Source organism: Monodelphis domestica, chromosome X, assembly GCF_027887165.1.
Source record: "Monodelphis domestica isolate mMonDom1 chromosome X, mMonDom1.pri, whole genome shotgun sequence".
In the NCBI taxonomy this organism is placed as follows: domain Eukaryota; kingdom Metazoa; phylum Chordata; class Mammalia; order Didelphimorphia; family Didelphidae; genus Monodelphis; species Monodelphis domestica.
The window spans coordinates 10,505,824-10,576,836 of NC_077235.1; the positions used below are offsets into that span (position 1 = coordinate 10,505,824).

The 71,013-nt window shown below is 46.4% G+C and overlaps 1 protein-coding gene across 3 annotated transcripts; it reads right to left on the minus strand.

Annotated features, from left to right (window-relative positions):
• Nucleotides 1-16,474: 16,474 nt before the first annotated feature.
• On the minus strand, nucleotides 16,475-57,230 carry LOC100009905 (chromatin target of PRMT1 protein-like). 3 transcript variants are annotated; one of them, XM_056809758.1, is made up of 4 exons: nucleotides 56,983-57,230; nucleotides 46,861-46,915; nucleotides 18,777-18,911; nucleotides 16,475-18,682 (listed from the first exon to the last, which is right to left on the minus strand). In XM_056809758.1, the coding sequence occupies exon 4, from the start codon at nucleotides 18,653-18,655 to the stop codon at nucleotides 17,654-17,656; it is 1,002 nt and encodes a 333-aa protein (XP_056665736.1). In that variant the 5' UTR covers nucleotides 18,656-18,682; nucleotides 18,777-18,911; nucleotides 46,861-46,915; nucleotides 56,983-57,230; the 3' UTR covers nucleotides 16,475-17,653. The 3 variants fall into 3 exon arrangements, with proteins under 3 accessions (XP_056665736.1, XP_056665737.1, XP_056665738.1); XM_056809759.1 differs by lacking the exon at nucleotides 56,983-57,230 and adding an exon at nucleotides 54,813-55,616; XM_056809760.1 differs by lacking the exon at nucleotides 46,861-46,915.
• Between the last annotated feature and the right edge of the window lie 13,783 nt (nucleotides 57,231-71,013).

Genomic DNA, 71,013 nt, shown 5'->3' on the forward strand with positions numbered 1-71,013 from the left:
TACTATAGTACCATGGAAATGGTTCTGGGTTCATAGTAGGAGGACCTGGGTTCAAATCTCTCCAACTAATGGTATCCTTGGGCAAGCTGTTTCCCCTCTGTAGGCCCAAAATAAGAATGTTGTGTTAGATAACCTTTGAGATCCTTTTTAGCTTCAATTCTCTGGGCCCATGCTGACCTTTGGGAAACTGCTTAGCTGAGCCCATGTGGGCTGAAGCACCTGTCTCTCTCTGTCTTTTACCCAGCTGTTGTCATTTGTAGATTGAGCTCAGTGCTAGAGAGCCTGACCTCTAATTACAAGGAGAACTCCTTTGTCTATTCTCATTGGCTCAGTAACAAAAGCTCTCCTGAGTGGCTTGGGAGATAGAGTGCCAGGCCTAGAGATGGGAGGTTCTGGGTTCAAATGTGGCCGTAGATACTCCCTAGCTGTGTGATCCTGGGCAAGGCATTTAACCCTAGTTGCCTGGCCATTCCCAGTCATCTGCCTTGAAAACAATAATTAAGATTGATGCTAAGACACAAGGTAAGAATTTAAAAACAAACCAAACCAACCTCTACCCTCAAGTCTTAGGAATGATGCTAATTCTAGTAAAAGGTATAGCTTGGTGCTCACTGAACAAATGTGAATTTGGCATGGGACAGGTAGTTTTTTAATACACAGAAAGGGTCCCTAAACATAGCCGAATCACAGCATGTATTAGCAGGATGCAGTAACTTAACTTATTCATAAGGTTTAATACTCAAGTATCATCAGAATAGCAAACAATTTTTCTTGACTCCTGATTAAGCATTCTACAGTTCACCTTGGTTCTGTACTGTCTAACCACTTATTCCTAGCACTCATCTGCTGGGCAGTCTCTTGGTGGTCATCCTGTCATTTGATGATAATAATGATAGCTGGCATTTATAGAGTGATTTAAGGTTTGTCAAACACTTTACATGTGGTATCTCATTTGGGTTTCTCTAAATATCTGTGGAAAATGTGCTCTTATTATCCCTATGTATGGACAAAGAAAGTGAGGCAGAGTTAAGTGGCTTGCCTAGGGTTACACAGCTAGTAAGTGTGGGGGCAGAATCTGAATTCCCATCTTCTTGACTCCAATGGCAGAACTCTATTTGTTAGGCCCTGGCTGCCTCTAATGGACGTGCCCATTCTTCTATCAGCCACTGTTGCTCAGGGGACACTGAAGCTGACACCTCACAGGACCTCAATGGATGTTGAGCCTTTCAGAATTCATAAGATCATCACCAGTCCTGGACACATTTACTATGGGACACTTATTCACCAGAGACCTGGAAAGAGTCAACCCAAAGGAGGCAGGTATAACCATGTGCTCATGACCACATGGAAACTAAGTAATTCTCTTTCCCATTACCTGACACTAGTCAGAGAGAAAGAGGAGAGCAGAAAGACCATTAGCTCAAGTTTGTACATCAACTCTCTAAGGGCCTCTTCATCGTTTCCCCAATGGAAATGACTAACCCAAGCCCCTGAGTCACATGTGATCAGAAGTGGGCCCCCAAAGCCCTGACATGGTCGACTAGAAGCAGGCAGAGAATATCTGTGCAGGCTTTCATTACCTATTTATTTAGATAACAGCAGCATGGATGAACTGAGTCTCAGAATCTCTGAGTGGAAGGGGTCTCAGCCTCTTAAAGTGGCTTATTCCCTTAGAGAATGATATGAAGAAGTTTCCATGAGTTCAAGCCCAAGTCTCTCTCTTCGCAACTTTCACTCATTCCTCCTCGTTCCTCTAGGGCTACTCAGAGCATCCTGGGGCTTCCAGAACAGGTCTTGCCAGCCCAACTTCATTTCCTCTTTGGATGAGGTTACCAGACTGGCAGATGAGGTGTGCTACATGTACAGTTTGCCTAGATTGTTGGCAAAGTCTCTGACTCAGCATTGCCTTTGTGTGGGAGAGATAGATGAACACGGGTGAGATAATTATCATTGGATTAGGGGATCGGTCAAATGGCTGCATCCAATGAGTAGCCATTGGGGAGTCAGAGCCAGTTTGGCCTCTACAGTCTGCTAGTTGCCGCAGAGATCTGTGATGGTGGGTAGGTTGCTTAACAAACCGATCAGATTTGGGAGAGAGCGTTAACGTGAGGGTTGAGATCCAAAAAGCTCATCGAGACAAAGTGAATTCGATAACACTGAGTAGGGATAGATGCCTCTTTTTTCATCTGGGTTTAAAAAGCAAGCCTCCCAGATTAAAACTGGATAGCTTGGCTAGACAGCAATCCATTTGAAAAGGGCCATCAGTCGTGTGGGATGGCAGCCGATGAGATCACAGGCCACATGAAGTAAGACGCAGTGCCTAGACATGAGGAGGGAAGAGTCCCACTGTACTCTGCCCCAGTCAGACCACATCTGGAGTTGGGGCCCAAGTTCTGGCTACCACACTGTAGAGACATTGACAAGCAGTATGGTGACAGGCCTTGAGATGAGCTCCCATGAGGTCATGAGGAAGGACCTGAAGGTACTGAGTTCACAGCAGAAAAATCAGCCAACAGGAGATTTACCTTCAATTATTTAAAGGTCTGTCAAGTGGTAGAAAAATCATATTTGTTCACTTCGACTCCAGAGAGGAAAACTAGAAACAATGGGTAGATTGTTTTACCTATTGGTGGTAGAATTACAAAGTGGTAAATTGAGGCTTGGTGTGAAGAAAAATTTTCTAACCATTGGAGCTGTCCTATAGTGGAATGGACTTCCTGGGGAGGTAGTAGAGGTCCCCGTCATTGAAGGATTCTGATCAAAGGCACACGGGTCACAGAGGGAATTCCTGATCATATGTGGAACTAAGGACATCTGTTTAGGCAGCATAGCTGACTGTCTGGCTGGGAGCTTTTCTTTGTCGATCTAGGTGGGTAGAGAGCCTGTAGTCTTAGGGGGTTTAAGTTAAAAAAATAATTCGTAATGAATTCTTTTTTTTCAAAGTACTAACTGCACATAACTGGCCCAGGACCAGGTGGCTTAGGTCAGCAGTGAGGCTCAAACCCACTTCCTTCTGACTCAAAGTGTAGCGGACCATCCGCCACACCACAGTGTGCCTCAGGAAGGTCTTCGGTTCTGTTCTAATCAGTCAGTGGCACGCATTTCTTAAGAACCTTCTCCATGGCAAACCCTGCACCTGGTGCTGCTGGTCCCAAGCCCCGAGGAGGCTCCTAGCCCTTGGAGGGAAATGCACTCACAAGGATCCTGACTTGGCCCTTGAGTTCCGTTCAAGGATGATGACATGTAGGCAGTTTATGTGGACTCTGCAGAGGGGGTGGGAGCCTAGAAGAGTCCAGATTAACCTAGTACGTCTGTCTCCATCCCTCTCTCCATTGTCTGCTTTGCAATCATGCAGAACACAGTCGCTGCCTGCCTGCCAGAAGATGACAAGGAAGGCAGATGCAGACCCTGATAATACCTTTGGCATCCAGGCAGAGCTGCCTTGTACCTCCCAATATTTTTTAAACCCTCACCTTCCATCTTAGAATTAATACTGTGCATTGGTTCCAAGGCAGAAGAGCGGTAAGGGCTAGGCCATGGGGATGCCCAGGGTCACCCAGCCAGATTGGAACCTCGGGACCTCCCGTCTGCAGGCCTGGCTCTCTATCCACTGAGCCACCTGACTGCCCCTTTCCAGTGTTTGTAAGCTTTCTAGAGCCTTCAGAAGGGTGAATGGTGATGTAAATGTTTCTGCTCAGCTCGTGGGAAGTGCTGCCCTTAGTCAGAGCAGGGCCCTGGTTTTGGAGTAAGTCAAAATTCAGCTGTGTTAATTGGGCTAAGGATAAGACCATAAGACCTGGTGAGATGGGAGAGTCTGGAGGTTTTTAGTGGGTAGCCTAGGCATCCCCTCCTTGTTTGCCTAATTACCCAGAGAGCTAATTATCCTTTCTGTTGAACCAAATTTCCTTCTTTGCCCCAAACATGCAGTGCTCTCTGGGTGGGGAGGGGGTAAGGCAGGCAAAAGAAACTGAAGCTCTCTTTCCCATGATGGCCTTTCAAATACTTGAAGACAGCTATTAGACTCTGCGCATCTTTGTAACGTAGCCTAAGCACCTAGATTGGCGGCGTGCCCCAGTGGGGTGCCAAGGAATACAAAACACCAGGCGTGTAAGTGGCCGGCCAAGGCTTGTGGAAAGCAATTTGCAGATACCATCTTATTAGACTTCGTCTCCCGGTGAGATAAGCCCAGAAGAAGGGCCAGCACCTTTTTTTTCAGATGATTCCGGAAACGAAAGTCCCACAGAGGGGTTAATTGGCTTCCTTCTTCTGCCTCCTCAGCAGAAGCTCTGAGAGCAGAGGCCACATCCTGACTCCCGGCCCACCTTCTCTTGCCCTGGTGTCTCCCAAGTTTTTGCTGAGGGCCCATGATCCTTTTGAGGAGGCCTTCTAGATCAACGGGGTTGAAGGGGAGAAGGATATACAATTGTGCCAAGGAGCTGCGATTCTGGTGACGTGGGAGCGCCATTCCTTTGTGGACATCCCGTCACCAATTTATGACTTGGTAGTTAAATCCCAGAAAGTTACCTGGAGCTTTGGGGAGTCTGAGCGACTTAGGGGCTCCCACGGCTGCTGGCCGAGCATGGAGTTTGACCTTAGTTTCTCTCGACTGGGAGCTTCACATGCCATCTGAGTTGCTGAAAGCATACGTGAAGGAGAAAAACTGATGAATTCCCTTCAAATCAAATGATAGGTTGACAAGGACAGCTCAAGGTCCTACTGCGTTCCAAGTACTGTTCTAGGCACTGGGGAAGTCCAAGTTTTCTCACAGTCTTTGGGACTCACCCTGCCCTGGCTCTGCTGCACCCCGATCCAGATTGTTTCCCTCAGATATATTTTCTGACTTCTTTTAAGAGAAAATGGGATCCGATTTGGACAGGAGCAGCTATTGCCATGGCAACAGGAGGGTACCAAGAGGCGGCTACTCTGCTATTTTTGCTTGTTGTTCTGCGTGGAGATTCTTAAGGTGTTAAAGCAGTTCTGGGAAGCCACCTGGGAGAGGGTCCTAATTCTGTCGGGAATGGAACCCAGAGTAGCCTTTCCCTCTAGACTGTGGGGTGTGTGTATGTGGGGAGAGGGGAGGAGCTTTCTTGAAATTCCTTTGTCATTCTGGCCTCTGTGGCTTCCTGGATGGCCACAGATTTGATTCCATCGAGCAAGCCTCTATTTTTTAAAGCACCTACTATGCTAGGTGCAGGGGACACGAAGATGAAGAGGCAGCCATTGTTGTCCTCAAGGAACTCCTGTGGATTTTACTGCAAGGACCCAGCAAGGCCACAGAATAGAAAATTCAAGACAAATACTTTGTCCCAAATAATTTGGAAGAAAGTCTTAAAAACTGGAGGCCTTGAAGGTTGAGCTATGGAAGCAAGGGGTTCCCAGAGGTGGAGATTGGGAGGAAGAACATTTCAGGGACCTGGGACTGCCTGTGCAAAGATGAAGAGGCAGGAGACAGCGATTGAGTCTGAGGAACAGCTGGTCTGGCTGGGAACACTGGAGGGCAACTAGGTGGTATTACACCACATTGAGTGCTGGGCCCAGAACTAGGAAGACTGAAATTTGAATCCAGTTTCAGACCCTTTCTAGCTGGGTAAGTCACTTCCCCCTACCTTAGTTTCTCAATCTGTAAAACGACGGTGATATTAATAGCCCCTAACCCCCAGAGTTGTTGTGAGGATCAAATGACACAATATTTGTAAGACCACTAAGACATAGTAGGCTCAATGTACAGGCTAGTAGTGGTGGTAGTAGTAGCAGCAGTAGGAGGAGGAGGAGTAGAGAAGTACTAATTTGAGTTAAGTCTAGAAATATAGAGTGGAGCCAAATTGCAGAGGACATTTAGCAGCGAAACAGAGTAGTTGGTATGTTATCCTGTTTTATAGTAGAGGCAGGAGGGAATCATTGGGGTTTCTTGAGCAAGGGAATGACATGGTCAGATCTGTGCTTTGGAAGCAGGAATTGAGCATTTCCCGGGAAGACATATTGGAGAAGGAAGAGACGGAAGCCTAGGAGGCCCACTAGGAGGGAAATGGTATCCTGGGTGAGATCAGCTGGCACTTGACTGGCTCTCTTGCCTCTGGCCTACTTGGAAGTGGTGCCTGTAAAGTTCAGTAGTTTCATGGCTGTTGGCCCTGGCCCAGGGCATCCTGGTCTGGTGTCAGAATGGTTACTGAGAAACTCTCGTTGCTAGACATGACTTCAGTTGCTGGTCAAGTACCCTGGCTGAAGCTTTTCAAGTCTGACATTCCAGCTCACACGTAGAAGAATTGGGTCTTAGATTTCCGGGTGTTGTGGACAGAGCCTTGTGTTGGAAGCCAGAGGATCCAGGTTCAAATCTAAGCCCTACAACTTACAACCTGTACAATATTAGGAAAGACACTGAGAAAGGGCCTCCATTTTCTCATTTTAAAATCCGAGGATTAGAATGGATGACTTCTAAAATGACTTCCATCTCTGGCTGCATAGTCTTGTCATCTTTACAGAGCTGCCAAGTTCGTATTCCTAAAATGCAGATCTGACTTCCACTCTCCTACTAAAAAAATCTAATGTGGCTCCCTATTGCCCCATCAATTTTAATTGAACATTGAAACTCCTCCTTGTGGTAGTTGAAATCTTTGACAATCTAGCTCCCACCTCCTGTCCTAGGCTTTTTGCATGTTATTTCTCTCCACATTCTTCACGGATCAGTTAAATGAAAGAAATGTTGCATGTAGGGAAATGATGAGCTGCTTTCCCAGGGAGCCCTTGGCTAGATGGACCCCCATTCACATAGACAGTCTTTCTATTATGGACCCCTGGGGAGCCTTACTTGTAGTGAACTAGCCCAAGCCTTGCTTGCTTCGTCCAACCACTTTCTCAGAGTGGCTGGTGTCAGAAGCAGATTCTTTACCTCAGAAATATAGTCATTGCAATGTTCTTATTCATTTGCAAATCGTGTTCTTGGAGTAACCGATTCTGTCTACAAGCTAGACAGAGAATCTTAGCTTGGTAGACTTGGGTCTAGAAGGGACCTTAGGGATCAACCAACCCAACCCTCATTCAACAGAAGAGCAATCTGAGGCCTAGAAGTTAGCGTACCTGTCTGAGGGCTGGACATACGCATGGTGGGAGCTTCCCTGGGTGCCTATCCAAGATTAGAACCTTGAATTTCTTGTCCCTTTTTGTTTCTGCCTGGAGCCAGCTTGGGGAGACTTGGTCTGGGATGGAGTCTCCATTTCTTCTCGTGTTTTTTTAATAGCCACAAGTGAGAAACATCATGAGCTAAGGACATCATCCAGGCAGAAAGCCTGTTGGACACCACTCCTAACTGTGGCTAAATGTTTCCCCAAAGTAGGAAGGGATGCACTAGCACACTCTCCTTTTCTTTACCCTCTTCTTAATGCCCCTGAAGTAGCATGGCACACTTTGGGCTTCCTCCCCTTCTGCAGTAGGGACCTTTGCCCCCTGGCCCTTGGGATCTTCTTCCAGTGGGCAACTCTTGCTCTTCTCGGTGACAAAAGATGGAAACCCAGTACGTACACTAGAGTGCGATGGTAGGAAGCTGGCTGCACATGGAATGAACCTGAAAAATGGGGATAACAAGAACCTTCCTCACAGGTTCACTGAGGGCATCGAATGAGATCATATTTGCAAGGTGTTTTACCAAGGGCTAGATGCATTTTCTGTCATACTCCCGACTTATTGGTCATGGAGAGGGTATCAAAATCTATCTCGCTCCCCACTGCTACTTCCAGAGCTTCCCTAGACAACCTTCCCTAGGGAAACTATGTGGATAGTGCTGGGCCTGGAGTCAGAAGGACCTGAGTTCAAATCTAACCTCAGTAGCCATGTAATCCTAGACAAGACCCTTAAGTCTATTGACCTCCGTTTCCTCATCTGCCAAAAGAACCCGAGAAGGAAATGGCCAACCACTCCAGCATCTCTGCCAAGAAAACCCCAAATGGGGTCACAAAGAGGCAAAAAGAACTTGAAAAAAGAAGAGTGAAACAGATTGCCACTAAAGTCCTTGTCCACTCTCAACTTCTATGATTTTCTGATTTTGTTAGTGTAGCCCAGTCTCCGTATGAAAACCTCCTCCACCAATTAAGATCCGTGACTTATCTCTGAATCGCAGGCTTAGAGACTTGAACTTAAGTGACCTGCCCAAGATCATGCAGATGTCTGTGTTAGAGACCAGGCTTGACTCTAGAGCCTCCTAATTCCAAGGCTGGCTCTTTTATGTTCTTTTTTTTAATGAATGCCATGGAGTTTTAAAAAAAATGTCTCCTGGGTGGAATTGAATTGATGGAGAATGGTAACTGGGGGGAGTTTTGTTAGGTGACCAGATGGGTTTCATTTCCTCCCCCGTGCCTCAGTTTCCTCATAGGGTTGCTCATATAGAATCAAATAATTTCTCAGAAATGCTTTGACGCCATAAATGGCTCCATAAATGTGTGCTGTTATCCTATGTATTCTTTATATTCATCTAATTAATCTAATTTCAGGCTAGCCACACTGATTTAATCAGTCTGACATGGAGAACTCCTCTATCATTTATAGACTTAGAGGTTGCCTGGGAGCACGAGAGGTTAAGTGCCTCACAGAGCTGCCGGGCCAGAGGCTGGCCTTGAACTACCGTGCTGCAAGGCCAGCTCTCCATTCACTCATGTGCCCTGTTTCTCTAGCCAGACACAGCAGCCTGCTAATAATGGGAATGCTCATCGGCTGGACAGGAAAGCGTCTCCATAGCAGAAAAGAAAACAGTTCAGAAAGCTCTAGATGTCATGCTCAGGATTCTGTCTGGAAAGCAAGAGATAAGTCGAGAAAAATAGTACAAAGCAATAGAAATCATAACAATAAATTGTCAGGTATATAGCACTTTGTGTATATATTCTCTCAGTTTATTGGTCCCAATGGCCTCTGAGGCGGGTTCAGTAATTATCTCCATCATACAGATGAGGAAACTGAGGCCAAGAAAAGTGTGGGAGGCAGAATCGGAATTTATATCTTCTGGCTTTCTGAGTCTGATGTTGTGCCACTGAGCTACCTCTAGAAATAGAAAAAGGGGACTGGAAAACAGAGCTTTAAAGAACCTAAGATGGTGTCTTTTTATCAAGGAGAGGCGTGAGAAGGTAATGGTTTACCGAGTCAACTTCATTAACTCTTCTCCTTTGGACCCTGCGAAGAGGAAGTGACTTGCCCAGAGTCACGTGGCGAGTGTCAGTGGAGAAGTTTGAATCTAGGTCTTCTCTACACTGGGCCTGAAACTCCATCCTTTTGACATGCTTCAGAGCATTCACACTGTCCTTTTCTGGGATCTGGCTTTGGCTGTGTGACCCTAGGTTAGTCCCTTGATCTATCTGAGCCTTGCTTACATCTTTATCTAAAAATTGAGGGAATCTGAGATAAAATAACTTTCTCGACAACCTCTTGGGATTGGTGAGAGATAAATGAGGTGATATATATATATGTGTGTGTATGGAGAGTTTTGCATCTTCTAAAGCAGTGGAGACAAGCAATTGCTAGGTTTCCTCTATAATTCCTGGATCCTATGAAGTACTTATTCTGTACCAGGCACTGGGGATGGAAACCCAGGACCGAAATGGCCTCTCTCCAGTCTGTCTTCCTGCAAACCCTGTGGCTTGGACCTTTAGCAAGGCGTCTTCAGACGGAACTCCCACACTACATTTGGGTCCTGATGGCCATTTCTCCCCCCTTTTGCCCCCCTCCTCAAATACCCTGAAAGCCTTGAGGAGCGGACGGCCCTGCCTCCAGGGTTCTTGGGACCTCTGCAGGGGCACCTAGGAATCCCAAAAGTCCAGGAGGAAGCTGTCATCGAGCCTCTCCCAATCCTGTTTTTCAGCTGCCTCCTCCTTACTTGGTCAGGCCTTACTTAGACCTGAAAACCCCGCAGTCTCAGGCTGGCTACGGAAACCCATTTTCTTCCTTTTAAGAAATCAGAGGAAAAGAAATAGCAAGCCAGAAACTCAAAGCAGCCCTCTCCATGGCTCCTTTCGTTTGGCTGCAGCTCAGCTGCTTTCCCTGGGCCCAGGTTCACGAGAAGGGTAATGGCAGAGAGATTTTTCTGTTCTGTGATTTCCAGTGATTAAACAACCATTGCGATTGTGTGCTTTGAAGTCTCAACAAACAGTGGGCGCTGGCTCCATGATTACCCCATGTCTTCTTCCGGTTCGCCTGAGCCATCTTGGTATCCAAACCCGCTGAGTGCAGACAAAATTACACACTGTCATTGGATTCAAATAAGATAACGGCACGGTTCGGGAGACGAAGGGAAAATTAAAGTCGAAGGAGAAGCTGGCATTTCTCCCTGCCCCCTGCCCAGGCACGTCTGCTGGGCCACCCCTGCCTTCTCTCCTCTGGCTTGTGCCACAGTTGGGATGGGTTCCCGCATGGTAATTGGATTTGGATTTGATTTTTCAGGGAAATCCCTTAACGATCTCTGTCTTTTCTATCTCACGATAAGGAAAATCGACAGCATTTTGCTGGGTATTCTTTCTTGTGTTCCCCTCCTGCCGTTGCTACTGCTGCTAATGGCAGATCAAATGAGGCAATAGATGGGAAGCACTTTGTGAACCCTGGAGTTCTCCACTGTTAGTTGTGTGAAGAATCGCTGCCGCCGCTTCCTCACCCTAAAAGGCTGATAAAGAGCTCGACATCCTTGATGTCCTTTGACTCAGAAAAGTGCAAAGGGCAGAGGGTTTAGAGTCTGAGGACCTGGGTTCAAATCCCAGCTCTCCCATTTACTAGTTGTGTGTCTTGGGGTGGATCACTTAACTAAGATGGGCACGTCAGAGAAGGGAGAGACTGGAAGCCGGGAGTCCAGAGAGGAGTCTAAGATCATGGTGGAGGTGAATTCCTGATGAGCAAATGCCTCTACCATTGCCGGTTGGCAGTTGTTCTACCATGGAGAGCTGCCTCTAGCAATGAGAGGTTAAGTGACTTCCCCAGGCTCACTCAGCCAGTCTGTAACACAGCTGGGACTCCCAGAAGCTGACTACTGTGGGTCATTCTGGCCTCAGGATGAACAACCAGGAGAAGAGGCTGAGGAGGAGGCATGTTTGAACAGAGAGGAGGATAAACGGGAGAGGAGTGCCGTAGAAGCCAGGAGCACTGGGAGCCAAGACAAGAAGGTGAAGGGATAATAGAAAAGTCACCCGAAAAACCAAGTCATCTTGTACCCATCCATAGTGCAGTGACGGAAACTATGGAGAGACTTTGTAAAGGAATGATGGAAAAGTTCAAGGATTCTCTGGGCTTAGAGATGGAAGGGCAGGAGCCAAGGGGCAGATGAGAGGCCCTGTGAGGTCCCGCTCATCTCTGGGATCCCAGGGGCTTCCTAGCAGGAGATGAGGAGGAAGAAGGCAGGAAAAGGAGAGTGGCAACCCAACATTAGGGGATTCCCAGTTCTGGGAAGGGTTACCATGAGAGGCTTCTCACTCTAGCCAGTCTGGATGTGGGTGGAGCCCTCATACCGTTAGGTCCAACCTTCTGCTTTCCCAAACACTTCCTTTCATGATTAACTAGGCTTCGTATTTCCCCAGCTTTTCTTTTGTATTTTCGCCATTGTCATGGTGTCATGCAAAGAACGTAGGACCAATTGTCCCATCCTGTCTCCCATACTTACTAGCTCTGTAGTCATCAACTCTGCCTCAGTTTGCTTATCTGTAATATTGGGACACTAATACCTGCTAACTCCTACCTTGTGACGTTGCCAAGTCATTCAAAAAATATTTGAGTTGGAAGAGCTGGTGTTGCTTCTGCCACCCTCCCCCCAACACATTAGGGATTGACCAGGGACCCAGATGTTTTCTCCCTGTTATGTGTGGCACCATTCCCACCATATTCTTTGGGGCCATTGTTCCATTTCACAGATGGGCCAGCTGAGGCTCTAACCCCCAAATTCAGTCAATGGCAAATGGTCATGGCTTTGCTTCTCCCTGAAGATCATTTTGTAGGGAAGCATTTTCCCATAGACCTCAGTTTGTCCTTCTTTACAATGGGAAGGGGAAACCCTGATAGCTGTCCTCTGAGATCCCTTTCAATTCTCCAGCTTTTAGGGTATCCAGGTTCCTGGGCATTCATTACCAAAGCATTACTTATGATGCTACAAAGATGGCCACCGTCCCTCAGCAATGCAAGCGGCAGGAGTAGGCTGTTTCCTTCCTGCTCCCTCCCAGCCCACTTTCTATTTGCATCTAGATAAACACTTCCATCTCTAGCTCCAGACCTCAGGGTGCCAGTGATCCCCACCCTAGCCAAGCCAAGCCGCTCTCATTGGCATCCCATGTATACTTCATGGTTCCCCAAATGCCTGCCTTCCCCCAGCCAGCTCCCCTGAACACTCAGATATTTTAATAAAGACCTCGGGCCTAAAAAATACATGGAGACGGGAGGCCAGGCTAATCAAACCTCTATTGACTCTAATTGGCATTTGCTGGGTGGTGACAGGGTCAGGCCCAGAAGTGTTTGCCTTGTTGTGCCTTTGCCCTGAACTAGCCCTCAAAGAGGCCCGGGTGGCCTGGGCCCAGAACAGTTTGAGGGGGTCTTTCCGGGCTTAAGCTTCACTTTCACTGGTGAACTAGGGCACAGAGAGTGAGGATCCCAAGAGTCAGCATGGATGTGCCACTCACTCCCTGCCGCCCAGCCCTCCCCAGAGGGCCAGCCAGCTCCCTGCCCAAGCAAAGCCAACTGGCTAACTGCATGGGGATGGGTTCTAGTGAATTCCTCAAACAGTAAGAGCCCAATGTATGATGTAAACAACTATAATATGAGTGGCAATGCCCTGAGGGAGGAACAGAGAGAGAGAGACAGAGAGAGAGAGAGAGAGAGAGAGAGAGAGAGAGAGAGAGAGGGGGGGGCGGAGGGAGAGGGAGGGAGAGGGACAGAGGGACAGAGGGACAGAGACAGAGAAAGAAAGACAGAGAGAGAAAGAGAGGGAGAGAGAGATCAGGAGGGAGAGGGAGGGAGAGAGAGAAGCAGAGAGATTGGGGGGAGAGAGACAGAGAGAGAGAGAGAGAGAGGGAGAGGGAGAGACAGAGACAAAGAGACAGAGAGAAAAAGAAAGAGAGGGAGCTACAGAGAAAGAGAGGGGGAGAGAGATCGGGAGGGAGAGAGAGAGAAGAAGAGGGGGGAGAGACAGAGAGGGGAAGAGAGAGAGGGGGGAGGGAGGGAGAGGGACAGAGGGACAGAGACAGAGAAAGAAAGACAGAGAGAGAAAGAGAGGGAGAGAGAGAAGCAGAGCGAGTGGGGGGAGACAGAGAGAGAGAGAGAGAGGGAGAGGGAGAGACAGAGACAAAGAGACAGAGAGAAAAAGAAAGAGAGGGAGCGACAGAGAAAGAAAGGGAGAGAGAGATCGGGAGGGAGAGAGAGAGAAGAAGAGTGGGGAGAGAGACAGAGAGGGGAAGAGAGAGAGAGAGAGAGAGAGAGAGAGAGAGAGAGAGAGAGAGAGAGAGAGAGAGAGAGAGAGAGGGGGAGAGGGACAGAGACAGAGAAAGAAAGACAGAGAGAGAAAGAGAGGGAGAGAGAGATCAGGAGGGAGAGGGAGGGAGAGAGAGAAGCAGAGCGAGTGGGGGGGAGAGAGACAGAGAGAGAGAGAGAGAGGGAGAGGGAGAGACAGAGACAAAGAGACAAAGAGAAAAATAAAGAGAGGGAGCAACAGAGAAAGAGAGGGAGAGAGAGAGAGAGAGAGAGAGAGAGAGAGAGAGAGAGAGAGAGAGAGAGAGAGAGAGAGAGAAAGGGAGAGAGAGAGAAAACTGGCTTACAGGCCAAGAAGGCTGAGGATCAAGTCTGCCTCTGACAAAAAAGCAGTTGGGACATCTAGGTGGCTTGGTGGATTGAGAGCTAGACTTAGAGACAGGAGGTCTTGGGTTCAAATCTGCCCTCAGGCACTTCCTACCTGAGACCTTGGGCAATTCACTTGATCCCCATTGCCCAGCCCTTACCACTCTCCAGTCTCAAAGTGTGAGTGGAGTTTGCAGATTGAACCTCTTAAAGCACTGGATGAAAACACAAAAGATCCCCCCCCCCCCAGCATGTAAGATGCTGTGGTAGGCTGGCTCCAGTGACAGCACAGCTAAACTTCCATATGTGTGTGAGGGAGGAAGGGGGCATGGGGATGGCTTTAGAGGTGATCCTGGAGGAGCCACGTGAAGGGAGAGCAGGCCGGAAGCAAAGGGAAGCGTGATGGCTGCCCAGTGAGATGTTTTCGGTTAGCAAGGTAGACTTGGAGGCTCATTCAGACGGCCCAGGCAGGCAGCCTTCTGTGAAGCTGCTAGTACAGGCTGGGAAGGCCAAGTGGGCCAGTGGAGGAAGTGAGATCACAGCAACCATTTGTTGTGTGAGGAACTGCAGGCAAACCACCAGGGAGAGGCAATATGTTCTCTACCTTTATGGAATATGCTAATTCTCCTGTCCAGAAGCTTTATACTGCCCTGAATTTCTAGCCATCCTTTAAAGCTAAACTCAAGTCTCCTCCCAGCCTCCCCCACTCCCTTCCTCACCTCTACCTCAAGGGCAATCGGCTTCCAGCTCACAGAATCAGTCCTCAACCCAGAAAGGCCCCCTGTGGCCTTAGTCTAAGCCCTCCCTGACCAAGAATCTCCTCAAAGTGGCTCCAATTCAGCTTCCACCAGAAACCCTTAAGGGGGTGGAGTGGGGCAAGGCCTCCATGAACTTGGCAGCCCCATCCCACTTTAGGAGCTGTGAGGAAGCTTGTCCGGACATGTTTGTGTACCCCATCCATTGCTCTGGATTCTGACCACTGAGGCCAAGTATAATCCCTGCTCCCCCATGTCAGCCCTTCAGACTTAGACACAAGCTCTCCTGTCCCCCTGCCCTTCTCAAGGTGGCTGCATAGTGACTCCATGTGATCTGGTGGGCAGCAAGTGCTTAAGGGCCCAGTGAGAATTCTCTGAAGAGCTTGGTCCACCCAGCCATTATTTCCCTTCTTCCCTTTCAGCTGTATTAGGCTCATTTCTCCTAAAGTCTTTTGTGGCTGTTCTCTTATATCCCAGCATGAGGGTTCTTGTCTTGATCTGACAGCAGGGGGTCCCTCCACACCTTTTGCATCCTTATCCCCCCAGAACAGTGTTGGGGAACCTATGGCACACTTGCTAGAGGGTGCCAGAGGGGCTGCTCCCTTCCCTTTCTCCACATGAGCCTGAAGATATTTCTCCCGTCACCCGTCTCATTGGCCAGCAGCCCAATGGGAGCACTCCCTCCCCCCGTGACTGGGATAAGGCAGGGTAGGGGGCTCACATGTGTTGTGAGGGTTCCAGTTTGGGCACCCTGTCTCTGAAAGGTTCACCCTTGCTGACCTAGAACAACATCTTCTCGAGTCAATTTTCCCCAATACTTGCTTAAATGAATTGGATTTCCAAATTCCTAGTGATGGCTTCATGCTACAGTTGGTTTTCATGTATGAATGTCCCATTTTCCCTCTCCTTTCTCTAAGGCCCCAAGTGAAGTGGACACTAGATCATAAATGTGTCACCCAGTGGATGCTGGAGCTCTGGGGGTGGGGGAGCTCACTTTCCATTAGACACAGAAGCTTGTCTGTTGAACTGTTAACAGCTTTTGAGGGAGTCTGTTATATTTGCCCTGCTTTCAGCAAACATATATTAAGTACTTACTGTGTACAGAGCATAGTCCATTTCCTGGCCCCGTGTTCAGCAAAGACACCGGGAAATACTTACTGCTGGTAAAGTGAGTGCCCTGAGCCCATCAGACAGTTGGAGTCAGAGGCCTGGTACTCTTGAGGAGAAAATCTTGGAGAAAAACACTGGGAAGTCATAGCAACAAAGAATTTCAGGCCTGAAGGGTGCCACAGAAATCCTCCAGTTCAATTCTTTTGAATATTTTGGTCAGAAAACAGAAACCCAGCCAGGTTAAATAACTTGCCCAAAGTCACACAGTCAGTTAGTGAGAGCAGCACCCAAAGGCTCAGGGTTCTGAGAGAGGGGAAATGGAATAGATGGGGCTGAAGAACTAACCCTGGGAAGTGACTGCAGCTCCTGGCGAGGAGAAGGCTGCACAGACCAAGGGATCAGGGCAGGGCGTGTGTCACAGCCAGCCAGAAAGGAGAGCATAACCAGACGGAGGTGAGGAATCAATGGCCTTGACCACATCGGAGGGGATATGGGAATGAGAAAAGGCCCCCGAATTTGACAATTAGGAAGTCACTCTTTGAGTAGAGTGGGAGAGGGTCAAGGAGGAAGCCCGTGGGAGCAAAGTGAGTGAGGGGTGTCAGACAGGGGTCAAAGGAACCCCTTCCCTCCTCAGCTGCCCCATCTGTGAAATGAGGCAATTCCCTAGACCTTTTCCTCCCCCAAGGTCCTTTCCAGTTGGTCGAATAAGGAGAAAAAAGTGGGGCATAAGGAGCAAGAGAGGAGAGCCAGAAGTTTCATTTTAAGGAAGTAAATATGATATGTGAGATTTGGGTTTCTAAATTCCTTTTGAAAAAAACAACACAAAATACCTCTTGAGATTTTAACTTTTTAATCAATCAAAAACAGGCGCAATACATACTATGGGCTTTTAGCTTTCGAATAGATCAGAAACATTCAGAATTCATATTATGAGATTATATAGTTTTCGAATGAATTAAAAAACATACAGAGTACATATGAAGAGATTACAGCTTTCTAGTTCAAACAACACACAGCGCATGTTATACATACAATTCGCATGTTATACATACAATTCGAGCTTTCAGCTAATTAAAAAAAACAAACCCATGTCCTTTCCAACCAATTGGAGACGAGTGTCTCTTTTCAAAATCCAACCGCCGCCATTAGTATAGTTAAACCGTAGGACATTTGGGAAAGAACTAAGCAGAAATCTACAGAATTAACTGGAAAGGGGAGGAGTGTGGCAGGTAGGTCACCGTTCAGAATATACAAAGATGAGTGTCTTACAGAACATTATGCCCCCTGCTCCTGCTGCTTACCCTTTAATTTGCTAAAGTTGAGGGCTGCCCCTTTGCTTGTAACTAAGCAGCCTGCTGTTCCTTCTATTATTTTTTTGTTTGTGTCAAAAAGCTCCAAGTGAAGATTAGTCAATCCACAGTTAAGTTACCTTCCCACCACGGCCTATACTTTAACCTATGAGAGGCGGCAGCTGCCATGGCGCACACTTGGGTGTTACCTTGAAGCTGGTAGTTTAAGCTGGTGCTCACAACTTTTTAAATCCTCCTCCCCCTCCCGCCTCATACACCCACTTAATGTGATAAATCAGGATAGCCCAATGGGCCTCCTGTGGAGGATTCTGCACGGTTCTTTTACTAAGCCACCGTGGATTAAAAATGACAAATATCTATCAGTTCTGTTGTAGCTCTTGGCAACAGGGAAGGGTCTCCACGTGATGCTCCTAAGATTGTGCCTGGAACCTTCTGGTGGAGCCCGCTAGGTTGTAAGCATAAATAAGCAGGACCTATGTGTCCTGAATTGATTGGCATAAGGAGGTGGGGCAAATGCACCAGGGACAGGAGGAAAAAAGCAATTTAAATTATAAATGTGAATACATACATACACAGAAAGAGAAAAATGGAGGACATAAAACCAAATTCAAGGGGAAAAATACAATTTCATGCAACAATGTTAAAGTCAAGATAAGCCTATAAACAACTGGAAATTAATTTGTCAACAAAGCTGGCATTGATCTAATATTTGGCCTTTTCTGGGGTTTGGGCCATGTAAGCATCAAGCTCAGCATCCAAATGGCCCCGGCTTTTTGACATGTATGCATCTAATTGGTTATCCAGCTGTTCTTTGGTCAGAGGAGCTTGGGAAGCAGCCTGCCAGCGACTGCGACCACGACCACGACCACCAAAGCCCCCTTGCCCTCTGCGGCCTTCACTGGTCATCCCTCCACTGCCGCTGGATCCTCCCCACCTAAAACCTCTACGGACATCACCTCTTCTCCCTCTCCTCTGGGGAGACCTTGATCTGCTTTGGCGAGATTCTCTACCCTGATGAGAGTATGACCCTCTCTTTCCATGTGACTGAAATCTAGAGGCCCGCCCTTCCCGTGTTTCTTCTCGGCCCCTGTAGGTTTGAGGCTCATCCCCGTAATAACGGCTTCCAGAGTATGTGCCTCCCCATCCCCCAGTTGCTTTCCTGCCCAGGGTCCCATAGGGCCAGCCCAAACGTGCACGAATATTGCTCTTACCCAGGCGCTGCTTCAAGCTGTCCTTGAGAGTCAGGGCTGCCTGGACAGAGGGGCGACGCTCCATCTGTTGGGCTAGTTTTTGGTTCCGTGACATGGGCCGGCTCTGGAAAGATCTGGAGCTGGTGTCACGCCTCTGTGAGGGATCACGCCGGGCTCTGTCTCGCTCCAGCTGCGACTCTGGCTCGGACTCTGGCTCGGACTCCAACTCTGAATCTGGCTCCCGCTCTGGATCCCCATCCAGCTCTAGCACCGCCACTCGCTCCACCTCCACCTCCCGCTCCGGCTCTGGCTCTGGCTCTGGCTCCTGCACCACCTCCTGCACCACCTCCCGCTCAGGCACCCGCTCTGATTTCTGGTCCTGCTCCTGCGGATCTGTGGTGGCCTGGATGGTCACCCGCACCGGCTGCTTGGTCAGCATCTCAGTGAAGCGCTGATTCAGGGACATTTTGGTGGTGTTCTTAAACACGACTTTTGGAGAGGGTGGGGAAGCCATCTCTGCTTCACTAGGGCCTGCTAAGACCTAGGAAAATCAGTGCCCAAACATGGTCAGAATTAAGGAGATCTGCGAACCACCGCCGAAGGGCTCAGCAAGATCCCCAGGGGGGTCTCCTTACCTATGCCAGAATCTGTTCGGTGTTGGTGACTGAGGAGAATCTGTGGGCTGAAGTCCCCAGGATCCTTTAAGGCCTATCGAGATCCGTTAGGGTACTGGAACCGAAGGGTGAAAGGCCCGAAGGCCACCACAGCGTCTGTGAAGAGAGAAGAACGACTTATCACGAGGTGTGGTAAACCGTCTTCTCCCAGCATCCCTTGCCTGCCCTTTATTTATAGGCTACTGAGCATGCGCGTGCGCTGTCACGAGATCGAATGTTGGGCGGAGTTGGTTGCCTAACAAAATGGCGTCCAGTTCCTAGAGTCCCCGGCTAATCCTCAGCGGCTAGAACCCCCACCCCACCCCCACCCCACGGCATACATTTGATTTTTGTTTGGGGGAATTCATCTTTATTTTAGAAGAATTGTGCTCTTAAGTCACCTCTCAAATGCATCTAATTGAAGAAACAACAAGAAAATGGGTCTGGGATTGAATAGGAATAAAAGTTAAAGAATCTCGATTTTAAAATAAAACACTGCATTAGCCCGCATCAAAAATGGAGGACTATATGGGGGACATTTTTTTAAACATTTGGGGCCAAATGAATGAGAACCAGAGGAAGTTGATTTCTGGATAGATAGTAAGGCCATTTTGTAGTCAAGTCCAAATAGTCCTCTGTCACCTACTGAGCGGGTGGCCCTGGGCAAACCCCTTGATCTGTCTGTGACCCCAGAAAAGTTCATCGGTAAGCTGCAGGGTGTTACTATGGGAAGTTCCCTACGCCAATAAGATCGCAGACTGGGACACATCTCTTGGCCCAGGGGTGTCTGCATGGGGACTTGGACTTCCATTTGAATATTCCCAAGGATTTCCAAGGAGGATTTTTGACAGAAAGCAAACAGCGTGTGTGAGTATGCCTTTTGTTTCATGTTATTTTGTCTGCAAATCGGAATTAAATTGGAAGTTCATTAAAGAAAAAGGCGATGCCTGGCTCTTAAAATGCCGTCCAATTGGAAGGAATGATTTGCCAGTTTTTTTTTCTAGACAAATGGTGCAACCGCGTTAGAAAATCTGGCCCCAAAGGGTTATTTGCCAAAGGGAATTAATCGAGGGAGATCCCCTGTCCACCCCAGCACTGCCTTGTGCACAATTCAGGCTCAAGGAGCCCGACTCTCTGGATGTAAGAACTCCTTGCAGGGATGCCACATGTGACCGCCCTGCCTGAAAGGCAGGTCTGTCCTGTCCTCCCATAGATTCACAGTGACCCGTCTAATGTGCTGGGACCTTCCTCCTGGTCTCTTGACATCACAGACACCCACCCGTCCTCCCCTTTGTGCACCAACCAACCCATTTCCTTTTTGTAAAGTCACCATTTAACCCGTCCCCTTAGCGATTCTTTGTTTATGAAGTGTTGCAGCGGACTTACCCATGATGAACCTCTTGGGTGAGTCCCAATTTTTCTTCTTCAGAGACTAGTGTTTCATGATCCATAATCATACAACAACACGCACACACTAGATACTTGTCAGAGAATTGAAATACCAAATTGAATACCTGTGAACCTCCTTCTATAAAACCCATTAATCATGCGTATTTGGGCAAATTTGGGGTTATATTATGTTAGTGAGACAACCACAATGACCCCAAATAACAGGCAATTACCTTCTTTTATCTCACTAAAGGAGCAGGTTCTGGTAGTTCAGATATTTTCCCTCCACAACAAATAGATCTAAATGATTGCAACAAAAGAGGCAGAATCTGCCTTTGTCTCCCACTTTACTCAGAGGCTGCGAAATAAAGAGGAGCTTTTCTTCACGTTGCCTGCACAGAGGAACTCAGCCCAAACATCTACAATAGGAGGAGTTGAGGCACAGCTTTCCCAGCACAACACAACAAAAGGACCACCCAACCAGGCCCGGAATCTTCTTTTCTGTAAAAGCCAATGAGTGGGAAGCCTGAATAAGCCCCTCTAGATTTTCCTCCTCTGACCCAGCCTCATTCCTGAGATGAGGGAGATATGGGTGACTGGACGCCCCAGTGGTAAGGCCTGAGAATGCCAATCTAGTATGTTGGAGATAGTATCCAGCCTATTGGGAGACAGATATGTGTGCACGTGTAGTCATACACTTATATAGGTGTGTGTAAGTTTGTATACATAGAGATGTATGTGTGCATCTATTTGTCTCTCTCTCTCTGTCTCTCTCTCTCTCTCCCTTTCTCTCCTTCTCTCTCTCTGTCCCTCTCCATCTCTCTGTCTGTCTTTCTCCCTCTCTCCATCTCTCTCTGTCTCTTTCTCTCCCTCCCTCTTCCTGTCTCCCTCTCTCCATCTTTCTCTCTCCTTTTCACTCTCTCTTTCTCTCTGTTTCTCTCTCCATCTCACTCTGTCTGTTTCTCTCTCTCTCCCTCTCTCTCCATCTCTCTGTCTCTTTCCATCTTTCTCCCCCCTCTGTCTCTCTCTGCCTCTGTTCCTCTCTTTCTCTTTCCTTCTCTTTCTTTCTCTCTCTCCCTCTCTCTCCATCTCTCTGTCTCTTTCCATCTTTCTCCCCCCCCCGTCTCTCTCTGCCTCTGTTCCTCTCTGTCTCTTTCCTTCTCTTTCTTTCTCCCTCTCCATCTCTCTGTCTTTCTCTCTCCTCCCTGTCTCGCTCCATTTCTTTGTTTCTTTCCCTCCCTCTTTCTTCCTCTCTGTCTCCCTCTCTACATCTTTCTCTTTCACTCTCTCTCTCCCTCTCTTCTTCTCCATCTCTCTCTGTCTCTGTCTCCCTCCCTCTTTCTCCCTCTCTCTGCCTGTTTCTCTATCTCTGTCTTTCTCCCTCTCTGTCTTTCTCTCTCCCTCTCTCTGTCTTTTTCTCTCTCCCTCTGTCTCCTTCTTTCTCTCTGTCTCTCTCCCACCCTGTCTCTTTCCATCTTTCTCCCACCCTCTCTCTGTCTCTCTCCCTCTCTTTTTCTCTCCCCCCTCTCCATTTCTCTGTCTCTTTCTCTCTCTGTCTCTCTCTCCCTCTGTCTCTCTCCATCTCTCTGTTTCTGTCTTTCTCTCTCCCTCTGTCTCTCCCCATCTCTCTGTCTCTCTCCCCTCTCTCTCTGTCTCTATCTCTCCATCTCTCTCCCTCCCTCTTTCCTCCTCTGTCTGTTTCTCTCCCTCTCTTTTTCTCTCCCTCTCTCTCCTTCTCCCTGTTTCTCTCCATCTCTCTGTCTGTTTCTCTCCCTCCCTTTCTTCCTCTGTCTCCCTCTCTCCATCTTTCTCTCTCTCCCTTTCACTCTGTTTCTTTGTCTCTCCCTGTCTCTTCTTCTCTCTCTCCATCTTTCTCTCTCTCTCTCCCTCCCTCCCTCTCTGTTTCTCTCTGTCTCTCTCCCTCTCTCTTCTTCTCTCTCCATCTCTCCCTCTCTCTCCTCTCTCTCTCCCTCCCTCTTTCTCTGTCTGTTTCTCTGTCTCTCTCCCTCTCTATCTTTCTCTCTCTCTTCCTCTGTCTCCTTTTTTCTCCCCTCTCTCTCCATCTCTCTGTCCCTCTACCTCCCTCTGTCTATCTCCATCTCTCTCTGTCTCTCCTTCTTTCTCTCTCCATCTCTCTGTCTCTCCCTCTCCCTCTCCATCTCTGTCTCTCTCTCCCTCTCTCTCCATCTCTGTCTCTTTCTCTCTCCCTGTCTCTCCATCTCTCTCTGTCTCTCTCTCCATCTCTCTCTCTGTCTCGCTCTCTCTCTCTTACCCAGTGGAGAGCTAGACAGATACATAGACTTACTCATACACATACCTAGTATATATATACATATCCCTATTATAGCTGTGTAGCCACATATTATATATTTGTATATGGAGGGAGGTACTACGTGCATCAAAACTCAGCAGGGAGCACCTTGATGTGACTTTATTTTAAAGGCCACTTGCCTGTTGCCTTAAAAGCTATTGAATTTAAACTTCTGGTTTCTACAGGAATGCCTGACAGTGAATAGAGTGCAGTCCTCATTCCCGTATTTTCTAGCTGTGTGACCCTCAGTTTCTGCATCTATAAAATGGGGTTAATAAATAACACCTAGCTCACGAGGTTAGTGCCTGGCACACAGTAGGTGCTTAGTAACTATTGATTTTGTGAAGGCCAAATTTCTGCAGAGCCCTTTACCAATGTGAAAGCACTCTGTAAATGGCCCCTTGTTACCTCATTACCTCCTCTCTTAATTTCTGCCTTCCATGGAATTGTTATGCAGCTGGATGGTTTTTCGCCCCCAAATGATCCCATCTTTGGCTTTTTTCTCTCTCTTCTTATTTACCCTGTTCTGAGTGGACTCTAAAGTGGGTCATCTGTGCCGATTGTGTTAGCAGCCATGAGAATGTTGTAAACAAAAAGCCCTTTTGCGCAGGCAGGCAGGCCTCGGTCCCTTCCAGTGTCAGTTTTTCTGCTCCCCCCAAAGCCTCAAGCAAGGGAGTCATGGACCACCTCTGGGCTCCAGCTACTTCCTCTGAGAAAGGGACATTGCATCCCCATCTGAGAGATCCTTTGGAGGGTCATTCGTGGGAGCAGGGTGCTTGGAGATCTGCGGTAGACAGTGCTCTGGGCAGAGCAGCTTTGCTGCGGTTCAGGGAAAGCGGGCCTTACTTTCCCAGAAGACAAAGAACCGCTTACTGTGCCATCCCACTCCAGGGAATGCCAGGACTTCTAGCAAGCCTTGCTCTCCAGCGATCTCTATGGAGACGGGGAAGCCAAATTCATATCACTATATTAAAAAATGAAATATGATGGGAGATGGGGAAGCAGGTGTAGGCTTTCGGATGTTGAAATCCTGAGAAAGTGATCTGTTGTCTGACATTGAGGGTAAAACAAAATAAAATCAAATAGCAGCAGCTACCGTAGCTCCTGAATATTTTATGGGATTCGAAATTTAGCCTATTTATATATAATTTCTGGGTACGCAGCACAGCTCGAACCTCTAGTCGTGTGATAGACCAGAGAAATGGGCCAGGGAAGAAGCAAATCTGTAATAACTGGGAGCAAGGATTTAAGGTGGGCAAGTGCTCCAGCAATGCTGCTATCTTAACTGGCTTTGGGTTCATGGGAGAGGCAGGATTTGAACTCAACCCCTGATTCCAAAGTCAGATTTTTGCCCCCGTACTCTGCTGCCTCACCCAAAACACCATCCAAACTTCAAAAAAGTTATGAGCTATATCCAAGAAGTCCCCCTTTTACCCCACTCAAGAAATCTAGTGGTCTAGGGAAAGGGTATGGGAATGCTAGCTTACACAGTTCTGGTAGATGGACCCAGCTCAAGGATAACCGCCCTCCCCCCCAACGTCCACAGGATGAGGTGTCCCCGTCTGTCTTGACTCACATGTGGCCATTTTTAGGAACCCGTCCTTCTGGGTCATGTCACCCGATCCTCCAAACACTCCTGTGAGCTAGTTACTACAGCTGCCCCTCCAGTTATTTCTAATATGACATATTTTGGGAGGCAGCTGGGTGGCTCAGTGGATTGAGAGCCAGGCCTGGAAATGGGAGGTGGGTCCTGAGTTCAAACTGACCTCAGACCTTCCCAGCTGGGTGATCCTGGGCAAGTCACCTAATGCCTATTGCTTAGCCCTTCCTGTCTCAGAGCCAATACATAGGATTGATTCTAAGATGGAAGGGAAGGGTTTGAATCTTTGTAAATGACCAAAGGAAGTAGAGATGTTTAATAGAAAGAGAGGCCATTAGGTCTTTCTGGAAGGAATCATTTAGGCTTCTCGGAAATGTAATGGGAAGCCTTGTGAAGGTAGTGAGCTTCCAATCCCTGAAAGTATTCATTCAGAGGCTACATTGATCACCTGTCAGGAATATTATTGAGGTCTATGACATGGGCTTAAGATCTCTAAGATCATTTACAACTCCAAGATCCCTTGAGTCTGTCATTCTGTGATTCAAGATCTGATGTTTGGAAAACTGGAAACCAGTTGTGTTCCCCACCGCTAGCTACCCCTACCAGCAGCAGCAGTGCCATGTGGCCCAGTGGCAAGAGTGCTACATGTGGACATAGAGGACCTGTGTTTGAATCCCAGTTCTATTACCTATGGCCTGTCGGACCATTTTCTGATCACAATCTGCTGTATTTTCTCCTCTCTTTTTGCCTTGTGACCCATAAGCCCTTGCTTCATCCTCACTGCAATTTCAGTCTTCCTACCCCTGAGTTCTTTCTCAAGCCACATCCTCCACTAGCTACACTCCCCTCCCCTTCCCATCATGCCCTCTTGGGGAACAAGCTCACCTCTGCATTATCCTCTTTCGTCTTGGCCCCCTTGCCCTCTCGCCATATCACCAATTATGCCTAACCATCCCAGCTTTGGATCATTCCCACCATCAGTTGTCTTTGCATCTACAGACATGCTACCTACCAGGTTTAAAAAAATGACACCACTGTTCTGAGTGGGTCCACAGTGCATTTATAGTTCACAAAATGAACTAGGCCCTCCCCACTGCCCGGCAGTCCTGCTATACTTCCTTTATCAACTCCCTAGCCTGTTCTCCACAGCGACTCTTCCAAGCTTCACCCTTCCTCAGGCTTCCTGTGGCTCCCTTTCTCTCCTCTCTCTCAGCTGAGACACTTGCCTTCAGTGTTACAGAAAAGGGCCTCTGTTTACCATTGCCTCTCCTTTAGTCCCCTTTTCCTCCCTCTCCTATCCCTCAGGTGCCATTTGCCCTCTCTCCTCCCTTTATCTCATGTCACACAATGAAGTAGCTTTACTCCTGACCAAGACCAGCTCCTGTATCTGCCCTTTACAACTGGGGTCTTTCCAGCCTTTTTATCCCTCACTCTCCCCAGTGTCATCTGGGATCCAGTGATCCTAGGGGCCTCCTTGCTGTTCCTTCTCTAGGCGTTCTCACTGGATGTCCTCCTTACCTCCCAGCTTCTCTGACTTCCCTTAAGTCTCAGCTAAAATCTTATTTTCTCTGAGAAGCCCTTCCTGATCCCCCTAAAGCTAACGCCTTCCTGCCATTAATGATCTCCAAATTCGACCTGCACAGAGCTTGTTGGTGTCCAATCGTTTACCTGTCATCTCCTCCATTAGACTGGGAGCTCCTTGAGAACTAGGATTGTGCTTTTCCTTCCGTTGGATCCTCAGTGTGCCTCGAACCCAGTAGGAGCTTAATAAATGGGCCTCAATTTCCTGAGCTATGAGGTGTGGAGAGTGCACAGGATGACCCCGAGAGCCGCTTGCTATTCTAAATCTATGATCTTGTTTTCTTTTTCTTAAATCCTTACCTTCTGACTTAGAATCAATACCAAGTAAGGGCTAGGCAATGGGGGTTAAATGACTGGCCTAGGATCACATGGCTAGGAAATGCCTGAGGTCGGACTTGAACCCAGAATCTCCCATCTCTAGGCCTTGTGCTCTACCCATTGTGATACCCAGCTGCTCCTAAATTTATGATCTTCCATGTGATTCATGCACAACACTGAGACTTTTCTAAATGAATGGTGAGGAGAGAACGCAGCTCAAGGTACAAGGAAGGCACTGCCTTTAAGATATGGAACCTATGATTAAAAAGAAGCCCAACTCAGAGAGACGAGTGACCTTTGTAAAAGCAGTAATGGGATATTTTAGTTCTTTCCATCAGGGCCAGAACAGATCTTTTTAATCCTAAAAATGGATTAGAGGAAAAATGATGAGGGGCTTTTAAGAGGGCCTCAGTGTGGTCTGGATATGGATGGGAAGAAAGGCATGATGGTCCTTCAGAACGAAAGGAGGACAAGTGCATCCTCTACGTGGAAAAATTCTGTCTAGACAATACCATGTTCATGTGTGTACGTGGGCTAACTTCAGTGCTTCTCCTTGCCTCCACTGTGCAAATTCTGGCTTTGCTTTTTATGTGTTGCGCCCCCTCTGGGATTCCTTTCCCAAGGCCCATGCACGGTAGGGGGGTGAGGTCTCCAGAAGATAGCTGAGTATTCCCTCAGGGCCGAGAGGTCCCACTGAGGAGTTGGGCTCTGTAGGACGGTTGCTCAAGATCTCTTTTCGGGGTGTTCCCCATGGACTATCAGCCAGATTAAATGAGCTTTCAAAAAAGGGGTTTACTAAGTGGGCACAACAAGGGCAGTTATTACAGAAGTGTTTCCCTAAACTAAAGCGTCTTCTCCCCTGGTACAGACAAGACCACGAGGGACAGTGGGCTCCACCTTAAAGAGCATATGTTGCCAAATGGCAAGTGACTACTGAAGTACGAGGGTCAGTGCCCTTGTAGGGTCCGAAAATGGAAGTTAGCCTTTGGTCTCCTTTCCAACTCCTGGAAGCCACTGGTGTTCCAGAGACACTCCTAGAGATCCCCGTGCTCCAGTGGAATGGCCGAAGGCTCTGATGGCTGTTTGGAGCTTCTTCTCTTGGGTTTGGTTGGTGGCACTCTCCCAATGCTACAATGGCCTGCTGCTGGAAAGCTGGAGTCTAGACTGGCTTTGCTGTGTTCCACACAGGCCCAAAGACGCACGTGAGTCTTTCAGCTAATCCCCAGATGTTTTCTGTGGGGCATCATCTGTCTTTATCCAGGGTCCAAGTGGTTTGTTCCCTTCATAGCTTAAGGATTGTTTGGAACCAGTTTCCCCTTGGACGGATTCTGGGTCTTCTGAAACTATATTAGTTGATTATTACATTGAAGGTAAAATCCCTACTAATACGTGTGTCCGTACACACACACACACACACACACACACACACACACACACACACACATTATATGGTACTTACTTGTCAGCATATGTGTCATTTCTCCCCCACCCTAAGTAGAATGTAACTTCCTAAAGAGCAAGGATTTTCTTCTGTTTGCCTTGGTATTTCCAGTAACGCAGATGACATCGTCCACATTGGCAGGACTCCGTAAGCATTTGGTTGCAATTTCAATAGTTGAACAATAATAATAATGCTAATAATGCTTTTTCATTCTATTTGAGCTGGCTGATGGAACACTGGGCTGGAGGACACTGATTTCACTTCCCAGAGAGGGGAGCGATCATTTAGCTGTTAAGAGGCCTCGGCCCGCCATCCTCTCCTAGCCACATTTTCCTAGTTGTTTTCATGCCTTCTGTGTAGAAACTAGCAGGCACTGTAACTCCTTCAGTACCCCAGGGCACCATTGAGCTCAGCATCTTGCTGGGTGACATGGGCAGTAGCGCTAACTAAATGGTACCCTGATGATCCAAAAGAGTAAATGAGGCTCCCAAAAGTGCTAACTTATTAGAACTGAGTCTCTCCCTCCCTCCCTCCCTCCCTCCCTCCCTCCCTCTCTCTCTCTCTCTCTCTCTCTCTCTCTCCCTCTCTATCTATCTCTCCCTCTCTCTCTGTCTCTGTGTGTCTCTCTCTCTCCTTCTCTCTTGTCCTCTCTCTCCATCTCTCTTTCTGTCTCTCCTTCTGTCTCTCTCCCTCCCTCCCTCTCCTTCTCTCTCCCTCTCTCTCTCACTCTCTGTCTCTCTCTCCTTCTCTCCGTCTCTCTCTCCCTCTCTCCATCTCTCTGTCTCTCTCTTTCTCTCCCTTGCTCTCTCTCTCCCCCCTCTCCATCTCTCTCTCTCTTTCTCTCTGTCTCTCTCTCTTCTCTCTGTCTCTCTCTCTCTCTCCTCTCTCCATCTCTCTTTCTCTCCTCTCTCTCCCCCCCCTTTTCATCCCCTTCTTTCTATTTTAGCAATACAGGAAATTGGTTTACTGGCTTGGGGAGAGAGGGAATATGGGAGTAGATAGATGATTGGCCTGAGAGCAGGATCTCGATTCCAGTTCTGCCTTTGTTCCTGTGGATAAGTCATCTCTTAACTTCTCGGTCTCCCAGTCACTCTGAAGGACTGAAAGCTATAGAAGAATTGCCCGTAGGCATCAGTAGAGGAAGTTTCCACACTGGGAGTTGTCTGTGCTGATGAAAGCAGTCCAGATTGCAGCCCACTGCTCACCCCTCCCAAATGACTCGGGGAAACTTCCCGTCTTCCCCTGTAACTGATGATTTTAAGGAAGGACTATGGCAGCAGCATTTTATGCAGTATTTATTATTTTTTTTCTAAAACTGCTCAGCTCTTCACACATGCAGATCCCTAGGTGGAGTCAAGTGTTTTGATGTAGGGTTGGCTGAGGTGAAGCAGTAGCTCTCATCAGCTGCTTGTCATAAATTATGTCTCTCCAACTATTTCAAAAGAGGAGAAAGAAAGTGGAAAAGGCTTCATTCAGCCCCAGGGGCAGGTAAGTGTGTTTGAGCCAGATGCATTAAAGAAGTCTCACCAAAGGCTCAAATCCAGCCTCGGCTGCTCCCCTGGGGAATGGGACAAGAGCTTCCTTGCTCCGTTCTCCCTTCAGCTTGGGGGTCTGATGGGAGCTGACCTGTGCTGGGGCCAGAGTGGCTTTCCTTGGTTTGTCATCATTGCTGCTAGATTCTTAAACTGAGACCCAGAGAGTCAGATGGAACACCAGAGGTACACTGAGTCCAACATGCTCATTTTCAGAGGACAAAATTGAGCCCCAGAGACATAAAAACACTTAGAGGGCACAGCTGGGTTGCTCAGTGGATTGAGAGCTAGACCTATCGATGGGAGGTCCTGGGTTCAAATCTGGCCTCAGATCCTTCCTAGCTGTATGACCCTGAGCAAGTCACTTCACCCCCATTGCCTAGCCATTATTATTTGAATAGAGTGCTGGGACTGGAGTCTGGAAAATCTGAGTTCAAATCTGGCTTCAGACAACTTTGTGACCCTGAGCAAGTCACTCATAATCACTGTCTGCCTCGGTTTCCTCAACTGTAAAATGGGAATAATAGTATTGTGGGTCACCTGGGTGGCTCAGTAGATTGAGAGCAAGGCCTAGGGACAGGAGGTCCTAGGTTCAAATCTGCTCTCACACACTTCCCATCTATGTGACCCTGAGCAAGTCCCTTTACCCCCATTGCCTGAACTCTTCTGCCTTGGAACCAATACACAATATTGATTCTAAGATGGAAGTTAAGGGGTTAAACATTTTTTTTAATTTAGAACTGGATAAGGACATCACGGATACATTGATTCCAAAGACTTCATTTAACAGGGGAAGAAACTGAGCCAGGGTCATCGAATCCAACACTCATTTGACAGAAAAGGAAACTGAGTCCTAGGCAAGTGATGTTATTGGAGGTTGCATTTGGTCCTAGGTCTGCTGACTGCACAGCAAGCAACTATTTCTAGTGTTCATGCATGCCATATGATCCATCAATGTTGTCCTACTCCTGGTGGTAGGATGTGTGTGTGTGTGTGTGTGTGTGTGTGTGTGTGTGTGTGTGAGCGTGCACCAGCATTAGGGTTTTGCTGATGGATTAGGCCCAGAAAGAGGAAGAGAACAAATGTGTATATAGCACCTACTATGTGCCAGACATTATGCTCAGCAATTTACAAATCTGATGGTGTTTGATCTCAGAGGGAATGACAAGTATGGCTCCCCTTCCAGGGCAACCGAAACGGGATCCCCTTTTTATAGAGTTGTTTTATTACCATCCTTGGGACGGGTGAATGGTTTCCATCTGTCTTATCAGCCCCACGCTGAAAATTGCCTTCAGGTTACAGCTTGGCATGTGAGCCCTCCAGCCTCGTAGGATTTCAGTTAATTACTTGACCAGATGATTGAGTTTTTTCCTTCTTTAAAGCATGTCCACCTTCAAAGATGACACATTGGTTTGCAGAGTGTGTGCCCGACCAAGGCGGCATTCTGGATCCCACCAGGGCCCTCCTGCTGACTTACAAAGGGAGTGAGGCCCGAGCTGCTGAGCGCCTTTCCCTGGGGGGAAGGGCTTGGGAATGACAGCCAGTAATTTAGCCATTAAGGTTAATATTCATCTTCCCTCTTTCTCTTGAAACTTCTAGGGCAAGCCGAGCAAATCGCTTATCAGGTACTTTTAAAGGTCATGTGCGAAGGGAAGAAATCCTCTCCCTCTCCTAGACAGCTCTTTGCCATCCCCGGCTGCCCACGGCCATCTCTCTGCTCTTTTCCTCTGGGTCTTTTGTTGGGCCTTGAGTTGGTTGCCAACAGACCTGTCTGGAAGGCAGTTCTCTCCGCGTGTTACTTTTGGCCTGATTAAGCCAAGTCTGAGGCCATCTTGCTTAACCCCTTCATTTTAGAGCAGAGAAAACTGAGGCCTGGAGAAGTCAAGTACCTTGTTTGAGGTCACCCAGCTTATAATTTCTGGAAGCCAGATTTGAACCCAGGTCCATTGACTCCAGAGCTGGTGCCATTTCTTTTTTTTTTTAATATATTTTAATTTTTAAATATTTTTCCATGTCTCCATGCTCCATTTTTCTCTCCCTCCCCCTTTCCCTTCCCCCCTCCCAGAGCCAACAAGCCATTCCACTGGGCTGTACAAATGTTGCCACTTGATACCTATTTCCATGTTATTCATTTTTGGTACAGGGTGATTTGTTAAGGCCTAAAGCCCAAGTTGCATCCCCATATATGTCTGTGACAAGCTTGATGGGGCTTTGCTTTAAATCTCACACCCTTTCCCCCTCTGCTTCATCCTGGACCCACTGGGACTTCTAGGTTGATAAGACCTGTTGAACTGAATGCCAATAGATGAACCAACCAGATACTTTTCGGACTTCCTTTGAGAAAAAACCCTGCCCTTACCAACAAAGGCAGCAGCCTGCCTCCTCAGGCCCTGCTGATATACCCCTGAAGGTGGTATGTTGTTATAATGAAAAGATCATTGGTTCTGGGGTCAAAGGACCTGGGTTCGAATCCTACCTTTGGGGCTTACTTCCTTTGTGATCTAGGGCAAGTCATTTCATATCCCTGGGTTTCCATTTGCTTATCCATAAAATGGGGGATTTGGACCAGAAGGCCTCCGAGGTGCCTTTGGGCTCCAGATCTTGGATTTTCTGGCCTGGTTCCAAGAGCATTCCTGCCCCTTACTTAGATGTATGACCTTGAGTAAGTCACTTTTCCTCCTCTGGCCCTCAGTTTGCTCTTCTGTAAAATGAAGGCATTGGATTGGATGGTTTAGAAGGCCCCTTTGAGCTCTAAGTCTGTGAGCCTATGTTTCTTCGTAGTTCTGCCCCCAATGCCTGCTTCTCTCACTGATGATTTTCTGTGGCCAGACCCATTCCTTAGCTCCCTGCAGTGTGATTTCCCTGAATCAGGACTCCCTTCTCCTCCCTTCCCTTTCCTTTTTCTTTCCTCCTTTTAAGGAGAATGAAGGAATGAATGGAAGCTTTGTTTTGGGGACTGAGCATCTTTAAGTATCTGCTTTGTGCCAAGTCTGGTGCTGGGTACTGAGGACACAATGATAATAAGGAAGAAAGCTCCCAACCTGGTGGGCAGGGGAAAGGGCACGGCTTACATTCTACTGCAAGGATATGGCATACAGCATAGGATCATCTAATACTGTGCTACCTTGGGCAAATCCCTAAACCTCTCTGGGCCTCAGTTTGTTCATCTGTAAAATGAGAGGGTTGCATTTGCTGGCCTCTGTGGTCCCTTCTAGGTTGGGATCCATGACCCTTCTATGAGTGTATGCTTGAATGGTAAATTGGGGGAGTAGCAAGTTGACCAGTTTGCACGTAGAGGAGTGAGTCATAACTATGCCTGGCAAGTTAGGCCAAAGCCATCTGTTGAAATTCTTTAAAAAATGGCAAGTTGAGGGGGCATCTGAGTAGCTCAGTGGATGGAGAGCCAGGTCTAGAGACAGGAGGTCTTGGGTTCCAGTCTGGCCTCAGACACTTCCCAGCTGTGTGACCCTGGGCAAGTCACTTGACCCCCATTGCCTAGCCCTTACCACTCTTCTGCCTTGGAACCAATACACAGGATTGACTCCAAGACGGAAGGTAAGGGTTTTAATAAAAAAAAAATTTAATGGCAAGCTGAGGAGTTTAGGCTTGATTGTAAGGGCTGCAGGAATTCACTGAAGCCTGGTCCTTGAGCAAAGGAAAATGGGGCCGGATCAGTGCTTTAGAAAGATTACTTGAGTGTCCGTGTGGAAGATGGGCTTGGAGAGGAGCCAGAAGAACAATCAAGAGACTGTCACAATGGTCCAAGTGAGTTAGATGAGCCTGAATATCAACAGTTATAATAATGATGATGATGACAATGATGATGTAGTATTTTAAGACTTGCAAAGTACTTTGCATGTGTTAGTTCATTTGATCCCTACATCCTCCCTATGAGTTAGGTGCTATTATCATCCTTATTTTATAGATTAGTAAACTGAGGCAGACAAAAATGAAGTAACTTTCCCACAGTCACATAGTTCATAAGTACTAGAAGCAGGAGTTGAACTCAGATCTTCTTCGTTCTGTATCCTACACTTTATCCACTTTGCCACCAAGCTGTCTGTTCTCTTACAAAGACTTTTTCTTTTCGACATGATTCCAAGGCCATAGATTTACCTCATGGGTTGACTTCTCTCTTTGAAGCATTTTTGATTCATTGATATAATGGAATATTCATGTGCTCTAAGAAATGATGGATGTGAAGGATTCAGAGAAACTTGAAAAGACTTAGATGAATGGATGCAAAGTTAAGTAAGGAAAACCAGGCAAACAATATGCCCAATTATTAAAACACTGCAAATAGAAAAAAGCAGTAACCAAAAGAAACCTAATGCTTCCTAATTATAAGTACTAATGCTTCCTAATTATAAGTACTAATGCTTCCTAATTATAAGTACTAATGCTTCCTAATTATAAGTACTAAGCCTGGCCCTAAAGTCGTGATGAGAAAAATGAACCTTCCCCCATTCGGCAGAGAGGTAGGGGACTCTGGGTGTGAAATACTATAAGTACTGTCAGGCTCAGTTTGAGGAATGGTTCTCTGGGTGGGGAGGCGGGAGAAATATGTTTGGAGGTAAAGGAGATATAAAAGCTAGACTTCAATAAATGAACATAATATTTATATTATATATAAAATAAATGTAAAATTAAAAATGATACCCATGAAGATAAATAATAGACTAAGCAATCCCATATTATTATGTTTCTAATTCTGGAAAGCAGGGGATGAATAGATGCAGACTTTTTTTTTTCTTTTTTCAATTAAAGAATAATGTAGCATAGAATCTTTCTGTTTGGGACCATCGTTGAGTTGGGCACTCAAGCAGGAGTTTTAAGTCATGGGAATCTGAGTGGCTCCAAGAACGTAGCTGAATAGACATGCTGTTGTCACTAAAAGTCATGCATGCCCCATGCCCTGGGAGCTGAGCTGAAATAAAAAGAATCTGAAGAAAGATTTAGAGGAATTTGGAACTGTGAAGGAGGTCAGAGATTGGATTTTTAGAGGAGATATTTAGAAGTCAAAAGAGAAAGAGAAGAACTTGAGCCAAAAGAGATTGAGGGAAAGTAGAAGGAAGATGAAAAGTAGGAGAAGCAGAAAACAATTTTGCAGCCAACTTTGTCCTCTAAAATAATGTTATCACTTACTGCTTAGATTACCTTGGGCAAGTCGCTTCCCCCATTCAGGCTTTAGTTTCCTCATCTATAAAATGGCCTGTGCTCTAAGTAACCCATGAATGGGCCTCATGGGAAGTCTTTGAGCAGAAGCTAGATGATACTTTTGGGGAACGCAACAGAGGAGGTTCGTCTAGACGGCCTTCTATGGCCCTTTCTAGCTCACAAATCTGTGATCTATGATCCTGCCTTTAATCCCAAACTTGGAAAGCATAGCTAGTAGACTGAATTTTTCCTTGACATACTGGATATATTGGAACCTGAAATTGGCAGAGGAAAATCGTATTTCTCAGTCATGGATGTCCCCCCGTGTGTGTGTATTTTCCTTTGCTAGCTGGTGTTTCAAAATGCTTTCTCAGCACATGGTGGCATCTTTCAAAGAAGCAGAAGTACCACTGGTGGAAAGAGGATGGAGCTAGAAATCAATATTGTAAGTCCAGGTTCGACTGCTGAGCCCCGGCACATAGTCCTGAGAAAGAACGTCTAGGTCTCGCTGTTTGAGGAAACATCCATCCTAGAGGGCCAGGAGGCTCTCAAGGAGGAAATATGGAATATATCAGCAGAAACCATTCTAGTGAAGAGAAAAAGGAAAAGCTGATAAAGGAGACAGATGTGGACCCACAGGGAGCTCTCTGCCAAAGTGATAGTTTATAGAAACATGAATAAAAGGTGGAAGCATCAAAGGACAAATACAAAAGAAAGAGTAATGAAATAGTTTTGTAGTTCAGTGAGCTAAAATACAGAATGCACTAATGATGAGTCATGAGTCCGCCACTTACTAACTGTGTGGGACCATAGTCTATCTAATTAATCTCTCTAGGCCTCTTGTTTTCTCATCTGTAAAACGAGAGGGCTGGATTGGATGGCCTTCTAAGGTCCTTTCCACCTCTAAGTTTATTTTCCCATGATCCTACAGGCATATGGCCTGAGTACCTTTGCAGAATAGTATAAAGGATAATGGCAAGGGTAGCCTTCTTCCCTCTTCCACCATCCTTTTCTTTTTAACTACGTTGGGCACAAGAGAGGAGTGAAAGAAATGATAGGACCTCTGCTTACAGCGGAGGGGATGATGATAGTAATGGATGGTACTGAAAAGGTATCAGTTTCCTTCTGTTTTCTCTTCCAGAAAGGATTGCACAAAAATAGCTAGCACAGATCTGAGAGGAGGAAGTCAGTTCATATGTGGCAGCCCTCAATAAGTTTAAGCCACTAGGGTCTGAGAAATTCCATCCTCGGGTGATTGCTGCACTGCTGCGGGTCTTTGAAGGGCTGCAGAGAAAAGGGGAAGTGGTGGCAGAAGAGGGGAAGGACAAATATTGTTTCAGCACCCAATAAAGAAACAAGAGTTGTGCCTAGTGACTCTAGATCAGAGAACTTGACTATTGTTCCTGGAAAAATTCTAGCACCCATCATGAAAGGAATGCTTTATGAGCACTTTGAAAGCGTACAACCCTTGTGAGCTAGAGTGCATCTAGAAGCAAGCAAGCAGCCTGGAGAATGTGTCCTATGGCAGTCATTTGAAAGATGTGGGCATGGTTAGCCTTGAGAAAAGCGGGCCTTCAAGGACCTGAAGGATTGTCACATGGAAGGAGGGTTCTATTTGTCCTTCATCGCCCCAAAGAACAATGGAGGAAAGGTACAGAGAGACAGAGACAAATTTTGGCCTGACCTCTTATCAGTGAGAACTTCATAAAGTGGGATGGGTCATCTGGAGAGATTAATGGGTTCCCATCCATTAGACACATTCAAGGAGAGGCTGCATAACACTTGCCAGGCGTGCCGTAGAGGGAGTTGGGGTCAGATAGGGTTTGGACTATCTGACGTCCGAGGGCCCTGCCAATTTGGAGATTCTCTGATTCCTCATTTCCCTTGGTCCCATGTGGTAGTACCCTCCCTTATCTATGGAACACTAAACATTGGCATAGATGATTCCTCCCCTCCCAATTGACTATTCCTTTGTTTCTACTTGGCATCTCCTGAAGACCCCCATTGCTTGATTCTCCATCAACCGGAAGTGACCTATAGTATTCTGCTTGGTACCTCTCCCAAAGAGCATCCCTTCTTCTAAGGAAAAAGGAAACAAAAACTACTAAATGATAGCCACCATGCAAATGCCAGGAGACTTTGAAAGGGAGGCTACCACACCAACCTCCTTGGAGCCTTAGCCATAGTCATTCATGGTGGAAGGAACATGTGGACTCCCGTCAGACTTCCTGTCCTTCTGGCCTGCTCACACTTGGGATCAGCTCTTTTATTTGTTTCTACCATTAGAAAGCCTTGGGAATCAAGGATCCCTGGTCTTTGCCAGCGATGAGGCAACTTGGTCCACTCCAGGACTAGAGAGCCGAGTTCTTTTGCCAGGGTCTGTGGGTACAGGAAACCCTTGTGAGGTTGTAGGGTCTGCTCTAGGAGAAGCCACTTTGGGGGGTTGCTATGGTTAGGTTGCCAGTCTGGCCTTTCATCTTAAGGTCTCCTAGGGCCAATGCCATTGATGGCACCATCATGAAGCTCGCTCAGTCTGGAAAAGAAGGTACACGCCCAGGTGCAAATGGGAAAGGGGCCACTTACAAAAACACAAGGTGAGGAAGTGAAAATTGGCACGGAAAAAACTGTCCTGAGCTGTAAGGGGCAGAGGCTGGTGAGGGCAGCCTTTCAGCCACCTGAGGAGGACTTTGGCTGGCTTACTGGCCAGGTGCTGGGCCTCTTGGGCCAAGGGGAGATTGTAGGGCTGGAGAGAAGGATTTTCAAACTTCTTCCTACCCTTTCAGAAGGGAGAGTGAAAACATGGGCGGCTTCATTTCAGTGATCATTGTGTCAAAACAAGCCTTGCAAAGTGCCCTGGGTTTGTTTTGTTGTGTTTTTTCCTCCGAAGCTCCAACTGTAGCTTGTTTGGTTCCTTGGACCTAACAGAAACCCACAGAGCAGCGGGCTGGCAGGCTTCAGGGGCTGGCACAGGGCAGTGTTCAAAGCACCTTGGGGAGAAATGGAAGCAGCCCCGAAGAAACATGTCAAAAGGCTGCCAGAAAACTTTGGGGAAAGTATGTTCTCTTTTTTGGTGTTTTCTTCCCTCTCCCTGCCTCAAAAATGTATAAATAATATACGTCGGAACCCAACCCTGTGTACCATTGATTCTCTTCTTCCTACCCTGACTCCTCTGAAAGAAATCTCATTTATATGAGCACGTACTTCTCCACTCTGTTACCTCCTAGATCAATGGCATTCGCTCTTCTTTCTGAGCCTGCCTTGCCTTCTTTCTCCATCTCACCTTGATCTGTGCAGTTCAGTTTCTGTCTTTTCTTCCACATGAAATTTCTTTGACAAACTACCAAAAAACAAGTCCACAAACAACACACACACACACACACACACACACACACACACACACACACACACACACACACACACACACACACCCTTTCCTTTTGCCCATGTCAAGAGTGTGTGTTTAATTCCATTTGATTGTTTGCACCCCCAGACCATCTATTGTCCTTCCTTTGGTTTGCACAGGTTCTTGATCTCCCACTTTTCTCAAGGGAATTTCTAGACTTTAGGGGCGCTCTCTTTTCATGCCACTTACAACCTAGCTAGGCTGTCTCTTTAGCTTTGACTTGATCTCCCTCCTGAACTTTTCCTACACATTTTGCTTTTTCTTTTTGTATCCCCAGTGCTTAGTACAGTGTCTAGCATATAGTAAAGGCTAGACAAATTTTCTTTCTTTCTTTCTTTCTTTCTTTCTTTCTTTCTTTCTTTCTTTCTTTCTTTCTTTCTTTCTTTCTTTCTTTCTTTCTTTCTTTCTTTCTTTCTTTCTTTCTTTCTTTCTTTCTTTCTTTCTTTCTTTCTTTCTTTCTTTCTTTCTCTCTTTCTTTCTCTCTTTCTTTCTTTCTTTCCTTCTCTCTTTCTCTCTCTCTTTCTCTCTCTCTTTCTCTCTTTCTCTCCTTCTCTCCTTCTCTCCTTCTCTCTTTCTCTCCTTCTTTCTTTCTTTCTTTCTTTCTTTCTTTCTTTCTTTCTTTCTTTCTTTCTTTCTTTCTTTCTTTCTTTCTTTCTTTCTTTCTTTCTTTCTTTCTTTCTTTCTTTCTTTCTTTCTTTCTTTCTTTCTTTCTTTCTTCTTTTTCTTTCTTTTATTCATTCATTCTTTCATCATCTTCAATTTTTCCCTAATAAAGATTCTGAGAAACTTGAGAAAGGAAAGGATGTGAATCATGGAACCATGGAAAAATAGTCTAAATTCATTAATTCAATAAACATTTTCAATCCAAAGTTGGCAATCTGTCCTATTCTCCAAGTTTCCTTTCATAGACTTTCCTAGTGAAGGGGAAAAAACTATCATCATAAAGAGAAGATGGGCAGGACGGACCTCAGACAAGTATTGAAGAAAAGGAGCTGAGAGTCATAACTGACCACAAGTTTAATAGGAATTAGCAATGCCATTTGAAAGAAATTTCAGCGTGATTGTGTGATGCTCTAAAAGGACAGACTCCAAGAGCAGAAAAGGTTCCTCCTCTTTAGAGAAGTGAGTCTCATCTTAAGTTTTAGATACAAAAATCCAGATTTATGTAACACAGAGTTAGTGAATGGTCACGTTACAAAGGATGAAAAAAACCCTTCTGATAAATCCTCAGCATATTGGATACATGGTGACACATTGGGGGTTTTATTGGCCTCAGGAACCCTTGGACACCTTCTACCAAAGCTGTGGAGCAAGTGTGGGTTACCAGCTATGATCTGCATTTGAGGAGGAAGGCCTCTGACAACATCCCAGAGCCTCATTAAGATGCCTGAGGTATGGGAAGAGAAAAAGGTCCTGGCACCGATCTTATTTAGTGGGCTCCCTAAATGCATTTAAAATTGAATTTAGTTTATGAACATGTGAGTCACATACACATTTCCAGGAATCCTTAGAGTAGATTGACTTAAAAGACCTGGGTTAAAATCTGGCCTCTGAAACAGACTAGTTGTGTGACCTTGGACAAGTCATTTACCCGCTTTCTGCCTCAGTTTCCTCATCTGTCAAATGGGGATAGAAATAATAGTTGCCTCCCAAGGTGGTTGTGAGAATCAAATGAGCAATGTCTATCAAAGTGTTTTGAAAATCTTAAAGTATCACTATGGAAATGTGAGTTATTATTGCATAAAGCAAAGCACACTTGCTATTGGCTGCCATTTTACAGTACATGGTGTACGGTGGCTTCCTAGCCTCAAGAAAGTTATGGAAAAAGGAGGCTGGGGCAGTTACCCCCAAAGACCAGAGAGATTCTAGGATGAAAAGGGAAGACAATGGCCTTCCTCAGGCTGCGTGAGGGAGAGGGCCGAGAGGGTGTCATTCCATGGGTATGGAAAACTCCCAAATAAGAGAGCTCCCTCCGCAAATCCAGGCTAGCACCTTCTCCTAACATAAAGCCTTATAGTTGCTTGGAGACACGGAGAGCTTCAGTACCTTTCCCAGGGTCATACCGTTGTCAGTCACTAAACACTTATTAAGTGCCACTTGTGTGCCAGGTGCTTGGCTAAGGCAGCACTTGAACCCAGGTCTTTGTGACTTTGAGACTCTTTCTCCCTCTCCTCCACTCTTCCTTGCCATGAGCCTATGTGGGGAAGACAAAAGAAAGCCCTTCACAGTATTTATGTCCTAGGGCCCAGCAAGCTTTCTGGGACCGTAGCCAATAGGATGAGCCCAAACAATTGAAGCAAGGGGCTTTGGGAAAGTTGGCCTTGGGGGAACCAGAGACATGTGAGGACCGGGGAAGGCTCACATCTCCTCACCCCAAGAGTGCTCAGAGCAGGGCGATTGGCCTGTCTGAGACCTGTAGGCCTCGCCCAGTTCGTGTCTTTAGGCCACTTATATATAGGGATTCCATTTTATTCCTTTTTTAACTCTTACCTTAGTTCCAAGATAGAAGAGTGAGTGATAAGGGCTAGGCAATTAAAGTTAAGTGACTCACCCAGGGTCACACAGCTAGGAGGTGAACCCAGGTCCTCTCTACTGCTGGCCTGATACTCTATTCACTGAACTACTTAGCTACTCAACTCTCCCTCTCTGTCTCTCTTTGTCTATCTCTTGTCTCTCCTCTGTCTGTCTCTGTCTCTCTCTCTCACTCCTCTTTTTGTCTCTATCTGTCTCAGTCTCTCTCCCTCTCTTTGTCTCTGTCTGTCTATCTCTTTCTGTCTGTCTCTCATTCTGTCTCTCTGTCTCTGTCTCTCTCTCTTGGTCTCTCTCCCCCCCCCCATCTCTTTCTCTGTCTCTCTCTTCATCTCTCTCTCTCTGGGTCTCTCTGTCTCTCTCTGTCCCTCTGTCTGCCTCTTTCTCTCTGCTTCTCTGTCTCTTCTTTTCCCTCTCTCCCTCTCTCTGTCTCTCTCTTTTTCTTCCCTCTCTCTGTCTCTCTGTCTGTTTTTTGTCTCTCCTCTGTCTGTCTCTGTCTCTCTCCCTCTCTCTCCCCATCTCTCTGTCTCTCTGACTCCCTCTCTTTCTTCCCTCTCCCTCTCTGTCTTTCCTCCCTCCTCTCTGTCTCTCTCTTTCTCCATCTCTGTCTCTCCCTCTGTCTCTGTCTGTCTGTCTTTCTCTCTGTGTCTCTCTCTGTATCTGTATCTGTGTATCTGTCTCTGTCTCTCTCACTGTGTCTCTCTGTCTGTCTGTCTATTTCTCTGTCACTCTCTCTTTCTCCATCTCTGTCTCTCCCTCTGTCTCTGTCTCTCTCTGTCACTCTCTCTCTGTCTCAGTCTCTTTGTGTCTCCATGTCTCTTTGTCTTTCTGTCTCTCTCTGTGTCTTTCTCTTTCTCTGTTTCTGTGTGTGTGTCGCTCTGTCTATGTCTCTCTCTCTGTACGTTTCTCTCTGTCTCTGTTTGTCTCTCTCTCTGTCTATCTCTGTCTCTCTTTCTCTGTTTCTCTGTCTCTGTGTTTCTCTCTGTCTTTCTCTGTCTCTGTCTCTCTCTCTGTCTCTCTCTTTCTGTCTGTCTCTCTTTTTCCCTGTGTCTCTGTGTCTCTCTGTCTCTGTCTCTCTGTCTCTGTCTCTCTCTCTGTCTTTTTCTGTCTCTCTCTCTCTTTCCCTCTGTGTCTCTCATTCTTTCTCTGTCTCTTTCTCTCTGTCTCTCTCTTTCCTTCTCTGTGTGTGTCTCTTTCTCTCTGTCTCTCTGTCTTTCTGTCTCTCTCTGTCTCTGTGTCTCTCTGGGTCTCTCTCTCTGTGTCTCTGTTTCTCTCTCTGTCTCTCTATCTCTGTCTCTCTGTCTTTCTCTGTCTCTCTCTCTCTTTCCCTCTGTGACTCTCATTCTTTCTCTGTCTCTTTCTCTCTGTGACTCTCTCTATGTCTCTGTCTCTCTGTGTGTCTCTCTCTTTCTCCTGTCTCTCTCTTTCTCTCTGTCTCTCTCTGTCTCTCTCTTTCCCTCTCTGTGTGTGTCTCTCTCTGGCTCTCTGTCTCTCTCTATGTCTCTGTCCCTCTCTGTGTGTCTCTCTCTTTCTCTCTGTCTCTCTGTGTCTCTGTTTCTCTCTCTGTGTCTCTGTCTCTCTCTCTGTCTCTCTCTTTCTCTCTGTTTCTCTGTCTCTGTGTTTCTGTTTCTGTCTCTCTCTGTCTTTCTCTGTGACTCTCTGTCTCTGTCTCTGTCTGTGTGTCTCTCTCTGTCGCTCTCTTTCTCTCTGTCTCTCTCTTTCTCTCTGTATCTCTGTGTCTCTCTGTCTTTCTGTCTCTCTCTATGTCTCTCTCTTTCCCTCTCTGTGTGTGTGTCTCTTTCTCTCTGTCTCTCTGTCTTTCTGTCTCTCTTTGTCTCTGTCTCTGTGTCTCTCTCTATGTCTCTGTCTCTGTGTGTGTCTCTCTCTTTCTCTCTGTCTCTCTATCTTTCTGTCTCTCTCTGTGTCTCTGTTTCTCTCTCTGTCTCTGTCTCTGTCTGTCTCTCTGTCTCTGCTGTTTCTCTGTCTCTAGGTCTCTGTGTTTCTCTCTCTGTCTTTCTCTATCTCTGTCTCTCTGTCTCTGTCTTTCTCTGTGACTCTATGTCTCTGTCTCTCTCTGGTTGTCTGTCTCTGTGACTCTCTCTATGTCTCTGTCTCTCTCTCTGTGTCTCTCTCTCCCCCGTCTCTCTGTCTGTCTGTCTGACTGTCTCTCTCCCTCTTTCTCTGTCTCTCTCTCTGTCTCTCTCCCTCTCTCTCTCTCTTCTCTCTCTCTTTCCCCTCTGTCTCTGTCTGTTTCTCTCCCTCTCTCTTTCTCTCTCCCCCTCTCTGTCTGTCTGTCTCTCTTTCTCTCCCCTTTTCTCTCTGTCTCTGTCTGTCTCTGTCTGTCTTTCCCTCTCTCTCTGTCTCTCTGTGTCTCTCTCTCCTTCCCTCCTTCCCTCCCTCCCTCCCTATCTCTCTCTCTCTCTCTCTCTCTCTCTGTCTCTCTCTTTCCCTCTCTCTCTACCTCTCCTTCTCTCCCTCCCTCTGCCTCTTTCTCTCTGTCTGTCTCTGTCTGTCTCTGTCTGTCTGTCTGTCTCTCTCTCTCTCTCTCTTCCCTCCACCTCTCTGACTAAGTGGTGTAGCTTGACATGTACTTGTGCTTGTGGGCCCTCAGCCTGAGGGCCACTTGGTGGAAATGGCCTCAAGTAGGGAAAGGGCCTACGTCCACGCTACAGAGCTTGAGGTTCTGAACAATCTTGGCATGCTGGGTTAGAGAGTCAGTTTGGGTGGGGAAGGCCCTGCCAGTTGGTCACCCTACATCGGGGAGTGCCTGAGGAACATTTCAACATCTGGGCTGCTTCTGCAGGCCTCAGACCACCCTTCCCTTGTCTTCTTTGAAAAACATTTTCATTTGAATATATTCGCACTGATATCTTTCGTTTTTACATTGCCTCCATTTCCCCTATATTCCTCTGCACTTTCCCAGTTGTCCTTTGTAACAAAGAAATTTTCAAAAAAGGAAAACATAGAAAATAAATGGACAAAAGCAATTCAGAGGGGAGAACGTGTCTGGCTGCCATTGAAGCATTCCCTTTAAGGTGAAAAGCCTTGCCCTGGGTAGTGGCTCCATCCCTGCTAATACGTCCAATTGGTCTGCATGAACTCTGTAGTTGCATTTACCTACCCATAAGCACTCTCCATCTCCTGAGTAGAATGGCAGCTCTTTGAGGGCAGCCTGCGCCTTGCTTTTGGCTTCCTTTGTCCGGTGCATACTGGGACCTAAAGGAGACTCGTTAAACTGAACTGAAGGGAGGCGGTGAAGGGGAGGCAGGACCAGGTCCACAGACATGCTGACAGTTCGGCTGGAATGTGAACATGAGAAGGGAATCTGTGTGGGATGTGAGAGGATGCTGGCCAGAGCAGTGTGGCAGCCAAGGATGAAAGGCCTCAAGTAGGCCAGTGAGGTGGAGGAGACCCCTAAATCATACATCTGTGCATGGTGCCTTCTGGGTATGCCTCCTCAGGCCACCCTGCCTGCCTGCTGCACCTATTAGATGTGGGTTCCCTGAGGCAGGGCCTGCTGCATCTTTGGAATCCCGCTCCAAGCCTCCTGCCGAAGCTGTCCCTCTCCCTATCTCATCTGTCTGTGTCATCTTACTGTGTTTTGCATTTGTTTGAAAGCTCTTTAATGTGTTTGTCAAATGAACACATATGTTGATTGATAAATAATAAATAAGGAACATTTGGCAGCCACAGCATCCCAGGCTCAGAAAAAAAGTAGTGAGCACTACCAGGATGGCCTATGAGGACGTTTACCTTGGCTCGCCCTTGCCTAAGCACGGTTTTCTTGGGCTGCCTTGTCAGAGCCCCAGCCGCCCCTGCCATCACTGTGCCAGAGCACCAGCCATATCGTGGCAACCAAAGGATCTCAATCTTTCCTATTTTCTCAAGGATAAAATGCCAGCTGAGATGGCTCTCAGCCATCATCCCCGTAGCTGTTGCCTGAACACAGTACCTGACATTGGCGAGCCATTTTCCTCACCTTGGCCAAAGTTGTCAAGAATGCCCTCACTCCAATTTGGAATCATGGCCAAAGCTCTGTAAAACTGTGCATACCCTTTGATCCTGTAATCCTGCCATGGAGTCTGTGTCCCAGAGAGATTCAAAGAGAGAGAAAAGACCTCATTGTACAAAAATATTTCTAGCTGCTCTATCTGTGGTGGCAAAGAATTGGCAATGGAGGCGACATCCATCCATTGGGGAATGGCTGAACACATTGTGGCCCACGCCAGTGATGGAATACTATTGTGCTGGAAGGCGTGATGAGCAGGAGGATTTTAGAAAGAGCTGGAAAGATCACATGACCCGGTGCAGTGCGAAACAAGCTGAACTGGGAGAGCACCGTACACAGTAACGGCAATATTGTGAGATGATCGACGATGAAAACCTGGCTACCCTCAGCAGGGATGATCCTGCAAGACATGATGGGCAATGCTATGCACCTCCAGAGGGAGAAATATCACTTTCTTTCGCTGGTTTAGGAGCTTATGGGTGCCACCAGCTTGGGTAGAGCAGGCTGATGTCTTCGAATGGCATGCTGACTCCTTCTCCATGTGAGATTGCCCTGCTCCCCTCAATGGCAACAAACTGTTCTGGCGATCGAATGATATATGCTCTTCTGTTGGGCAACTTTCGACTCCTTTCACACAACGAAGGGCCAGCCACCCTCTCCATAGTGTTACGTCCACCACCGTCCCCTTATTCAGACTTGGAATTAGGTTTGCTAAAGGTGAAGATCTGTTGTATTTAAATAGACATCGAGCAATTTAGGCCACAAATGTAACACTTAAAAGGCATTCGGTCCAGACAGAAAACACCTGTCCATGCTGTGAATCCAGATGGGGAAGCCGCAATCTGGAGAGGGAGCTAGCTGTGCCCCACAATAAGGATAAACAAGACCAATTATCTTAGAAGCCAAGCCTTTTGAAATAAATTGTCTGAGGAATCGACCTTTGAAAGGATCAAAGCCCAGCGTGGGTTGCTTCAAGATGTTCTCTCCTGGCCACTGCAGCCTCTCTTCTCCGTTTCCCCCTTTTCTGTGCTGGCCTAAAGGTGACGTCTTTAACATGGAAACCGTGTTCCACACTCCCAAAGTGAATTTCTTTTTAACACTGATACCCAGATTGAGCTAAACTTCTTCAAAAGCCAACCTGAAACGGAGCCGTAAAGAAAGTACGAGGACTATGAGGAGCAGATAGATGGCTCTAAGCAGGCCCACAGGAGGTGCCCATGTTGGCCTCCAAGGTCCATCTGCAGATCCCTGGGGGTCTAGGCAGGGGCCTGGGCGGTGCCTACTTGCTTTTATGCCAGTAGGAACTTAGGTAGGATGGCTCAGCGGGCATGTATCTAAGGAACAGGAAGAGCAGAGATTGCAGAGAAAATCTGGGGTATACTCCTGGAGCCTGTGACTCTGTGCCTGCTCCCTTGGAATGTCCCAGGCTCCCTGCTACATCTTCTCTCTGGGAAATCCTGAAAGGGGTCAGCTTTTCACCCTCCCTGACACGTTGCAGCTTCTTCAAAGCTCAGATGCCACATCGAACAGGAGACACTTCCTGTCTGTTTTTAGCCCTTCCTCCCTCTTCGAATGACTATTTCTTTACTTCTAGGCTTGACATCCCCTTCTGTCCTTGGAGAACATAAGTTCCCTGAAGACAAGACCATTTGCTTTTTGTCTGGTTGTCTCTAGGATTTAAGATGCTGCCTGGTACCTGGCAGGCACTTAATAAAAATGTAAATAAATATAGATTTATTTTCATTTTTATTATATGTCTATTCTTATATGATCTATTATTATATGGTATAAATTAATAAATATATATCTATAGAAATTTTATTCATATTGATATGTGTAAATATAATATAAAATATTATATATATGAAATAAATGCTTTCAATTGGATTGTGTCAGAAGGACCATTTAAAACAATGAAAATACCCCAGCTAGAATGTGCCAGGTGTCAGGAGGCTCACTGGAATTCCTTTTTTTAAACTCTTACCTTCCATCTTGGAATCAATACTGTGTATCACTTCCAAGGCAGAAGAGTGGTAAGGGCTAGGCAATGGGGGTCAAGTGACTTGCCCAGGGTCACACAGCTGGGAAATGTCTGAGGTCAGATTTGAAGCCAGGACCTCCCATCTCTAGACCTGGCTCTCCATCCACTGAGCCACCCAGCTGCCCCCTGGAATTTCTGTTTTAAAGGACATCAAATCTGGGTCTCTTTGTGGATTGTGCCCTAGCCTCTTAGTCCCCTCTTTGTCTTTTAGAGGATCAGGGAAGTAAATTGGGGACGATAGAATCGGAGAGTTGGGGAAGCTAAATGTTTTTGGAGAAAAAGATTGGTCTATTTAAGAACTGCTCCCAGGAAAGGCTTTATTACCTTACATTTGTAAGGTATTTAGCTTGGCAAAGCACTTTCCTATCTATTATCTCATTTTATTCCCACGAGATTCTATTTATCATAAAAAGGTATTTACATATTTACCATTCTTCTCCACTACCAAAGCAACAACATTTCCATGAACGTTATGGTATCAACTTCCTAGAAACTCAGACTTTTTGCTTTGCTTTGCTTTTCCGCATTTCTTCTCCCTCTTTTAACTGTCCTTTTTCTTCTCATCAGGGCCCCTAGTGTCTGAGGCTGTGCTTCCCAGAGAGGCCAGAAATATTGCTTCCTCTTCCAGGGAAAGGACAACTGGGCAGCCAGCCTTATAGGGGAGATGGGATGACAGCCCTTGGAAAATGTTTGAGCGCCGTAAAATTATGACGGACATGATTGTATGGACCCTGAGGCCCCTTTCTGCTACTTACTGCTTGTGTGACCTTCAGGAAATCTGTTCCTCTCCTTGGGTCTCAGTTTCCTCCTCTGTAAAATGAATGGGTTGGCCATTAGAAGGATGAAGGGAGAATTACACCCTAACTGCCTTGGAATTATGGGAAATTGTAACCCTTTGTATATGGGTATAGAAGATGTTTTGCTACCTAATTCCCTTTCTGTTTATTACGTTGTTTCACATGTTCATTAAATGGCTTTTGCTACTGGATCAATATATCTCTTATACAGCCTAGGGAGGAAGGGTATGCCTGCATTGGATGGGGCCTCGGGCGATGAGTTGAATCACTGATGACTAATGAACCTGCCAGGAGCAAGGGATGCTCCAGTAAGAAATCACCATCCTCTCTCTCTGGCCCCTAATCCTTCTATATGTGCCCTTCTGTTTGGTACAAGGGCACATATGCAAACTGAGGCCCACGGATGGTCCTGAGTGGCCTGGATTTCCCTAAGTTAGCAATGCAAACTAGACTCAAATAATACCTCAGGTGCAGAGAGATTCACTCCCACAAAGGTCTGAATCAGACAATTGGAGCACGGATGAGCTAGTGTGTAGTTTAAGCACAGTCTTTCTGGGCCTTGGTTTCCTCCTCTGTCGCATGAGAAGGCTGAACTATGTGACCTCTGAGTTCCTTCCAGCTCTCCAATTCTGATCCTAGAATTCGATGTTTTTGAAGGCTCCCTATAGCTCAAAAGCCTATCAGCGCACTGTCTAGGCTCCCTGGTTTCCCTGATCTTTGCTTTGAGCTTATCCAGTGTCCAGAGTGGCTAAAATTCCTGCTTCCTGCCCTTCTCCTGAGGGATGCTGTCTCTCCTAGCTCAGATCTCCAATTTGACTCTTACCAGTGATTTGTCTTATAAAATATTGCACGTGTTACCTCTGGTTGTCCTTCTTGTATTTCCTGTAGCCTCTTAAAGGTATTTTCAGTGTCGTCTCCATCCTCAAATCCATCAGCTTTTGTATTCTATCTCCAGTTCCCCCTTGCAATATGCCTTTGCTCAATGCTCCTTTGGTTTACCGTTTTAGGTCCTTAGCTACGTCTTACACTTGACCACCGTTTCCATGAGTTTACCTTTCTGCTTGTTTCCCTGGCCTACCTCTTTCCCTCTGAGCTGTTGACATAGACAGGTGGCACTTGAAGCCTGCACCCTAATCATTATTGCCTTGCTTTCTTTATGTTGAAACACAAGAGCATGCAACTGTGACCCAATCTTGCACTGATCAAGCCCTAGCCTCCTTCCTCAGTTGGTAGATAACGATGGGAACTCCTGCTTGGTGGAGTTTGCCCTGTTGTTCCATAGTTTGTGAGAGAGGCCCCCATTGGTGGTCCCACATTTCCCACTGGTCAGATCAAGCCGTAGCTAAGGAAAGAAAATTAGGCCCAGGAAGAATTCACCATCTTGTCTAATTACAGTTTCTAACTCCCATGCTTCTGCCTTGGCTTCCTTTGGTTTTATTGTCCAGTTTCCCCTTAGAGCTTCTCTCTCTCCCCAGTATATGCCATGAATACTCCCTGACCCAGCCTTCTCTTTTACATATTCAAGACTGCCATGTCTTGGTTTCCCATCTTTGAGACTCTGCACATTGATACACGTTGTTCCTTGCTCTAGTCTTTGCGATTGAAGCGTATGTACTCTTAAAAAGTCTTTGCACAGCTATTTCATGGCCATGAACAAGAATTATTCCCCATTCTTAAAGGTACTCTCCAGTTTTCCCAGTGTGTTCCTGCTTCTTCTACTCTTCCCAGCCAAGTTTAGACCCAGTTCATTTTACAGCTTAAAGTCACACCAAGATGGGCAGATCCCCAGTGACCGGTATGTAAATTTGGATAGATCCAGTGAGGATTTCGTCTACATTTTTCATCTACCCTATTTTTCAAGCCTGACTGATTAAACTGATGTCTTTTGAGTAACTATACTTTTCACTGAAATAATAATGTAGGCCTCCACACACTTGAAATGATGCCGTGAGTTTAGCCAGGACCTTCACTGTGGCAGAATGCACCCCATTCGGGTGCAAGCACTTAGTAAGCACGTAGTACTATTTGCCAGATGCTCTGCTTCCCTCTGGTGATACAGAGCCAACCAAACAAAGCAATCCCTGTCCTCAAGGAGATTACGTTCTACTGTTAGGGGCAGTATGGTATAATGAATAAAAGAGCTGGAGGAGCAAGTATCTAGAACTAGAAAGGCTCTTTGAAATCACTTCATGCAACCCTTTTAATTTTACAGAAGAGGGAGCGGAGGTTCAAAGAAGTTAAATAACTTTTCTGAGGTCACACGGACAATAAGTAACAAAATCTGTGCCCTGGCATCTGTACTCAGGTCATCCAACTCTACATTCGGTGCTCTTTCCGTGGGACCACATTTAATGCTGCTCTCCCACACTTCTTATCTGGGCAACCTTGGGCAAATCATTAAGTCTCTCTGAGGCCTAATTTCTTCCTCTGCAAGGTAGAGATAATCATATTTGGGAAGGGGGTTCGGTTAGGATCCAGTAAAATGTAAACTCCTTGAAGGCAAGCAAGGATCATTTCATTTGGGTCTTTGGATCTCTAGTATCTTGGACAGTGCTTGGCATAAAAAAGAGAGAGAGAGAGAGAAAGAGAGAGAGAGAGAGAGAGAGAGAGAGAGAGAGAGAGAGAGAGAGAGAGAGAGAGAGAGAGAGAGAGAGAGTGGGAGAGCGCTTGTGGGCAAAGTGCCGTGCCAGTCTTAAAGCTCTTTAGAAAGAGAAGTTATAGTTATTGTTGTTGCTCATGGGCAGCCTCACCTTTCTCTCTCCACCCACCCTTTGAGGGTAGATGTCAAGCTGGCATGTGCCATCCTCATGTTTCTGAGGCTTAGCTGGTACTCTATTCCTTTGTGTGGTTTTCCAGAGAAACTCAGTTTCTCGAGTCCAGAGCTTTTTCTTGAACCAAACACAAGAAATTGTTTTGAGGCCTCCCTCCTTTGGCACTTTCTGTAATTTCTCTGAAGTTTACCAGTTGGCTTCTTCCTGCCCCTTTCTACCCCACCGTCGTGCCTTATGCTGCCTGCCCTCTACCATTCTGGCAGCTTTATAGCAGGATTCCTGAAAAGCTCCTGGAATCAGTGCTTGGTCATGTAGGTGGCCTCTAGTTTCTAATAGCCTCCTTCTCTTCTTTTAAATAGCTTTGCCTCAGTGTGCTGAGCGGTTAACTTTTACCCTGTATGCCGCTGAAGGGCTCCTTGAAAGGCCATCCTAGACTCTCAGAAAAGTCAAGAGCGAGGAGGTCAGCAGACCCCAGAATGCTTTGCCTCTTCAGCAATTTGGTCTTGTGGCTCCGTATCTGCTTGGAGATCACTCAAGTCTCCCTTCTTTGACTGGCACCCTCACCACAAGCCGTCTCCATTCTCTGCCCTCTGGACCTTTTATTGGACTTGAAACAGCTCAGACAAACTCATTCATTAGCATCAGCTTCTCTGTTGGCTCCTTTCTTAAGGCCACTGATGGGCTTTCTCTTCTCTAGAGATAGTATCTTTATTCCTGCTCTTTCCTCCTGACCCTGACTGTGTCTGTTTAGAGACACTCCTTTCATTGGCTTTGGGAGTTTTGCTCCTCTACCACACTTGGGACACCATTTGTGGGCTTTTTTCCCTGTCTATTGTTTCTATTAATTGCTTCTGCACATGAGAATAACCCCTTTTGCCTTTGGCTTTCCTTCTTCCCCTGATAGCATTCTTAAACATATCTTGCCAGTAGCCAGGCTTCCCTCCCTGGCCTCAGAGACTTACCTCATCTTTTACCTTTCTTTCCCTTTGAACAGGCCTATGTTTTTCCCCTTTCTTTGGGGTCTGGAGACTCTGACCTTTATTTATTACTATGGCATACCTCACCCCATTCAACTCCAAGCTATATCTTCCCAGGGATAAATACATCATGATGGGGGACAGCCAATGGGCCCAAGACCTTCCCTTAGGCAGTGGTGTCTTCCACATTCCATCTCACAACTTCTTGTCTCTTTTATGCAGAAATTCTATCATATCAATTGACCCTCCACCCCTCCACCCACCCTTTTTTTCAGAAGCTTATTCCTTAGTGTCCTGTTTTCTATATTGGTTTGAATCCGCACCCCATACCATTCCTCTGGGAAGTGAGAGAGAAGGCTATCCACAAGTAATTCCTCTCGTGACTGCAAACTTCCCCATGCTGGCGAGACAGCTAGTAGCCCATTCACGCCCCCCCTGGCCTGTGCCACTTTTGCCCAACAAGCTGGGGGCCTCCTTTCCTCTCATGGTTACCAGTGGAGTTTGCCCTTGCTTCTGCCACATGATTATCCCATCTTTCTTTCCTGTCAAATAGTTCCTCTGATGTTATCCCTTGTGCCACTGCTTCTGCACAGTTTCTCATTTGTAATGTTCTGCCGCCTGTCTGTGCCCACCATGTGCCCTTCCATTGCCCTTTGAGCGATTCTCTGCACCAGGCCTTTGGAGAGCCATGCTGTTCCATGACTTGTAGCACACAATAAATCAAGAATGTTGTTAAAAAGATGGGCCTTCGTTTGAGGGAGAAGCTTGCGGTCATTGGGAGAACTATACAGTTTCCCAAAGGCAATCCAGCTTTCCCTCCTCCTCCTGTTCAGTTCCAGGCTCAGTTTCCTGTCCGTTTGCCCGGAGAGGCAGAGACTCACAAATTGGAGTTTTTGCTCTCCTTCATTCATTGTCCTCCAAAATTGCCCACATACATCTTCCAAGCCAGAGGCCAGAGCAAGGTCACCTGTGCGCACCAACCCCCAAATCCACTCTGTTTCTTTGAGCCAAAAGACCAGCAGGAAGAGGCCCAACCAAAACTGCTTGCAGAGCAATCAATTTCCCTCTCTGTCTTATTCTTATTTTTGGAATTCTCTTCTCTGAGCCCTACGGGGAGCATCTCAAACCTTCCAGGTTTTCCTGCTGCTTTTGAAATGGCATATTTCTGCTCTGAATTCTGCTTCACTCATGTTTGGGGCTCTTGTCTTTGAAGGCCAGCTTTAGACCTCTCCCATTTCCTCCCCTGCTTGGTGTTATCACTTGGCTCACTTTGGCTTCCCTTCCCCTGTTATAGGAGTAAGCAGTCCTGCTCTAATGCTTCCCATTCCTTTGACCATGGACAAGTTCCTTAGCTTCTCTGGGCCTCAGTCTCTTACTCTGGAAAGTAAGAGGGTTGGACCAGCTCCCAGCTCTCCCATCATCTACCTCATCCCTGACGGCCTCCAGTGTTTTTTGGAATGTAGATTGTGCCTGTACTGATCCCATTATCCTTCTCTGAGGTCTTTTTCAATGCTTCTACAGATGCTCTCTCCAAGTTCTCTTCCTCAAAGGTGGACCTCGGGGACCGCCATTCCCTCCTCTGAGACAGCTGTACCCCACTTTCTTTTCTTTTCTTGTCCAGATGGCTGTTTCCAGTGGAATTCTAGCCTCTGTTTTCTTGCTATGCCCCTTGCTCTTTTCACTTATTTCCTTAGTCTTTCCTCTACTTCCCCTCCTCTCTGCCTCTGTCTCTCTCCTCCAGCCCCACTCTTGTGGAAGGCTTTAAATCTGCCCCTTATTTCTCCTAACCCCTCTGGGTTTGGGGCTTTCTCAAGCAGGGAGATGCTTTCTTTTCTATTTCAGTCTGGGCCCATGCAGCTGGGCTCTCTGGCTCTGCCTCACCTTTATCAATGCACTCTCTCCTAGCCTCAGTTTCCCCTGGTTGGACATCCCTCAAACACTGCAACACATCTTTGGGTGTCTCCAGACCAGAGATGGGCCTTCCTTGACCCTAAATGAAAACCACCTGGAAGCCAGGCAGCCTCCTGGTCTCCTTGTTTCTCCACTATCTGGGCCTCATTCCTACACTCTGTTATTATTTCTTTCTGGATTCCCTATTTTTTCCTGGAGAGAATGAGCAGAATCCTTTTTCCTGGCTTGCTAAGTCAGGCCACAGGGAAGTTCTTGTGGCAGCCCTGGCCCCTTTCCTCCTCATACATCCTTCAACAGAAATCTGTTTTCTCTGCGGATCTTCGAATTACACCAGACTCTATGTTTACAGGGATTTGGATTGGTGTTTCCTGGGTTCATTCGAACTGTAGTAGAGTCTCCAGCACGTGATTTCTGGGGAGGGGCGCGCACCCTTTGGGAAGGGCGTCCTCACAGTGGCTTTTTCCAGGAGGGATCCCTCCACTAAAGGTAAACAGCTTTGGGTGTTGTCTCTTTTTGCCCCTGTCTTTTGCTGTGCTTACAGAGCTAAACGCTAGAGACAGACACAGAGAAAAATAAAACCAGTCCCTACCCTCCAGGAACTTACAGCCTAGCACGTAAATAAACAGAGAACCCGGGGATAAATAGGCCTTTCCACAAGATGCATGTTCTGGCATTTTCAAAAGGCCTGGCAATCTGTAATGAGCATGGATGGGCCACGTGACTAAGAAAAAGCCAGGGAGCCTTCTCTCATCCTCTTTTCTGCCTCCATTCATCTGCCCTTCCCCAGTTCTTCAGCTTTTCCGGTTTGCTACTGCTGCTTCTCTTGCTGTTCTCCTCTCTCCACATGGCTTGGCATGGCCTGTGCCCACGCTGTGTTCTTGCCCGTCCCTCTATCTTGGGTTGCTTGCTTCATTGCTTCAATGTCTCCTATTGCCGTGTACACCACCTACTGATACCAGTGAAGCATGTTTGACCCTTTCAACCATCCTCAGAGCTAAGAGTGGTGGCCATTATCTTTCCTGACTAATAGATGGGAAAACTGAGACCCCAAGAAGTTAAATAATTGTCCTGCAAGGCTCGGATGAGAACCCAGGTCTTTAGTGTTCAGCCATGCACTCTTTCTACTAGACAATGAAAACTGGGACCTCCAAGTACCCCATTTAACCTTTCTATGGCTGGCTATCAGAGATATCACTCTAAGGTGGGGGATGTGTTTGCACTTTTGTCCCAGGGTGCTGGAATTTAGCAGGCACCAACAGGACTTGTACTCCTTACTCAGGTAGAAACAACTGAGCTTGTCGAGAACACACTAGATGGTAACTTCTTCCCCACTGCCCTGTGTAGCTCTTCCCTGGCTCCCGCCATCCTGTACGTTCCCTAGCAGCAGCCTCCCAGGATGCCTTGCTGCCTGAGACATCTACTGGAATCCAGAATATGTTGGCCCAGGTTGCCAGATTGGTCAGTTGTCTATTTCACTAGCTTGGATCATTAGTTAATCTGAGCAGTGACTCTAATATATGATCTGAATTAGATTACCACCACTCCTTTGTTCCATTAAGAAATGCTCTGTGACTTCACCAGAATTGGCCTTTGGGTTCAACACCAACCTGGTTAATGACACGTGTTCACTCAACTTTCTACCACAACCCTTAGACCCTTCTGGCTTTCCTTTTCCATTTGTGCGTTTGATTATGCCTTCCTATCGGAATCAGATTACATTTACAAGAGCTTTATTGAATTGTAGTTTATTGATTTCAGCCCAGTTTTAAGACTGTATCTTGCTCTCCTCATATTTTATGCCTTTCCCACAATGCTCAAGAACACCTGAAAATCTGATTAGCAAGCTCTCTGCTCCATCCTCTAAGTAGCAAATGAAAATATTGACTTATATTGAACTCAGACCTTACCCCAAAGGGGCCTGCTTGACACCTCCATCCAATCTGCTAGTGAACAACTCCATAGAGTCAATTTATTTTAACCAGTTGTATATCTAAACTATCCGTCTTATGGCAATTCTAGCTAATCATTGATCATTTCCTTGGCTGGCCTATACACCCTTCTATTAGAAAAACCCAACTATGTCAAACCAAGGAGTGAAATGTAGCTTGGTATAATTTCTTTCTGACAGCCCTGAGTTACCTCTTGCTCCTCACTTTGTTTTGGGGAGGTCTAAACACACCATCATGAACAACTTTGTACACAATCACACCAACTGTTCCTAGCACCAAACTAGCAGTCGAGGGAAACTTACTGATTGGTTGCTCTCTAGCATCACATATTGCCCACTGGTGTTCACTCCTTTCTTGGTACTTGGAGGATCCACCCGTTGTTATTAGGTACCCACCATAACCTTCTGTTGCCCTTCTTCCTGCACAGCTTAGAGATAGACGTCGATAGATATTCTCACCTACTGTGACCTCATAACTTCTTCCATGGCTTAGCTCTCTCCTGAGTTCCAATCCCTTATCACCAGCTGCTGGATGGAAATCTCTTCCTTATGATCCATCAGTGTCTCAAGCTCAGCCCATCCAAAAGAGAACTCTTTCTCTTTCCCACTGAGTTCTTCCCTCTGTCCAACTACCTTGTTTTTGTCAGAGGCACCACCGTTCAATCAGCCATCTAGGTTTACAACATAGGAGTCATCCTTGACTCTTCCTGCTCTTCTTAGCCCCTGCCCAAATCCCGTCATTGCTACCAAGTCTTAACAATTCCATCTCTTCTTCCATTCATTCCCTTTTCTACTTACACAGCTTCTACCCTAGTTTAGGTGTTTATCTCCAGTCAGGTGGAAAGGCCAAAGTTGTTACCAGGGCAATTTATGAACTGCATGACCCTGTATAAGTCATTTCATCGGTCCTTACCTATAAAAATAACAGGCTTGGTTTCATTGACCTCTAAGTTCCCTTTGAGATATCAGTTAGTGATTGGAACATCGTTTCTGTTTTCTCTTCTTTAGAGTTCTCTGAGAAGTCCCAAGAATCCCTCTAATAGCCCTTCGTGCTTTGAACCATACCATTGTAGGAAGTTAGACTGAGAGAGGACTAGTAGAGTTCATCTCATCCAAACCTCCCATTTTACAGAGGAGGAATTTGAATCTCAGACAGGGAAACAGACTTGCCTAAGGTCACAAAGCTGGGATTTGAGCCCAGGGCTCCAGAACTAGTCCTTTAGGTTATACAGACTTTGATTTGAATCAGAACTGGAATGAAAGAAAGCACTTGCATGCCTTCGGTTCACATTTAAATTCCTCTTCGAAACAATAAGCCTTTGATTCAAAGGCCAGAGTAAAACCTATAACAGTTTTTTTAAACAATCCTGAAAAAGTAGGTAACTGGAGCTGAGAATAAATTATAGGCATTTACTTCTTAAATGGGAAGCCCCGGCTGATGATTAAGGCAGTTGACTTATGGGTCAGGAGTGCTGCAGTGCCCTACCCTGTACATTCTGCCATTGTCATCTTGGAGGTGTCATTAAATGTCAAAGAACATCAGTTTCCTCATCTGTAAAAAAGGAACCAACACTTACCTGGTTAGGCAACATGACTAAAACGATGAGGCCCTATTCCATTTGTGGCCAATTCCTTATTTCAAAACAAATGTAAATTCTAGAAATATTCAACTTTCTAGAGACAGAAGAATTCAGTTTTATGTTAAATAAGATATAGAGAGAAAAACATTTTCCCGAATATGTTGTTAGTTTTGCTGAGCTCTGAAAGTATTTAGAACATTTAACAAAGTGGGAAAATAATAAGATTTTACCAGACTGAGCTCAAACTGTTGCCCAAACCATATTTCTTATTTGAAAAAATAAATTCTTATAATCTGTGCCTGATTCTTACTTGTCTGGCAGATAGCAGCAACCACACGAGCAAGTGTCTGTCTTCTAATGCTGGTTATCTTTTTTTTTCTTTACTTTTAATACATCCAATCAGCCAAATAGATATTTGTCTTTAATTCAACTAATTACAGTGAGATTACTTCTCAATATGAACTACTTAGCAAGCTTAGCTTCTGGATTCTGTCTCCCTCAAGCAAGCAAACTCAATGGTTTCTTTTTGGTTGGTGGTGGCCCCAAGTCCACACCAACAGCTCTTCAGCCCTACCTCTTAATTCCCATTTGGGACCGGCTTCCTTAGAACCAAAAATGACTTGCAGTGGACACTGGAATCCATTTTGCTTCTTTCAGCCTGAGCTGTAACTCAAGAGCCTGGTGCCTGGAATTCATTCTACCTGGGGCAGGACAAGTGGCATCATCTCTTCCTACGCTACTGAAATTTAAAGGGCACTGATGGCACCGGTACACTTTCTGTAGGTTGAAACCACTGAGCTTTGACCCTAGTGAGCAAGCATAGTTCAAACAGGAAACTCCAAGACAGAGCTTCTTCCTCCCCACTGATAGCCTTTGTGGTGGCCCAGCCTTACCTGCTCCTTCCTTTGGTGGTGTCCTTCCAACAGGGGCCTTAGAGGATCCTGGAGTTTCTGTTTCCCACACACAGTTTGGTGTGCCCAGGTCTCTCTGCTGCTCAGGGCCCTGTGGACTGAGGTTAAAGTTCTCTCTCCAAGGCTGCCCCCACCCCCACAGCATTTGCCTTGATAAATTGATTCTAGGGCATCTCTTCTGTTGCCTGCCCAAGGCAGCAGAATTGCTAATGCCAGAACGTGGTGTACTTCAGAGCTTGGGAGGCAAGGCCAACAATGCCTTTTGTGAAGAACAAGAAGTAGACAAAAAGATACAGGACAAGGAGAACCCTTCAAGTGAAACATTTGCTGTGAAATGTTTGCCAGGTACACTTAGGCACTGTTGGGATAGCTGCGAAATGATACAACTGCTGCTGCAAACCATCTGAAATTATCTTGGAAGAGGAGTCGCTCCAAGGAATAGGCCCTCCTCGGATTCAGTGACTCATTCCACTGTTGTTATGGAGGTCAGAGACTGGGAGGAAGGCTCTATAGACATGGTAATGTCAATAGTGACACTTTTTGTAGTAGTGAAGACATGCAAAGCAAGTGTGTGCAGGGCTGGTGGGGAAGGACTCAAATCAGTGTGGCTCAAAGAAGAAAATATTACCTGCCTGAAGGAACTATAAGTATGGAGGATTCAGAGAAACTTAGGAAGCCATCTATGAACTGATGTATCCCAAATCAAACAGAACCGAAGCAATACAAGTATTTGATCCAGTGGTCATAATCATGGAAAAGAAAACAACATTGAAAGATAGCAGAATTCAATCCATTCAGGAATCCATCATGGATTCAGAAGCCGAACTTTGGACAATAGGGAAAGAATGAGGCAAACACTATCAGACATAGGCAATTTCTTTTGCTTAATCATAGTTGGTTGTGAGGAAGCTGAGAATGAGAGGGGTTAAATGACTTACCCAGGGTCACAGACCCAGTAGGTATCTGAGGCAGGATTTGAACTCCGCTCTTCCATGGTTCCAAGTCCAATACTGAGTAACTATGCCACCTAGAATGGAAGTAGAATATAAACTTCTTGAGGTTATCTCATTTTTACCTTTGTGTATCATTTAATAAATCCTTGAATTGAATTGCCCAACCATCCCAATGGAAGTGAAGACAAGACTAAAAGACAATGAAATTCATTTCAGAGATAGTGAGCAATACCAACCAAATAACTTAAGCTAAAGCTTGTCGGTAACGTGGTATGTGAACTCTGTCACAATCATTTTGTTCGGGGTGTCATATGACATTGGAAGGGGACAGCAATAGAAAAAAAGAACCAAATCAATGAAAACATATTTTTTTTTAAGGGAAAGAAACGTTTGTGAGGAGCTGGTATGGCCAGATGCCTTCTCACAGGAAAGAGATATAATTCGAGTTCGAAAACAACAGCCAGCTCTTTTTCCTTCTCAGAGGAAGAGAAAACACTGGGATTGAAAGGCTTCCTCGAAGGACCCATGTGCGTTTCATAGCCGATGTGTCCATCAAGCTTTGCCTGTTGTTTCCGGAAGGTATGTGCCAGTGACATTGATTATATTACCAGATTATCCGATGATTAAGGCCATTAACAATCCACTCTTGAGTAGTCAACATAACAATGTTTAGTTGCCTTGCAGTAACAATTAGGAAACGCAGCAATTTACGGTAATTGGGTACTATCTGTAAAAAGAGTCCTCTGCATGAAGGGAACTTAAAAAGCCTTCTTTCTGATGGTTTAGGGACGACTGTTAACAGAGCAATTTTTTCCTGAATTACAAAGAAAATTATTGCACTTTTAATTTGCTCATTATTGCAAACACAGAAACAACAAATGGACTTGGTTTCTGGTTTGCCCCTGTGGCTTCAGGCACATTTCTTAACCTCTCTGTTCTTGTCTCAGCATATAGAAAGAGCGGACAAAAACAGACCTCTTACAAGGTGATGATGGGACGTAATTAAAGCTCCCAGAGTGCTTTGGGATCTTGAGATAAAAGGTGATGTAGAAGAACTGATTATTTGTATGTGTAAGCACATGTGTGCCTATGGATCTGTGTGTGTGTGTGTGAGTGAGTGAGTGTGACCAGACTCATGATTTCATTAGTATAGGGTGATCCTCTACCCAAGGCTCAGTCTCTATCAATTTAAGCTGGAAGCCTGAGAGGGGAAGTGACCTGCTCAGGGTCACATTGCCGGGGTGTCAGAGGCAGGACTTGGCCCCAGGGCTTCTTGACTCAGAGGCCAGCTCTTTAACAACTATGCCCTGCTGCCTCCTAGAAGAGCAGATATATAATTTATAGAAGACTTTTGAAATGCATAACGATGGGCATATTTTGACCTCTGCATTGCATGATCTTTTTATTCCTAGCTGTACATAATAAGCAAATCTAGAATTCTTTAAAGTCTGCAAGGCACAATATATATGCACACACACACACAAAGACTTTTCAGTGCTGCACGATTCCCCTGGGAACAGAGCATAACTGGAGTGGAGTGATAAGGGCTTTGCCCCAGAGCCCTAAAACTTAGAGGCCACTGAATGTACTCCTTTTCTTCAGCAGATTGAAACAACCGAGTTTAGCTCTGAGTCCAACTAGGAAGCTTCCCTGTAAGCCTGCCCCATCTTCCTGTTGGTGGTCTCCCCAGTGGTGGCCTTGAGGGGCCCTAGGAGCAGATTTTCCAGAGTTTCCGTATCCCCACCTTGGTGACTGTTCTGGGGTCTCTCCTCCACAGGCCCTCATGTGACTTTCCTCCTCCACTGAATTTGTCCCTAAATGTCCCCCGGAAGCTACCTTTCCCGCTGTGTGTCCTCAGGACTGTTTTGTGGAGCTTGCCCTGGCTACCAGCATTGTTAGTTATGGTTCTGCCTCTGAAGTTGGTACTACCCTCCCATACTGATGGGGGAACTGAAGCTCAGAGAAGTGATGGGAATTGCCCGTGGTCTCCTAGCTATTAAATGGAATAAGTGTGGCATTCTAACCCAAGGCTTCCCCGACTCGGTGTCTGGCCCTCAGATACAGTGCTGTACTGCCTTCTGGAAGGAAAGGGTACTGCCATAGCCAAGACTGCTCCATTTTCTCCCAGGGCTCAAAGACTGCTTTCAGCCTCAGCGTTGGCTTTGCTTGAGGCCAGGAGAGCTCCCCACCACCTGACGGCCACTTTTCAGCAATCCCATCAGCTAAGGGCGAGCTGGACTTAAGCCTGGTTGCTGCCCTACTCCCTCCGCCTCCCAACAATAACCAGTGGACATGGCAGCCTGTTCTCTTGCAAAGATTTCTTTTACTTAGCATCAAGCCAACTTAGCCTGGGACCACAAAAGACTTGACTCTCGGCTCTCAGCCTTGCAGGCGAATGATCCTCTCTGAGAGGAAGCATCCCTGTCTTCCAGGGCTGGGGAGGATGGAGAACATGTTCCCCAGCAGCATTGACGGTCCTCCCAAGTGTTTCTTATTGTGGCAGTTTGCTCATGTCTCCTCCCCCAAAGTGCTCGAGATAAGATGTCGAGGTCTTCTTCTCTAGACAGAAAGTTCTTTCTAATATGCCAGATTGGCTCCTCACAGGGTATCCCTCCCCATCTCCTCAAGTCTTGTTTGTTTGTTTTTTTCAGCCAGACCATCCCCAGGTCCTTCCACCAATCATCATTTGGTTTGATGTCAAAGCCCATCGCCATTGTCGTGTCTGTCTCCTCTCGGGAGTCTGTCGGTGACCTTCTGCTAAAGAATCCGAGCTTAGTAAGCAAATATGGCTGGTCGTCCAGGCCTACCAGTATATGAAAACTTGAATTTACACAGAATAAAAATTAGTGAGTAATTATGTATGTTACAAAAAGAGACACAATAGAACTTCTATAAATAGCAGGCTTCCCAGTGCACAGTGTCTGGAACACTTAGTCTGTTAACTCCAATGGAAGTGACTGACAGCTCAGCGCTGAATATGTTCCATGATGGTGACTGTGGGTAAGGGCCAGGCAGGAGCTGGTGTCCACTCTCATAAACTGCTCATGCAGAGTGGGAGCCTGAAGCAGATCGACTTGAACCTTTAAATAACCAGGGCCAGTAGGGTGTAGCCAGAGGAAGCTGCCTTCCTAAGAAACTTTATTCATTTATTTGACTGACATCTTGAAAACAGGCCCCCCACCCCAAGCACCCACACCAATCGTGACTTCTTTACGTTCTGCCCATAGTCAGCCGTAGTCACTTAGTGCCTGTTCGGGGCAAAGAGAACTGGGAAACTAATGGTGAGGTTTTGGAGGAAGGCTTTGGAAGGGGTGGCCTGCTAGACCCAGGCTGGGTGACTGCCTCCCAGAAAGATGTGGGGGAAATGCCCTCACTCTTTTGGACTGAGTCAGGTTGGAAAGACAGCCATGAGTAGATCTTTGCAGCATACCACAATCCACTGCAGTCATCTGTTCTTCATTCCGTTAGTGCCGAGGGGACCAACGTCCCTCCTTTCTTCCCCTGACTTCCAGCTCGGGGACATAGATAGAAACGAATTTTGCAGAGAAGTTCCAATTTGCCGACTGAGGCAGCATGGCCAAGTCTTCACTAAGTCTCTCTCTTGTGTTTACCCAAACACGAAAGGACTGGGCTTCTTTCTGCTTGGTTTTTGTGTCCCTGCCAGGGAGCCTCTCTATATGGACAGTTGCGTCTTGCTCCTGTCCATGCGTCCCAGGAGCACGGCTTAACAGCCAAGAGAACCTTTGGGGCCATAGAGCCCAAGACCCTCCCTTTACAGTTGAGAACCCAGAGGACTAGCAAGAGGGAGAGACTTTGCCATAGTCATGCAAATAGCATTTGGTAATAGTGGAAGTTCGGCCCCGGGTCCCTAATGCAAGGCTAGGACTAGCACCCAGGGGATCCCTCCTCAGATGCATCGAAGGGGTCCAGGGAGCCTCCTTCTAAGGAGGGCATGGTCAGAGGACTAAGCCAGTGAGGGCTTGACCCCAGGCAAAGCTCCTACAAGGAGGTAGTTGGTTATCTTGTGTCTTTCTATTTTCATGGATGATCTCTTGTAATTTGGTCAGTAGATTAGATTGGTAGATGGACAGACAGCTAGAACGTTTACCATGTGTACTGTGTTCTAGGCACCGAAGATATAAATGCAAGCAAGCCAGACAACAGTCGTTTGTCCCTTTGAAAGGAGGGCAAATGCAGGCATGGAGCCATGAGGCAAAGCCACAGTCACCTTGCCCTGGCCCATCCTTACCTGGCGTTCTGCCCCCTGCTCCAAGATGCCTTTTTGCCCCTAGCAGGCACTAAGTGACTTATGGTCCACTATGGGCAGAATGGAAGCAAGTCACAATTGGCGTGCGTGCTCAGGGGGCGGCTGGGGGAATGCCTGTTTTCAAAATCTCAGTCAGATAAGCTAATAAAGTGGAAAAATTAATAAGGGGCTCCGAAGGAGCACGAATTGTAGGAAGAGGAACCTGTCACAAGTTTATTAAATTACCAAGGGAAAAGGAAAAGGCCCTCATTAAAAGCCCCAAAGGCCTCTTGCTGTTTCACATAAATGAAGGCAAAAGGTTGGCCTTTCATGTTGTAATTCGCCTGGCTCTTCTCAAAGCAGGCACACCCAAAGCACCCCTCGCAGAAGGCAGGAAGCCGCCAAGCGGGGGCCTCTAGCCTCCCACTCGGGTGGGGGGGGCCAAGTCAGTCACTCCCCAGAGCTCGGATCTTGTTAGTGGGAATACTAAGCACTGAGTCTTAATTTGCTGAGGTGGAGAGGAGGAAATGAATTCGAAAGCTTCCTCGGCATGCAGAAAGCCAGAGGCAAACGAAGGGCAGCAGCTCTTGTAGGCTTTTTGAGACTGTGTGGAGACTAGTTAATAAGTTCCCAAGAAGAGCATAATTGGAGCCGTCTTTGCTGTTGCTTGTGTCAGGAATTTCCTGTTCAAAGAACCTGGGCCATGAAAGACATCTGAGACATTAAAGGTTGCAAGCAGCCTTAACAAAACAAGCTATCCGTAAATGGAGCCCAAATTGGGCCCAACCCGGCTGTCTGCAAGCTCTTCCAGATGGGCGACAGTTTGGCAAAGAAGACAAGAGTCCAAATTGCAGTTTCTGTGCCGATTTGGGTGTCGATCAATTTGGCCAATGCCGGCCCGAGTGAGGGAGGGGCAGCCCCAGACGGTCCATCTCTTGTGTCCCGAACAGGGTTACCTTTCCACGAGATCTCAGCTTTCCAGATGACCTTCAGGTTCCTTCTTAGTGCTATACCTATGATCCCGAGATCTCTGAAGGACCAGTGCCAGATGGGGGCAGGTGGCTTTCAGTAGAGGCCTGGCTATTCTCTGCCAGAATGGTGAGGTAGCAATTTATAGCTGGTCTCTCCTGGCCTACTACATCCCTCTGCCAGGCACTTGGGGCCTTCCTCTGTAATTCCTCTGACTTCCCAGACTTCTCATTGTGATTCCTCCTCCTCCGGGGAGTCCTTGACTTCAAACCCAAATGATCTTCTGGTGCCTTTAGTAATCTTTATAGCCCCCACAAAACCTGGTCAGAATGCCCTCCCCAGCTGATCTTCCATAAAGAAGTGCTGAATAATGAATGCGCTGCAGAGTGCTAGACTCTAGTCCTGTTTCTTTTGTGTTTGGCTTCAACACTGTCTGTTTACTAGGGATCCATTTTCTCCTGGGCCATGTACATAGTTGTCTGCATGTCATTTCCCTCATTAGACGATGACCTTCTTGAGGGCAGGGCTCTGTGCCCCACTGGCACTTACTTATACTTGTTGATCATCTGCCTGAATCTGAGCCCCCTACCCTGGTTACCATCTTGGGAGCTTCCAATATCTTTCACCCTGTACTCTGATTTTCATTTCACTCTGCTCTGGCTTACGTGGCAGTGTACTCCATTGTCCTGGCCCCTCCTGCCCCTACTGCTCTGCCTTGTTTCTCTGTTGTCCCTGGCCTAGTGTTAGGAATGTGGGAATTTCAGGTACCCACTGAAGTGCTGGGGATTGAAAGACAAAGGCGGAACAGTTCTTGCCCTTGAGGAGCTTGCAGTCTGCTAGGCACAAGCAACATGGCGCAGACGAGGGAAGTATTTGGGAACTGGCTTCTTCTGAAATCATTCCTCATTCTTTTGGTATAGAGGCCTGATCCTGCAGAGGACGTGCCCTACACTGGCTGCACTGGGGGTGTAGAACACATGCCTGGGAGAGAGGGAAAAGCAGAAAGAGAAAATGACAGAGAGGCAGAGATAGAGACCAAAAGAGAGAGAAATACATATGTAGAGAGACAGACAAAGAACTATATATATATATATATATATATATATATATATATATATATATATATATATATATATATATATAGAGAGAGAGAGAGAGAGAGAGAGAGAGAGAGAGACAGAGAGACAGAGAGAGACACAGAGACAGAGAGAGAGAGACACAGAGAGAGAGAGAGAGACAGAGAAGAGAAAGACAGAGACAGAAATTGAGAGAACTATATATAGAGAGAGACAGACAGACAGAGAACTATATATGGAGACAGACAAACAGACAGGCAACTATATATATGTATATATAGAGAGAGAAAGACAGAAATAGAATTATATATAAAGACAGACAGACAGAGAACTATATATATAGACAGACAGACAGAAATAGAGAACTATATATGAAGACAGACAGACAGAGAACTATATATATAGATAGACAGACAGACAGAAATAGAGAACTATATATGGAGACAGACAGACAGACAGAGAACTATATATATAGACAGACAGACAGACAGAAATAGAGAACTATATATATAGATAGACAGACAGAAATAGAGAACTATATATGGAGACAGACAGACAGACAGAGAACTATATATGGAGACATACAGACAGACAGACAGAGAACTATATATATAGACAGACAGACAGAAATAGAGAACTATATATGGAGACAGACAGACAGACAGAAATAGAGAACTATATATGGAGACAGACAGACAGACAGAACTATATATGGAGACAGACAGACAGTCAGAAATAGAGAACTATATATGGAGACAGACAGACAGACAGAACTATATATGGAGACAGACAGACAGTCAGAAATAGAGAACTATATATGGAGACAGACAGACAGAAATAGAGAACTATATATGGAGACAGACAGACAGACAGAGAACTATATATATAGACAGACAGACAGACAGAAATAGAGAACTATATATAGAGACAGACAGACAGAGACACAAATAGAACTATATATGTATAGAAAGAAAGAGATAGAGACAGAGCGAGACTGGAAAAGAGAATGAGAGCCATTGGGTTCCTTTTGCCAAGGTAAATTTGGTATTCAGGCTGTTGGTGGAAGCAGAGCGAACCTCATTTCCTAGTGGTTTCTAGACAGAATGTGTCCATGTTCATTTTACCCAGGGATACTTCTGCTTGAACAGTTCTAAAATGATCGCATCCTAAGTGATTAAAGTTTGGGAAGTTCATGACTACTCTTTGGAGTGGTAACTGGCTTAACTGCATGTCAGGGCGTGTGTTCCTCAGTTTCTCCCTTGTTGGGCTCCCATGTGGTGGTCACGCAGGTTGACTGCATTGTTTTCTTGTCCTCGCTTCTCTGAGGCGTGAAGGCCATGGAGAACTGGAGGCGCAGGGCCCTGCCAGCCTCACCCCACAGACAAGCTCTATCTTTTCTCTTTTCTCACCAAGGATCTAGGAAATGAAATGCACTGTGAACCTGATCCTGATGGTCCATCAAGGTAGCAAAATGTGCATTCACAATGACATGAAATGCAAAAGACCTCATCTTTCTTGCCTTAACTCAGCCAAGTTGTGCGGAAGTATGATTGCAGTTTTGGTTAAACACAGAGGCAGCAGATGGCTCCTTTAGAAGCTCGTTTGGACTAAAGAGTGAAGCTTGTTCCATATAGGACAGAGCTTGGCTTTGGGGGGCTGTTTTCTTAGTGGGGATCAGAAAGCTAGCCTTAAGGGTATTTCTGCCCTTGCAGACCACTGGATTAAATAAAATAGTCCAAGAGGTTTGGGAAGAATTGGGCCTTAGAATAAAGCAGCATTTTTCACAGCCTCTGAATTTAAGAGTTGGCAGGGACCCCAGAGGTTAGTTCGTCCAGACTCTACCAGGAAGAAACCCCCCACAACACCGTAACATACCCAAGTGGCCATCTGTCTCTGGTGAAGACTTCCAAAGGGGGTACACCCTTCAGTTGCCCACCCATTTTTCCTGGTTCTGCCCTCTGGGGTCAAACAGAACATGCCACAACTTTAAATACTAGAAGATAGCTGTCACAACCTATTCTACCCTTGGCCCTGCCCACCCAAGTCTTTTTCTTCGCTAGTCTAAATACTCTCTGCTTCTTCAACTGATGCTCGTATGACTTGGACTCAAGACCTTTCCCCTTCTCCATCCTGGTTGCGCACTTCTGGATGTTCTCCAGCTTGTCATCGTCCTCACACTGGGGTGCCTAGAAGAGAATGCAGTCCTCCAAGATGATGTCTGACAAGGACAGAGGACATTGAGCTCTCTTATGGCAGCCCAAGGCAACCCCATTGGTGTTTCTGGCTGCAACATTACAGTACTGACTCATGTTGAGCTTGCTGCCATGCTTCGAGAGTTCATCTATTTGGTAGAATATGGGGGAGATTCCATTCAGGCATTCACCCTTCTCTACATCCCCTCACCTCCACCCCCACAGAGCACCTTCCTCAACAACTGAAACTCTCATACTTGGCCAGGATCTCACACTGGGAGTTCAGTCAACCGGGGCCAGTTAAACTGTGTCATCCAAAGAGCAAATGGCTAAGTTTGAAGGGATCGATGGGGTGTTGCTACAGCTTTCAGGAAAATGGTGACAACTCAGCTCCAATGGCATTTAGGTGAAAGTATTCAGCCAGGGATCAACTGGCCTTGGCCTTGGAGCTCAATGCATCTTCAGAGGCAGAAGAGCTCAAGTCTGGGTTCTGTGAGCTCTACAGCGTTCACCTTTGTCCTGCACAAGTTGAGTAGCCACTAGAAAACGCTACATGAGAAACATCCTTCCACTACCACATGGACAGGGTCATTCTTGTTTTACTAGAACTCATTTTTGCCATTTCTTTTTGAGATTCAGAATGATCGCCTCTTCCTTTTGATCTTAGAAACCTTAATAAGACATCCAGCATCCGGAGATTCCATTGCTGGGCTTCTATTCCAAGGAGGCTAAGGCCAGCAAGAAGAGCTCTCTGTGTATGAAAACAACCCCATTATTTGGGATGACACAAAGCTGGAAACAAAACCCATGGCCTGTGATGGGGGGATGGATGAGCTAACTGTGGTAAAATGCCTGAAATGTAATATACTGCCATATAAGGACCACCAACTGTGAAGAACCCTGAGACATGTCGGAGAATGTGTATACACTAGGCAGAATGAACAAAAGAGACGCAAAAACCAATCCATATCTACCCTAGGCCCCTCTCCCTTAGTACTCCTGCCCCCAAATGACTTTTGATTTACCTTTTACATCATTTCTATTGAATTATCTGTATGCACATAGTTCCCAGTAGAATTTGACCTCCCTGTGGGATATTTCCTTTTGTCTTTGGATCTCCAGCCCCTAGCACGGTATCAGGTACAAAGTTGGCATTCGATAAATTCTTGCCAACCTAAATGGAATCACGGTGAATTGGACAGTCATGACAGTGAGCAATGCCAACCAAATGGTTTCTTTTGAAGCTTCCTTTCTGTTAACCACCACAGGAGTATGGCGCGGCACATTTCACATAGCCCAATCACTCTGACATTTGGTTTTACTCAACTTTTTTAAGAGAATAGTCCATTCCCCCTGGGAGAGAAGGGTCTGTTTGGGTAACTTTGGGGAAGTGTCTGTAATGTTAAAGCAAAATGTATCAGTTGAAGCAAACAAAAGAAAACAGTCATGATCTCATTAGTGATGTGACCCAAGTTAGTACTGCTTTAGGTCGGTTTTATTTCTCAGGTTTTTGTTTTGTTGTGTTTTTCCTACAAAGGACCTTAAGGAGGCTGTTTGATGGGGTGGCAGCAGTACCCATAATCCTTTTCCTCTATCCCAGGGCTACCTGAAGGATGCTTCCTGGAGATCCCAGGTTTTCTAAGTGAATGTGAAATGGATTCACTGTAGTGTGTAGAAAATCTCCCAGCATGCACCACCTCCCCAACTGTTATATGCCTCCTTGTCTTGACATTTTTTTTAGTAGGCTCATAGTTCTGGAGTCACCTTGCCCTCTAACTGCTGGATGGGGGGAGCACAGTACAATGGAAAGAATGTTGGATTTAGAGTCTGAGGAACTGGATTCAAATCCCAGCTTTGCCACTTGGGAAATATGAAAATGTGATGACCTTTCAGACCACTCTGTGAAAGGAGGGAATTGGTTTAGCTGGTTTCTGAGGTTCATTCTCTCTCTAAAGCTTTGATCCTATGAAAAAGAAAAGACTATCAATTGGGAAGGAGAATTTCCCTTACCCATATCCCAAAGTGTGGTACTCTTGGGTTATTGGCTGATGCCAGACTGTGTCTAGCAGCAGCTGACCCATCCCTTTCACCTTCTGTTCCAGCTGGGTTCTTCCATTTACTTTGACTGCTAGGCCTCCATGCTGGGGATTAGCTGGTTACCCAATAAAGTATATAAAAGCCCCCTGACTGAAGCTTCCCTGGCTATTAGTTACGACGGTTTTCCCTTGTTATTTGGACGTTAGTCTCTGTTCTGTTCACTTGGCCCCACTCCTTCAGTTTTCACAGACCTCTTGATTCCTATTAGCCCAGACTTCAGGCCTCCTGCCTGGCTCTGTCCTCTGGTCCTGTCTTCCCACTGCTCAATCTCTACCCAGCTTCCCTGCCCCTTGCTCTCTGCATGTCTGTATGCCCACCTGTTTCTTTGTGTGCCCTCACTCTGACACCTCCCTGGCACATTAGGCAGGTGCCTAATGCTTTAAGTCTTGCTTCAGCTCCTTGTTATGGAGACACAATTTGCTGTTTCCTAAGCCCTGGCATGGTGAGTCGAATGATAAATGCGTGGACGTGCTCAGGGCTCGAGCTTGTAGATTAGACTTCCCACTGCAAGCTGGGAATAGTTAGCTGTCTTCCAACTCCTAGGTTTATCATGTTTTCAAAGCCCTAACTTACTGGCTGATCTCTTTGACTGCCTTTTGGTTGCAGTAGTGTTCTTCTCCTCTACATGGAGCCGTCACTGATGATTGGACCCTCCCAGGGTCATGGCCCCAGAAAGGTAGAGCAACTTGGAGAGTTTCTATTAGAATCACTTGGGGCAGGTTTATTGGCCAGTAGGGGATGGCTTATCAAGTGCTTCCAGGCCAGCTCAGCTTTGTTGCTCCTTGGAGGTGCCTATAGGACCTTAAATACTGCCCATGAGCTCCCATCAACCCCCCTCCATCATTTTCTCTATCCTACCCCTTCTATTTCCCTCACCTACCCTCCCATTCCTTGTGCCAGGTAGGCAGATCTGGCGGGATTCCGTTATTCTGAAAGAGGCCAGAGAGGTCAATGCCAATCAGGGAGTCTTTCTTTGTCTTCAGGATATATACCAGAGATATACTCATCATGGGGCTCCTGCCTCTGGGAAACCTTGGTTTCTCTCACAGCGGGAAGCCTCCCAGAGCCATCAGGCTGCTGCTTCCTCCTTTTGCTAATCTCCTCTAGATTCTTTCTTGTATTAGACCTTGTGTGTTCCTGTCCTTGACCTCGGTTCACTTGGAATTCTGTATCCTCAGAGTATAGCTTAGTCTGCTCCAGGGTAAGGGCTTACTAAGTGTTCAGTCATCGCTGATCAAGCTCTCCTTGAGGGCAGGGCCTTTCTCTTTCTGACCTGGATCCAAGCAAAAAAGCTCATTGAAGGTGTGTTAATGCATAGAGAACGGATGCAATTCAACTGAATTCAACACACATTTTTTAAAAATCTGCTCATAGAACCAGGAGAACTTTGTATTCAGAAAGTGAAACATCGTGGAACAATCCAGTGTGATGAACTTTGCTACTAGTAACAATGCAACAAGCCAGGACATTCCTGAAGGACTTATCGGAAAGAATGTTATCCATACTGAGAGAAAGAACTGTGGGAGCAGAAATGCAAAAGAAGAATATATGACATCACTTTCACTTATCACACACACACACACACACACACACACACACACACATATATAGGGATGTGATTTGGGGTTTAGGCCTTAAAAATCACTCTGTACCAAAGATGAATAAAATGGAAACTAGTATCAAGTGACAACATTTGTGCAACCCAGTGGAATTGCTTGTGGACTCTGGGAGGAGGAAGGGAAGAGGGGAAGGACACAAAGAGAATCATGGAAACATGGGAAAGTGTTTTTTAAAAATAAATTAATTGGTTTTTTAAATCTACTCATTCCACAAGCATTCATTAACCACCTCCAACATGCAAGTCACTGAGCTAGGGCTAGGAATAGAAGATTAGAACTAGACCTAGGATTTCTCTAGTGAAGGGAACTCCCAGTGAGGAAATTCCTTCTCCCAATGCAGGTCATCCCCTTGTTTGTAACATCCAGTCTTACAGAGTTCCCTGGGGCACTGAGAGTTTGTCACTTGCCCAGGGTCACAAAGCCCAGCACTTCCAGGCCCAGAGGACTCTCTCCAGTGTACCACAGTGCCCAGGGCTTAGGATCCAGAGACAACAAACAAAACGTTCCTGGTCTTCAAGGATCTGATATTCCATTGGAGGACAAAACACGTGTACAAATAAGTGATTATAAAATATAGGCAAAATGAATACAGAGTAATTTGGGAAGGTAGGCCTGTGAGGAGAGAAGCACAATCAATGGAAAGGATCAGGAAAAGCCTGTGTAGGAGGTGAGACTTGAGCTGAGCTTTGAGTAGAGCCTGGGATTCTGCTAGGTAAAGGTGAGAGAAGACATAGTACGTAGAGAGGAATTATCATTTATGGGCAACATCAAGAAGGCCAGATGACGTGGAACATGGAGGGTATAAAGGGAGGTAGTGTGCAATTAGTCTGGAGAGGTAGATTGGAGCCAGTCTGTGAAGGG

What these genes read in the sequence shown, in the direction of transcription:
- LOC100009905 (XM_056809760.1), bottom strand. Translation starts at nt 18,655, where the DNA reads ATGGCTTCCCCACCCTCTCCAAAAGTCGTGTTTAAGAACACCACCAAA.